Genomic DNA, 72,089 nt, shown 5'->3' on the forward strand with positions numbered 1-72,089 from the left:
CCGATATACGTCGTCTTCATCTACAGGGGGGGAGGATGGAAGAGCCAGGAGCAGGAACTGAGCTCCCGCCCCCTCTCTGCCTCTCTGCACTATTTGCAATGGGGAGAGGTGGGGCGGGGCTAATTCGCGGAACTTAGCCCCACCCCTGTCACGCCTCCTTTCATTGCAAATAGTGCAGAGGGGCAGAGAGGGGGCGGGAGCTCAGTTCCTGCTCCTGGCTCTTCCCCCCCCCCCCCCCCCTGCAGATGAAGACGACGTATATCGGCTCGGCGTGAAAACCCAGCCGATATACGTTCGTGGGATTGCAGCCTAAAAACCAGAATCATACGACCAATCAGCATTCAATCCCTTGCCGGCTGATCACCGTTCCTTTTTATATTGCTCAGTGATCAAGTGAACATTCATTATGGATCGGACTGTGTAAAACCCCCTTAAGTCACAGCAGGAAACATGAGCAGCAGTAAAAGGCCTCAGGCACCGCTCATCTCTAGTGGAGGTCAAGTAGAGGATTTATTTTTCTTTATACAAGCATGGCCAGTCTTGTAATTTGTAAAATGAGCCAAGGATGGTGAACTATAAAAATATTTATCTTTCGCAATGGACATCTGTGCATAATTTACATAATCATGCATGGAAACTTAGCATTCCACTTGTCAATTGTAAACCAAGGAACATCACTACATTGGAAATTGCATTGTATGGCCCCACATAACTGTCACCACGTGGCCGGGTCAAGTTTGGGACGCAACCAAGAACCCAGCCATGATGTAGGTCAGGGCCGCTTATTAATTAATTACATGTTTACTGGTTGCAAGTTGTTAATGGCCAAACGGTTTGCTTAAGGCCCAATGTCCACGGGCAGATTTTATTTATTGAATTCGTGCGCGTCATCCGCAGCTCTAGCCACCCATAGAGAAGTATTGAGCATCCGCACTTCATTTAAGTCCTGCGGATTTGATTTTACATGGTTTGCAGCATGCTCCATTTTACCGCGGATCTGGCACCACTCATCTCTGTGGGAGCTTAGGATATGCCGTGCATCCGCAATACATTTAAATGCATTTGCTGATCCGCTGCGGATTTGGAGGTTAGAAGTAATTAGGGAGATGGTGAAAAGTCTGGGAGGTGGGGTTGTGGAATTTTTCCGCGCGGATGAGTCGCAAGGAAGAAAAAAAAATCAATTTTAAGATGACCCTTAGTGTATCCGCTGCAGAAAGCCACATGAATTATCCGCGTGTGCCATGGACATGAGGCCTAAGCAGTGTGGCCATTAACAATGCTGCTTCCTTCTAAAACTGGCTCCACAGCTACCCATAGGCTGTGTCTGGTATTACTGTCTAGTGTCAAAGAGAATAGGATTGAGCTGCAATACCACGCAGAACATGTGGACAGGTGTGCCGTTTCTGGAGGAAAGCAGCCATGTTTTTCTGAATCTGGACTAATCCATTAGATGTAGTTTATAATAGATTAAGGCATTAGGATGTCTATGTTTAATAATGGCTACTCAGTATAGCCTCATTGTTTTAATAGAATGAAGCTACAGCTGGAATGTGCCCTTTCGGTGTGGGTACAGATGAGGACAGGTGGAGCAGGCTATGACTATAGTACATTGGACCCACATAGGCCTATAGTGCAGGGATGCTTGTTTGATACTAATGGGTTGTATACTGCTGTTCTCGGAAGAAATAGCTGCCACATACTTTGTTTTTATATTGGCATGTGATGCTACATGAGCTATAAGTAATACAATATGGAATAGTGGCTTGCAGAGAATGGAGCTGTATGCATTGTGTTCTCTGCACAGTATTGTGACATTGTCCATTTGTGAGATACTATCAAACATGCCCTCTGTTTGAGGACATAACCCGCCAACGTGTGGTTTATTAGCATTTATATAGCCGGATCCTATAAATAACTTTCCAAGTCCATGCCTGCTGTTTACCGGAATACGTACCACATTTAATTCCCCCCTTCCTCAAATTCCTGCTGCTTTGTTCCAGGAATAATAAATATTTAACTAGTCTCTTTCTCCTGATTATATGTTGGGGAAACGGTAGTGGCATTTTTTGGTATTGTAATATTTCTTGCTGTCCAGTGCTGGTAAGATATTACTGTTCGTTAGCTGGGGCAGATGCTGGAGCTGTGAAGAAAAAAAAACAGCAATTCTATATGGCAGGCAGTGTGGAAATGTAAATGATTTGAATATCAATTTGAAATTTTCATTGGCATATATTTCACCCCTTTAGGCCTCATGTCCACGGGGAAAATCAGGCCCGCTACGGATTCTTCATGGAGAATCCGCAGCGGGTCCCTCCTGCCCCACGGACATGAGGGCTAAAATTAGAATAAACTCACCTGCTGCGGGCCGTGCATGTCTTCCCTTCTTCGCGGCCGGATCTTCTTTCTTCGGCCCGGCGGATGTGCTTGGCACGCCGGCTACGTGCCGCGCGCATGCGCCAGGCACATCCGCCGGGCCAAAGCAAGAAGATCCGGCCGGTAAGAAGGGAAGACATGCACGGCCCGCAGCAGGTGAGTATATTCTGATTTTAGGTCTCCCGCGGATCCGGACAGCTCTCATAGGCTTCAATAGAAGCCTGCGGGAGGCCTGCACCTAGGAGCATGGTCCGGATTTTTTCCCGCACGCGGATCTGCGTCTGCAGGGAAAAAATGGCATACGCAGGTATTTACCTACGGGTGTCTAATGCATCCCTATGGGGCGCGGATCCGCGTGCAGGAAAAACGCTGCGGATTTTAAATTAGAATTTGCAAGTGGACATGAGGCCTTAAAGAATAATGACATTTATTACTTTCCATAAGCCAATATTACAAGCAAAGATAAGCTTTGGAATAATACCATATTACAGAAAAATGCCCCTTTCTCTACTTATCAACGACTTTTCTGCCTCTTTGCATTTGTTCATTCTGAATTTACTAATAAAATCCATGTGCAGAAGTTATACACAGAGATGCATGCTGCCCATAGACGTCTATGGAGAGAGAAGGAAAGAGCCACTGCAGACAGACGGGCAGAAACACAGCTGTAACTTCTAGCAATTGTTTTATCTGACCTCACTGCTGTACTCCCTGACCTCACTGCTGTACTCAGAATATTAGAAATCTCTGTAATTAAAAAAAAACAAACTTTTTACATACAAGACCCTTTGGTCTGACACTTGAAATTTAGCTCTGCAGGCCTCCCATTTCTCTTTAATTATCTCTGAGATTTTTCCATACCTTGATTGGTAAATTCAGTTAATTGGACATAATTTTAAAAAGATGCAACCCTCCCTTTATAAGGTCTCACAGCTCACAGTGCATATCAGAGCCAAAACCAAGCCATGAGGAGGAAAGAGCTGCCTGTAGAGACAGCATTGTGTGGAGCAACAGATCTGGAGAAGGTTACAAAAACATTCTGCTACACTGAAAGTTTCCAACATAGCGGCCTTCATAATTCTTAAATTGAAGCAGTTTATTATCGCCCATTTTTTGAGCGATAATCGTTGTGTGTAAATGTGTGCCCATCGTGCACTTTTTGTCCATCGCTGAGTTCAGCTCTGCTTAAAATCCATTGGAACTAATAAGAGGGGCTGCCCACTGAGTTCTCTGCGGGCAGTACTGATAACATTCTTTCAGCTGCTGTTCCACTGAAGAACAATAGTGATGTATTTAGAGAACAGACCACTCGCTGTTCTCTAAATACATGCAAATTAAGCTAGTTAGCTACTCATGGGCTGATTAGCCCATGAGTAGCTAATGCAAAATTATTGCTCAAAACTGTCAGTTTCTGACAAATTTTGAGCGATCATCTCTGTGTGTAAATGGACGTTTTAGTGTCCCCTGTGCTAAAAAAAAAGGAGCTGTAACTTACCTGTTTCCTGCCACCACGATTCATCACTGCAGCCCCGCTGTGGTCCCGACCCTTGTGACAGATGTAGTCACCAGAGGTCAGGTGACCGCTGCAGTGAATCAGAATCTCCAGTGTCATATTTCCAAACTCCTGGCATCATGGCACTCAGGATGTGAACGCTGATACCAGGAGAAAGAGCAGTGACGCTACACCCTCTATTTGGCTGCGGGTGGCACTTGACTTCTGCTGACCTCATTGTGAACAAACACTGGGACCACAGTGGAGCTTTAGCGCTGGATAGTGGGGGCAGGGAACAGGTAAGTCCTCTTTTTATTTTAGCACAGGGGGGCACTAAGGGTGGCATATTGTCTCGGAACCATACAACCCCCTTTTAAGTAGACTACCTTTAAGCTGTAATCTGTTAATGCTGTTTATTCTACAAGCAGTATCTACATTTGAAGGTAACGCCTACCCACAAGAGCTTACTATATAGAGCGGTAACCAGGATAATCAATCGCATTATTAAATACATACCCCAGGGAAGTACTTTCTGTGAAGTCTGGTCTGTTTTCTGCTTATCCTCTCTGGATCTTTTGCAGCCCCAGCCTCCTTTCGAATGCTGTCAAAGTAGGGGTGTTCTAGAAGCTGCAGACACGTGAGCCTCTCCAAGGGGTCCATGTGCAGGCAGCCCTGTGTGTTCAGATGTAGGTGAAGAAGCTGTGCTGCTGCATCGCCGTGAATCGAAATTGATTACAGTAACAATCATCCTATAAAAGTACTGATATCTGTACCATAGTAACCAAGATGGAGCAATAAACCTTTCCATTATATTTCTTGTGTTTAGAATCCAGTCTGGGTTTGGGCTTTAAAATACAGATGCAAAATACTGACCAAATCTGCATGTGTAAATAAGGGCTAGGGAGTATACAGAGTTGTTTATGACTGACTGAGAAAATCTAATGTACATCACTAGAGAATTAATTGGGGAAAATCAATAACTAGCAAAAGAATCTGCATATATAGTGGCCATGTTGCAATATCTCACCAGCTTATCAGTTGAACTATTAATTTACATATTATGTACAGGACAAGTCATGATCCCTTCTTATAAAATAGTGCGTAGCCCTTATGCAGTACATCACATATCAAAGAAACACGGAGGGTAATACTTCTATTTGGACAGTGGATGGATCCATGGAAATAATTCATTTTCACTCTTGTCACCAAGTATATAACTAGATTGGCTGCTTTACTGAATGGATACATCATCCTTTATTCCACTAATGTACCATCCACAGATTGTATAAGTCACATTTACAAGAGTTTAGATGTTTTACCTTCATGAGTCCTAAAGCATGAGATGAGATATTTGGAAATCTCTGTTCCAGGGGCTCCTGCAAAAAAAATGAGGTATTCTTAAGTCTGGAGCATCACCTTCTATAAAGGAAGATGACATAGGGTCCTACTAATGGTGTACAATTTACTATTTGCTGAAAGTTTGGTCTTCTAACAACCTGAAGACTCACTAGAAAGTTATAAGGAATCTTGAAAATTATAAGGAAATAGAAAATGCAAGAATCTTAGACTGTGATGTTTAAAGTGGTTTCTGCCATTAATCTTTCACTGCCCTGGACCACCAGAGATCCTAACATTAATCCCTTAACTGCCCTAGTTCACTGGAATTATTGACAATAATCCCTTTGCTGCACCAGACCACCAGGAATATTTTTAGTTAAATGCTCTTTATTAAAGTTTTAAATTTTTTAACAATTTAAGCAACTCTGTTCTGTCCCCCACTCCAGCCCCATAACCTACCCCTCTCTCATGACATCCCACCACAATGTATATGATATAACGTTTGCTAGTAAATTCAGAAATTATGTAGTCCCCATTCTCACAACTGTCCTCGATGATCCATTAGATTTCTTGAAAGTGGGTACGTTGTGACCACCAGGAATTTTAGTGTTGACCTTCTCTACTGCCCTATAGAAGCACAAACACGCTAACTGCCACAAACCACCAGAGATGCTGGCATCAATCCTATTACTGCCCTAGAACACTAGAGGTGCTGATACTTCCCCTCACTGCCGCAGACCACAAGGGATGCAGAGAAAAACCTTCACTGCTGTTTAAAGCTATTTGCCTGAATGCCATGTGGCCCGGTACTATATATCTGGCTGCTTTATAGCTAATTATTAGAGCACTGTATGTTATAGGGGTATTCTCATCTCAGACACCTACCTTAGCACAGTGAGCTATGCAGTTTCCATAAGATGTGGAAACAGCGTCGCTCGTTGTTCTATGCTGTTTACATAACTTCCATTCAGTTCTATGGGAGTTATGGAAACAGCATAGCACCAGGTGCTTAGCGGTTTCTACAAGCTGGGCCCCATTCGCAGGCTGCATGCAGCAGCCGGCGGGACAGAATAAGGCAGGACAGGGTCATGGGACTCTTATTCCGGAGATAGATTTTAGTTTCTACCTCTAGGATCCACATCTGTAAGACATAGCCTTTTTTGGCCTCTCCACAGGATATGTCAAATATGTCTGACATGAGAATACTCCTTTAACCCCCTTAAGGACACAGACCCTGTTTTTCCCTTCATTTGAGGGCTCCCACACACTTGCGTTTTTTTAACGCTACATTTTTTTTAACACAATTGTCAATGGGACTTTCTAATGTTAAAAACTAGGGATGAGCAAGTATACTCGCTAAGGCACTACTCGCTCGAGTAATGTGCCTTAGCCGAGTATCTCCCTGCTCGTCCCTAAAGATTCAGGGGCCGGCGCGGGGCGGGGAGCTGCGGTGGAGAGTGGGCGGGAGAGAGGGAGAGAGAGATCTCCCCTCCGTTCCTCCCTGCCCCTTCCCCCGCAGCTCCCCGCCCCGCGCCGGCCCCCGAATCTTTAGGGACGAGCAGGGAGATACTCGGCTAAGCCACATTACTCAGGCGAGTAGTGCCTTAGCGAGTATACTCGGTCATCCCTATTAAAAAACATCGCAGGTTTCTGCTTTGCGATTTTTGTGTGATGCGTTTTTAACATTCAAAAGTCCCACTGACATTTGCGTTAAAAAAAAACCGCAACCTTAACGCAGCATTTAACAAGGAAACACAAGTGTGTGGGAGCCCTATGGTTCCTCCTCCCCACTTTCCAGAAAATCATAACTTTTTATCCATTAGCGTAACGGTCTGAGGGTTTATTTTTTTTGCGGGATCAGTTGTATTTTTCAATGGTACTATTTTTATGAAACATAATCTACTGAAAAAAAAACAAACTTTATTCTGTGGGTCAGTAAGATTATGGCGATACAAAATTTATATAGTTTTTTTTTTTTGCTGTACTACTTAAAAGAAAAACTATCTTTCGAAACAATATCATTTATTTTCTGCCACCATCTTCTGGCAGCCGTAATGTTTTTTTTATTTTTCCGTCGACATGGTTGTTTTTTTTTTAATTCATGGCTTTTTTTTTCTTTAAATAAACAACTTTTTTTAGTCCCTGTAGGGCACTAAAACCTACAATCGTTTGATTGCCCCTGTAGTATACTGTAATACCATAGTATTACATTGTACTGTTATCTGACAGGCAGTCTATGAAGCCATACTACAGGCATGGCTTTGTAGGCAATCTGCAATGGCAGTCCTGGGAGCCTTCAGAAGGCCCCCCGGCTGCTATGTCAACCGAATGGCGATCTCACCATGGGTAGGCCATCTGTTACCATTGAACTCCTATCAGGGCATTTAAATGCCGCTATCAGAATTGATAGCGGCATTTAAAGGGTTATTAGCCACACGAGTGCTGACTGAGGCCTTAGTCACACGGGCGGTTTTTGCCGCGATTTGCGGATCGCATGACGGATGCGCAACCGCAAATCGCGTGACCGGGGCTGAAAAATCGCCCGAAAAAACTGCTCCTAGCCGTGTTTCAATAGAAACGGGCCGGAGCTGTCAAGCGCATTGAATTTAATGGTGCCGGCAATACAGCTGGCTCCATTGAAAGCAATGCGCTGCGGGCGATCTCACGATGAATTGTCGGTAAGGGCTTAAATATATAAGCCCTTCCCTGCAATTCATCCAGAAATGTGTAAAAATAAAAAAAATATATATACTCACCTTGTCCCGGCAGACGGAGTTCAGCGCGGCCGGCCTGCAGTGGGTGTGAGTGAGAGCTGCCCCTGATTGGCTCAGCGCTGAACTCCGTCTGCCGGGACAAGGTGAGTATATTTTTTTTTTTTTACACATTTCTGGATGAATTGCAGGAAAGGGCTTATATATTTAAGACCTTCCTGACAATTCACCCCGCGATCGCCGGCAGCCCATTGCTTTCAATGGAGCCGGCTGTATTGCCGGCTCCATTGAATTAAATGGGCAAACATCGTTCTGTAACAGCTGTGGCAGAGAAGAATGATTTGTCTAGTATATGCTCTCAATGGGGTCGGCGCTGCTGCCGCCGGCCCCATTGAGCGCATATAGAGAAGAGAACAGGAATCGCAGATCGCAGATAGGTGTGATCTGCGATTTCTGTTCTATAATTTATCGGACGAGCGCATAAAAAGCGCTCATGTGTCCGATACCATTGCAAAGCAATGGTTTTATAAAATCGCCGGACGCATGCGCATGCGCAAATCGTGCGAAAAAACGCCCGTCTGACTAAGGCCTGAAGCTGACATCCAGATTGTTTGGATCCGGATCGACCCCTGATCTCACTCCATACAAACCACGAACCTGTATGTCATGGAGGGTTAAGGGGTCAATATATATTTGATGTGGTTTTGTATTGTCTGGAATAGTGCTCAGGTCCCCAAGCGCTCCGCCCACCTGCTATAAAAGCTTAGATAGAGCTGTGCTTACCATCAGGCTTTCCCAGGAACAGATATAATCAAAATCACTGAGTGGGTTTTTATAGTGTTTACATGTAGTGGTGCAATTTTTGCCCTAAGTGGAAATAATCTTTTAATCTCAATATTTTTCTTATGAGCGGCACATCACAGATTGTTCCTGTTTTAGCGATTAAAATCCCAATATTATTTCATTCGTGTTTGTTTTTGTGGCCTCATCTGGCTTTTCTTTTAGATTTTCTTACCGTATTTTCCGGATCTGGTATGCTGACCCCGCTGAAGAACTGGTTTGTGCTGAAAACCTGTTGATGCCGAGGAATGAGATCACCTAAATGGATAAGAAAGTCAATGATATGCGTTATCAAAATGTAAAACTGTAGCTGGTAGATGCGTTACCCTGAAATGATTCACGTTGCTTACCTAAGCTTTTCCTAATCAGGTATAGCTGATCCACGTCAGACTTGCCAGGCCAAAGTGGCACTCCTGATAGAAGCTCCGCAAAGACGCATCCAATGGCCCAGACATCCACTGGGGGCCCATACTGTGTGTCTCCTACCAGAAGTTCGGGGGCACGGTACCACCTTGTAGCCACATAGTCTGTATAGTAGTCAGATGGCCCAGCTGTTCATGCAAAGACAAGCTTTTATAGAGGGCATCTAATAGGTGCATATATTCACATTCTGAGGTTTTAAATGCAAAAACTATTTTTTTCTAAGATTAAAGAAATAAAGTTTATGCACTCACTTAATATTCTGGCAAATCCAAAATCACAGAGCTTGATGACAGAGTGCTTGGTAATGAGGATATTTTCCGGCTTGACATCACGGTGAATACACTGGTAACATACAAAGTTAATCCCTTTAGTGCCAATCTCATAATTTAGCTTTAATAGGAATGTATCACCTATAGTTTTGCTAATTAAAACACAAAAAGTGAAACATTTTCCATTTTTCTAATCTATTTTTATTTTCTGATTGTAGATTGTATTCAATTGCCTGCACATGCTTATTGCTCTTTTTACATGAGCAGATGACATCACCGCTAACTCGTTTGCAATAGTTTGTCCTTGTTTCGTCAGGCAGATCATCGCTGAGAATCGCTCACCTCTCGTTCAGTGCTTCACATTCCAAAGCGAAACACTCAGCAGGGAGTATTTAAACGTAACGAGAAGTGAGCGAGCCGTCGAGGATTTTTATACTGGCTGAAACTGAACGATGCATGAAAAGTGAATGAAAAGTGCATAATGGCTTACATTTAGACGTAACGTTTATCATTAACGCTTTTTTTAACGACAATCGGTACATCTAAAATGGGCCTTATGAGGGGCTGCCATCTTGCCTCAACTGCAGCTAACAACATTTAAAGATTTACTGTACATGGGCCATTCACACAATGAACAGGAACTGACTCATTGACTTCTACAGATGTGATCTGTGCCAGTGTCCTTGTACAGGAAGGGGAGGAAGCGACCATCACCTATTGTAAATGGTGGATTCAGTGTTATCTACATGTAGGTGTTACCTATCATCGTAATCCTGCCTGTGATGATAATGAAATGACAACTAAAGGCCCATTTAGACACTAAGATGATTGCTCAAACGATGGCTTTTGAGCGATCATTGTGCATAAACTACTAATTGGTACTAATGCCTATTAGTACCAATTAGTAGTGTGTGAGCCACCAGGAGCTGAATTCAGGGAACAGCCCACCCACTGTTCACTGAATACATTTCCTTTGTTCTGCTATGGGGCTGACAGCTGAGACAATGTAATGTGCTCCCTGGGCAGAGTACAAAAAGATCAGACAAGCTTGTTAAAGCTTTTCCCCCTGAAAATAGACATGACAAGCTTCTGTCAATCTTTCCAACACATTTATGAATCGTTACTACAAAAAAGTGACAGTAAACAGTGGCGCTAATAAAACATAATGAAAGTTGGTGTACCTCCAACTACATGTATTTTTTACTTGATTTTGCCCCTATTTTTTGTTTCATTATCTTTATTTTTTCGTTGACTAATTTTATATTAGTAGATAATGAAAAATTAATATCTTGGAACTAAAAATATTTTAAAATGCAAACTGGTGCAATTTAATAATAATAATCTTTATTTGTATAGTGCCAACATATTCAGCAGCACAAACATGGCAAACATAGAAGTGCTATGCGGAAATTGGCCCATTTTGTGGCGCAAAATAAACTACATGCGTAGGATAGGTTTTTCAGGTTTTTGCCCCCATTGTATGTATTAAAATCAGTCATTAGACTGCTGACTAGCTTTTTTATATTCATACATAAAGCAGAATTTAATTTAATAATCTTTATTTATATAGCACCAGCACATTCTGCAGCGCCTAAACATCTTTCAGAATACAAATTGGCATATTTTTGACACATGCAGCACTGTTATACATAGACTGGCACATTTTTCGTGCAATGTAAATTGGGCCAAATTTACACAATTTAAAGGGGTTGTCTCGCGGCAGCAAGTGGGGTTATACACTTCTGTATGGCCATATTAATGCACTTTGTAATATACATCGTGCATTAAATATGAGCCATACAGAAGTTATTCACTTACCTGCTCCGTTGCTAGCGTCCCCGTCGCCATGGATCCGTCTAATTCTGATGTCTTCTGGCGTTTTTAAACGCGCTTGCGCAGTCCGTGCTTCTGGCTGATGAATGGGGCCGCTCGTGCTGGAGAGCTGGTCACCGCGTCGTCATCGTAGCTCCGCCCCGTCACGTGTGCCGATTCCAGCCAATCAGGAGGCTGGAATCGGCAATGGAACGCACAGAGCCCATGGTGCACCATGGGAGAAGACCCGCGGTGCACCATGGGAGAAAACCGCAGTGTATCCCTGGGAAAGGACCGGCGGCCATCTTAGGGAGAAGATTTTTATAACTCCATATTTCGTCGGATCAGCGAGTAGCAAGCGGTTTAAAAACCGCTTTAAATTGCTATTTTTAATGCCAGGGGGGTGACAGGGGGAATGGGCTAATGTAAAATTTTGATGTTTGCCGCGAGACAACCCCTTTAAGACTGTCGAGTTCTAAAAAAAATTTGGGCAATATACGCCAATATTCATAAATAAGGGCCCAAGTGTGAGTGTCTGCAGTACACGGCATATTTTTGACCTAAAGAGGGGGAGATAGCCCAGACCAGTGCAGGAGGTGCATTGGATGGTTTACCACCAATTTGCATCACACGTGGCACACATGGCATGCAGGATATTTCTGCTTTGGAACATTTAATGAACAAAGGAAAGATAGAGTTAACTTCATCCACCTGTCATACGGTACATCTTATAATACAATTCGGTTCTACTCCTAATATCAGGTGACAGATTTCGTTTAACGACATGTAAATGGCAAGCATTTTTTATTTTTTATCAATTATAAGATGAATAAAGCACTTCATTTTGGGACATCCCTTTTACAGGACACATAGATTAAAAATTCTAATTACTGGCAGTACCTGGATGGGAAGCCATCACATGTATGACATCCACAAACCTGCTAGGGTTCTCAGTCACAATTCCGTCTCTGGTCCGTTTTTGGCGCAGAAAAAAATGAAATGTTTACAGTCTTTTTCCCTGTTGATTTCAATTAAAGAATATTGTCACTTTGCTTCCATTCCGTTATGTTTGTGTTTTTTAAACAGAACAAGTAGCGCCGTCTGCAGCGTTATTTATTTTGGTTAAAAAAAATGACAGAAACCTAACGTAAAGCAAGTAAACTGACAGCATTCCGTTTTTGGAAATCCATTGAAACCAATAGGGGGGAAAAACAAAACATTTAATTCAGTTTCTGTGCTCCAAAAACGGAACTGAGAGACGGAATTGTGACTGAAAGTCCTAACGCTGGTGTAAAAGCAGCCTAACCAAGTGACCAAAAAGCGACAAGAATAGTTAGCTAAAACATGAAGCTGGCAATTTGAATGATCAAAGAGAAAGACAGGAGAGATTAATGCAAGAGGAGACACAAAAGTGCAGTGTAATCTACCTAAAATGCTAATTGGTTCTATATTTGGCCATGTAATGGCTTAGGGACAGAGATGGTGCGGAGATCGCAGGGCGCCAAACAACAGGGCCTGTGGGTGTGTAAAGTGCAGGACAACCATGATATTATATCTGCCCTGAAGGGGCTGTGAAAGCTTGGCTGCAGAACAGGATTTGGAAGGAAGATAACCGCGGCTAATTACTTAAACACGTGAACAATGTGAAGCTGCCAATATAAGGATTCTGAGTGACGACACTCACATTGTTTACTATAGTGATACAATACTTAGACATTGTGTTCCTAAAGTACCATAGAATCTTTATGGGTAGAACAATAACTGTATGCACTTAAAGGGAATCCGTCACGTCCCCACAGCACCGCAAACTAAGTATGGGAGAGGTAAGAAAAAATAGAGCTCACTCTCTATAGCGGGGACCCTACAGCCAGGCGATGATAATAGATGGAGCCCAGACCAGAAGAAAACCATCAGCTTCAGCGGAATAGCAATATATAAATGTAGAAAAAAAGGTCGGCTTTAACGTATAAAATCTTCTTTATTTCAAGGAAGAGCCATCATATAAAGAGACATCAAGGAGCTGGACACGTTTTGGCTAGTCCTTCAGATGTTGTAAAAGGATGCAGGACTAGCCGAAATGAGTCCAAGTCCTGGATGTCTCTTTATATGATGTCTCTTCCCTGAAATAAACAAGATTTTAGACGTTGAAGCCGATCATTTTTCTACATTTATATATAAGTATGGGAGACCGCGCACGACACTCTTGAAAGTCAGTTCGTCATGCCACGTACCAATTTCAGAGGGGGACACTGCTAGATTGGGCAAGTATGAAAAATACATCATCCAACTCCCTGTCATGTCCTCTAACAACATTATAACTTAGTTCACAATGCTGTGGGGACGTGACAGGTTGCTTTTAAAGAGGAACTTCAGTACAACTCTGTTTCCTATTACAGTTATTCACCAGAGAATCATCTTTGGCATCTTTATCAACCAACAGTATGCAGAAGAGCAAGGAGCCATATTTTTTGACACACACAATGTACTTCCTGAATGAGAATCCATTTGTCCCATCCATACAAGGGGTTATCCCATGAATCATTTTCATACCAAAAGGTCCTAAAATGCTGTTAACAGCCGTTAAACACTGAAAAATACTTTACAACAAACAAAATACCTTTTCATCAGTATTTGCTTCCTGGGGCTACATAAAATCAGTTTCCTTCCCTGTCTGGCAGCCGACAATAGAGACCCATCTTGTAGCGGCTTTACACAGGTCGATAGTCGCCCGAGTAATAACCCAAAAGAGCGATTATGGGAAACTGTCATCTCAGTACACGAGTAATAATGCCCCCTTTTCTCCCTCCACAAGTGATAATGCCCCCTTTTCTGCCTCCACAAGTGATAATGCCCCCTTTTCTGCCTCCACAAGTGATAATGCCCCCTTTTCTGCCTCCACAAGTGATAATGCCCCCTTTTCTGCCTCCACAAGTGATAATGCCCCCTTTTCTGCCTCCACAAGTGATAATGCCCCCTTTTCTGCCTCCACAAGTAATAATGCCCCCTTTTCTGCCTCCACAAGTAATAATGCCCCCTTTTCTGCCTCCACAAGTAATAATACCCCATTTTCTGCCTCCACAAGTAATAATGCCCCTTTTTCTGCCTCCACAAGTAATAATGCCCCTTTTTCTGCCTCCACAAGTAATAATGCCCCCTTTTTCTGCCTCCACAAGTAATAATGCCCCCTTTTTCTGCTTCCACAAGTAATAATGCCCCCTTTTTCTGCCTCCACAAGTAATAATGCCCCCTTTTCTGCCTCCACAAGTAATAATGCCCCCTTTTCTAACTCCACAAGTAATAATGTCCACTTTTACTGCTTTCATAAAAACAACAACGCCTCTATGCTCTTTCCAAAATTAATTCTACCACATTTTCTGCCCTCATAAAAAAAAAAAACAATTCTCCTTTACTGACCCCATCACAATAATACTGCCCCATTTTTTTTCCGGTTAAAAAAAAAATCCACTTAACTTGGGCACAGTGTCCACGCAGCTCTAGATTGTACCTGCTGGATATGTGACTTGCACTGGGCAATCTCTAAAGCCAAAAATTGGTCAGTGCCTGTCACATGTATCAGCACGTATTCAGAAAGATGAAGATACAGCCCTGAGTGGCCTGGGGTGGTTCTAGACCCCAGAAACAACCCCAATGCTCGCTAAACACCCCAGAATACCCGCATGCTAACTACACACCTCTGAATCACCTATACCTTGTGACCCTAAAACTGCTACCTGCATTACACCGCCACACTGTGCACCCCTCATTATACACACATATTGTTCATTTTTAATGATCTATATACAATGAATGAGATGTAAGATGACACGACTATACATATTGCAAATACAGGCAGAAATTGGTAAACTCACATTGTGCCTGTGGCAGAAACTGACAGCTTGTAATGTCTGCCAGGTGATGCTTTTGACAAGATGTTCAGGAACCCTGCAAAAAAAAACAAAAAAAAAACATAATACACAAGTAAGGGGAAAAGTGCTGGCTGCACTGTATAATCTAGACTTGGTCTATGCAAAAGTAAGAAAATCTATGACCTTCTTTCACACGGACTTTGGATAGAACAAATCTGTGTTGTAGGTCTGCATGATGTCACTTTGAGCAGCTTTGTAGACTATTTAGTATATCATTCATCTTGACTGGCCACAATTGTCACATTTGGTGTACATTCCCATATTAAGAATTCAGCATGACAACCAAAAAAAATATAAAAACACTATAAAATGGTAAATTGGACCCAGACAGCAATAGCCGTTACTGTTAAGACTGTATTAACCCATTTCTGACCTTAAACCACTTGATGAATTGCGCTGCCACAGAAACGGACAAAAGCATGCACTGAAATGAATTCCTTTCCCATCATAAAACCGGGAATCTACACACAGGATGCGTTGTAAAGTAGTTGTTAATTCAAGCCGGACTTATAAAGGCTCGCTGGGCACACTGGGCTCCTTTCACAACTACCGTTACCAAAGACCCCCTACTATGAAAGTGACGTCCGCATCCTGGGTGATAAGACTGCTATTTAACAAAAAAAGAAAAAAACATAAAATGTAAAGCTGTGTTTGTTTATAGAGTTCCTGAATGCAGACAGGAGCCTTTTTTACCTAAATGGTGTCCAGAAAATGCTATTTACATACTTTAACCAAAAAGTACCACAGTCTTATAAACTTTAATGGGACCAGAAGCTTTGTAAATACGTAGTTCGGCCGGAGAAAATAACAGGGATTTCCAGGCTGCAGCTTCAGACCGCAGGGGGGTTTTCACCGGACACTACACTGCCCTTGGGAGGCAATCCAGGTAGGTGTTGGGGAACTCCGACTCTCCTATACTCTGGCTGAGACATTTGCTCTCTGCATAGATGTTCCCCAGAACTAGGGATTGATGCATCACAAGGCCACATAATTTTCTGCTCAAGTGAACTTTAAATGCGAATTAGCTAAAAACGTTTGAAAATATTCTTACAGTGCTTGTGGGCAAAGGCCGCCATAGGCAGTTCTCAGAGGATGACAGATGCAGAGAATATCCATGACTTCTCCTTGCAACTCCCGTTTCCCCTTGGGGAAATCCGGGGACCGGAGAGAGGCAGAACAACTTTATTTCTCCCGGTAAGTAAAACAATCTGTCCAGCACTGAAGGCCAGTAATACCATAAGTTTACTCTTTAACTTTGGACTGCACCACCATTACTTATGGTGCTCTCAACAACTTCTGCTTCCTTTGAGAATGCCTACTGTAACCTTAAGGCCATATACACGCCTACATGTATTTTATTTGATACATTATATATATTTTATGTTATGTATCAAACTTAGAAGTTAACAATAAAAACAATGAAGAAGTACAAAAAGGAAAGAGGAGAGAGACGTACCCCCTCTAAACATACACAGTTGTATATTAGGGACCTTCACACACAGACGTTTCCTGATATAGAACGGGTTATCCTCTGTTTCCTAGTACGACTATCAGCAGAATAAATCCCATATATCATCTGAATAAGGCTGGCAATGTTGGCAGGCGTGCTGGATTAATATACAGTATAAGGAGGAGGACAAGTATTGCAATTGTTTAATATGACCCAAGCAGAACAAGGAGGGTTCTGAAGAATACTCCCTACCTTATACAAACGTTGTTTGTCTTGGCGACGGTTTCCTCATATATTAGATTAGTGCAGCTTGCTTAGCAAAGTAACAAGCACTTAACCTGCACTTAGGTGTATGGTGTCTACTTACTACAAAAGGGTTTTCTGGCTCTCCTTTCTATAAGCAGTCTGCGAGTCTTACATGTGACCAAGTCAGATAATCTTATAAGAATAGCATCAGATGACCTTAAACCAGTACTTGCAATATGCAGAGCATTACTTGCGGTGAAACATGTAATTAACTTATTGGGAGTCAGCATCTACATTATATCTATGTGGATGGAAATAAGGACAAGAGCGCCAAATGGACCTCACAAAACCACTGATTTGCCAATTAAGGGTCCTTTGACATGTGGGGTGCTTAAGCACTAGTCATTCTGGCAATAATTGCTCAGTGACTGGAGGCAGAGCGGGCCAAAGATCTCTTCCTGATGCCTGCCTCCATTTACAGTAAACAGGCAGTCGTTCATATGACTACCTGTTTACATATGCTGATCGTTGTTTCATTTTCATGTCCGCATTTATTGAATGATGAGGGAACGCAGTATCGTTCGTCATACAGTCGCTGGTAGCATCTACACTGAATGATTATCCTTCAGATTTCCATGATCCAGCGAGGATCTGAACAATAATCATCCGGTGTAAAAGGGTCCTCCTGACTTCAGAGGGCACACCGTATCTGATGTCACAAACTTTCTTGCACATTCAAAGCAGATCTCCCGATTTTTTTTTTAATAACTGGTGGTTTGGTTGCTTGTATTTTATACTCCTTCTGTCTTTACTGTAATGAAAATCAGCTCTCTATGCTGTGCTTGCATTAGGCCTCCTGCACACGGGCAGATATTTGCTGCAAAATCCACGGTTGGCGTCCACACTGCGAATCTGAAGCTTATACTGACCATTACTTCCTATGCAGATCCACTGCTTCCTACATGCGAGTGGAAATCAATTACGATTTCAGCTAGCGAAGGGGGGGGGGGGGGGGAATCGCAGCATGCTCCATTTTCATGCAGGCTCCGCACGGACGGCTTCTATTGAAGTCAATGGAGACCGGTTGGCCCATTCCACAATGAACACTGCGGACAGGTCGCAGATTCCATATCATCGCCTAGTGATGGCGTGGGGAAAAAAAAATTAAAAATAAAAATCTGCATTGCGCACGTGTCCGTGCCGCCGGGTCCATCCACAGTGCAGAAAAGATGGCGACAGAGCAGGTAAGTGCGGATACCGCTGCTGCCAGATTCAAATTCCGCTCTGCCGTGTGAGAGGACCGTAGTGCAGAGCTTCAATATAAAGCATGGAGAGGGACAGGGGAGGAGTCTGAACCTTTAAAGATATATATTATTGAAACCATACAAGGCCTTAGGTTCAATCAAGTAGGAATTGGTAGTGGCTTATGTTTATACACAACAGCTAATCAGAACAAATAAAGGTACAGTGTAAAGCATGAGAAGGAGAACAGAAGTCTGAGTATTTAAGGTCCATTTACATGGGACGAATGTCGCGCAAACGATGCCCGACACTCGTCCCTGTGTGTCCGAGCTCCCATGCTCCTGCACGGGAGCTAGCAGAGCAGGCTGGGTCACGGAGCGGCCAGCAGGGGGGCGGGGAAGTGCAGGAGATTTCTCTTCTCTCATTCCTCCTCCATTGAGATAACACAGTGGTGGTTCACTACTGAACAGCTGCTGTTTAAAGGAGATGTCCCGCGCCGAAACGGGTTTTTTTTTTTTTTAAACCCCCCCCCCGTTCGGCGCGAGACAACCCCGATGCAGGGGTTAAAAAAACCACCCGCACAGCGCTTACCTGAATCCCGGCGCTCCGGTGACTTCTCTACTCACCGCTGAAGATGGCCTCTTCCTCCGTGGACCGCAGCTCTTCTGTGCGGTCCACTGCCGATTCCAGCCTCCTGATTGGCTGGAATCGGCACGTGACGGGGCGGAGCTACACGGAGCTACACGGAGCCCCATAGAGAACAGCAGAAGACCCGGACTGCGCAAGCGCGGCTAATTTGGCCATCGGAGGCCAAAAATTAGTCGGCACCATGGAGACCAGGACGCTAGCAACGGAGCAGGTAAGTAAAAAACTTTTTATAACTTCTGTATGGCTCATAATTAATGCACAATGTATATTACAAAGTGCATTATTATGGCCATACAGAAGTGTATAACCCCACTTGCTGCCTCGGGACATCTCCTTTAAACTGAATGATAAGCGATGAGCTCATCAGTCACTCATCCTTTATACAGCATAACAGAGAAGCAGAAACACAAGCCTCAAGAATGACATGTAAATCATTAAAACAGGAAACCAAACAAGATTTTAGGTTTGTACTTTAATCCCCGTATAAGCAGCAAGTGGACAAGGTAGATTAAGTGTCACTCCCCAACTGCTTATCATACCCATCAGTTCCCTGATACTGTATGTCAACATACGGACAAGCTCCTGTTTACATGAGGGCTCAATTAATCAGGCGAATGTGAGCCCTTCATCCAATACACGACCTGCTCGGGAGATTTATCAAATATTGCCATAGCACCAAGTCACTGTGCCGGGCTCTGGCCAATAAATTAAAATGAAGTATCGTTTGCACAATGCTATAAGCAAACAGAACATTGCACAGTGACAGCTAGGACTACTAATGCCCTTTTACGTAACCAGGGGAGTGCTACAAAGTGTCAGGGGTATGGATCCAATAACTGTAACACAACAGTATGACACTGGGATCGGACATTCTTAATATTAACCATTAAAGGGGATGTCTCGAAGTGCACTTCTGGCAATCTCCTAAATCAGTCAGGAAAGTCACTGCTACGGAGTGCAGTCCATATGATGCAAAGATGGCTCAGGTTGGCTAGATCGACTGCTGGCTCTTATAGGAGTCTCCTGACTGGGGGAATCCTCTACCCAATGATGCGCATACGCCACTCTATTCATTTAATTTTTTCCATTTCTGGGAAAGCTGAGTGACAACTCTTAAGGCTGCCATTATTTGTATATGTTTCTACAGTACTGTACAAATGTTGTAGGGCTCCTGTCCACGGACGATGATGCGCTGGCGATAAATCGCCAACGAATCACGCTGTCTGAAGCTTTACATACCATTGCTATAAAAAGCGCAGGGCCGGCTCACCTTGGCTCACCTTGGAGACCTGACAGCTCTCCCCCCTCATCCCCCGCGGCGGAATATCACTAGCGATATTCCGCCTCGGCTGTGGACAGGGGGCCTTAGGCAGGTGTAGAAAATATACCGCAAAGTATGAATGCTTTGAAAAATAGAAATGTTAATAGTTAATTTTTGTCAATTAATGAAATGCAACGTGAATGAAAAAAAGAGAAATCTAAATCAAGTCAATATTTAATGTGACCAATGCTTGCTTTCAGAACGGCACCAATTCTTCTAGGTACATCTGCACACATTTTTTGAAGGAACTCGGCAGGAAGGTTGTCCCAAACATATTGGAGAACTAAACACAGCTCTTCTGTGGATGTAGGTTTGTTCAGATGCTTCTGTCTCCATGTAATTCGAGATAAAAGTTGAGATCAGGACTCTGTGGAGCCAGATCATCACTTCCGGGACTCCTTGTTCTTCATTGGCTGTATGTTTGAGGTTGTCGTCCTGCTGCAGAGTACATTTGGAGCCAATCAGCCTCCCAGATAGTATTGCATGATGGATAGGTATCTGCCTGCATTTCTGAGTATTGAGGACACCATTAATCCTGACCAAATCCCCAACTTCATTTGCTGCAATACTTTACTTCTGCCTGCAGACACTTATTATTATCTTGCTGTCCAGCCCTTCAGTGATCAAACTGCCTTCTGTTACAACCACATATATCACATTGTCCAGAGCACCTGCTGCCATGTTTCTTCACCCAGTTCCTGTGTTTTCGTGTATAGTTACATCTCTTAGCCTTGTTTTTACATGGAAGATATGGCTTTTTGGCCGTAATTGTCCCATGAAGACCACTTTAGGCTAGACTTCTTTGAACAGTAAATGGGCGAACCCGAGTCTCACTGGTTTCTGCCTGTTCTTCTGAGCTGATGGCACTGCTGGAGATCTCCCACTTTTGAAGGGAAATAAGCATGATATGTCTCATCTGCTGCACTAACTTTCCTTGGCCAAACACTGTGTCTAATTTCCTCAATGTTGTCAGTTTCTGTGTGCTTCTTTAAAAGAGCTTGAACAGCACATCTTGAAACTTCAGTCTGCTTTGAAATCTTTGCCTGGGAGAGACCTTACTGATGCAGTATAACTACCTTGTGTCTTGTTTCTGTGCTCAGTCTTGCCATGCCATGTTGTATGGCCTGTAACATGAAACTGTCTTCCACAACCTCATCTTTGTAGCAGGTTTAGCTGTCAACACCCAGTTTTAAGCCTCCTACACAGTCGTTTCTGTTTCAGTTAAAGGGGTTTTGTCATTAGAACAAAAAAATTCAATTACCTATTTCTCCTCAGGCAGTCTAACTGCATCTTCTCCTCCCTGATCTTCTCCTGGTTCCTCCAGTCCCCCGGGTCACCTCACCTCCAGACGGCCAGATCCTCTTCTTCCTGCTTTGAAGCGTCCATTAGCTGCAGTTCACTTCCTGCAGGGCAGTGAACACTATGAGTGACGTAGCGTTCACAGCCTAGCAGGGAATGCTAAAACTTAGGCAGCCTGCTTTAGCAGGCATGCGCGATATGTTGCTTCTAGGGTTTCATATAGTATATGGAACACTAGCGGAAAGACAGCGCAGTTACACTAAAGCAGGCTGCCAAGGATTCGGCATTTCCTGCTAGGCAGTGAACGCTATGTCACTAGTGGCTGGGTACACTGACCTGCAGGAAGCAGAATGCCGGCAATGTACGCTTCGTCACAAGAAGAAGAGGATCCGGCTGGCTGCAGGTGAGGTGACTCAGGGGACTACTGGAGGAGCCAGGAGAAGATTGGTGAGGAGAAGATCTGGTAAGAAGGCTGCCTGGGGAGGAATAGGTAAGTCTAGCATTTTTTTTTCTTTTTTAATGACAGAACCCCTTTAATGACTGTTTCAACCTACATAAGAAAATGATCATTATCACACTGTTTGGTATAATTGGTTAATAACACACCTGAGTATAATCCTACAAAATTCATGAGTTTGTGCAAGTGTATGTATAAGAGTTAATGCTGTTTTGAAGACAAAAGTTTTTCACACCAAATATTAATTTGATTTAGATTTTTTTTGTTCATTCACTTTGCATTTTGTTAATTGACAAAAATAAACTAATCATAACATTTCTATTTTTGAAAGCATTTTTACTTTGCAAACATTTTAGGTAGGTGTGGGGAAAAATTCTGCACAGTATTGTACACTACTGCATGCATTGGAAGGTTACATGTCTACAACTCCAGTAAAGCTGGGTGAGAGCTCCTGCAAAAGTCATAATGGCTCTGACATGGGTTGTATATATAAAATCAGCATTCATGCAGGACTTGGTGCTCAAAATACTGTATATTCTTACAATGAAAATCAAGCACCGTAGAGGTCTTAAATAGAGATGAGCGAACGTGTTCGGCTCCGCCCCTTTTCGCCCGGACACCGAACTTCGCGAGGAATTCCGTGTTCGGGCGAAAAAAGTTCGGGGGTCGCCGTGGCAGCGCGGGGGGTTGCGGCGGGGAGTGGGGGGGAGAGGGAGAGAGAGAGGGCTCCCCCCTGTTCCCCGCTGCTGCCGCCCGCGCCGCCGCGCCTCTCCCCGCCCCCCGGCGCCCCCCGAATACTTACGCGCGAACACGGAAGTCCTCGGAAAAGCCGGTGTTCGGGTGCGTAAGTGTTCGTTAAGAACACGTTCGCTCATCTCTAGTCTTAAACCATCAAATAACATCCTCAAGTGAACATAGACTGATATGCACTAGCCCATACAGAAGGGAACCCAGCCAAGATTTCTTGTTCTCCTTTCTAGAAAATCCCAAATGGCTTGCCCTTTCTGCAGTGCTGCAACATGAGAGAAAGGAATTGGATTGAGGTTCCTGGTGTCCTTCTCTCTTGCTATAGAAACAGGAGACATGCTGTTCAGTCTTCCTCTCTTCTATATTTGCCCCTCTTGTAGCTCACAGACCATATTATCATATAATACATGCCAGATTTTTCTTGTGCATGTCCCTCTAGGTACAATTCATGCTATACCCAGCCATTTAATGATCCTTTGTATGTGCTGGTCATCTCTAATCTCATTCTGAATTTACCCTCGTGGATGCCGGTCCAGTTCATGGAGGACGGTGTGGTCACAATATTCAAAGACTAAATGTATTTTCCTCTTCCGTCTAAAAACCTCCAGAAGGTTCACAAGATTGGGGTGTTTCAATTGCTGTAAAAAAAATAAAAGGAAGTAAAAATTAATATATATTATATACATTTTCATTGGATCCACAACAAAAAATGGAAGAATAGATCAGAGAAACAAATTACAATTATGGCAAGCAAAAAGACCTTCATAGACATGAACTGAAAGCAATGCAAAAGTGTTAGGCGTTAGGTAACGGCCACACAATTACTTGATTAAAGAGGGACAGAAGCAATCTACTTACTACACTTATTACAATGTCATATGAAACATTTGCAGAACAAGCATGATGTCAATAATCGGCCTATTAAAAGATAATCTAATCCAGTTAATATGTAGTGGCCCAGAGTCAGTGGGGGCCCCTTCATAATGTTATATGTCGGTCTCATGCTATTTGTCTTGTCAGTGTCTTAATTGTAGTGTGCATTTAGTATGTGTATTGCACCTCTGCAGCACTGATCGGGTTATGTTTGGGAAATGTATCATGTTGTGTGTCACGCAACCTTGTGATATATATGTTTGCAAGGATGCTATGATGGGGTAGTCTGTGAAAGTCACTCTGCAGGAGAGGAGAGTAACAGTCTTACAGACAGAGGGAGAAGTTGAGTTACTTAGTGAGTGACAGAGACTGCAGAAATCGGTCTGTGTGGGGAGAATGCAGGAAGCAGAGTGATGGTCTGATGCTCATCCTGGGCCCAGCCTGCCCAGGAGACCTCAATGCTGTTGAGTGCTGAAAGTGAGACAAGTGGCTACACAGCGAGAAGAGAACAACAAGAGTGATTGTTTACTGGTAGAGAGTAAGAGAGAGAGTCGCTGAAGGCGGGATCACACAGATAACTTGGACTGTGGAATCCCGAGAATCCTCCCTGTTGCACCACTCTAATTTGTTGTATCTGTGTCAAGTCTGTGGATTGGAGTCTAGTAAGTTGCAGTAAACGGACATTACCGACCGCTCACGGTTTTGTTCAGAAAGTTTCCTCTGTGTGTGGACTATTTACTACAGCGTCAAGATTCACCGCAGAGGACGCAATGGTGGCATCACGAGTGACAAGAAGATTACAGGTAATTTTCGGTTACATTTTCCCTGTGACATTCCCCAGCAGTAACTTGGACGGGTCCTGAGCTACCCCCAGGAGAGGAGATGGTTGCGCCACCGTGACAAGGCCCTTTTCTACCCCGCCATCTCCTCAGCTGTGGGCCAACTCCTTGGACGCTGCAAATATATAGCATCATTTTTTTTTTATAGTGACTGCACCAGCACAGAACTGTATAAACAATTGTTTACCTGTCACACTGCTCTCACCATGATTGTTCCCAGCAAGAGAAACCACATAATCTTGTAGATTTGATACATTTTAATGGCTAACAAAAATACATGATGGTATAGCAAGCTTCCGAACCAATGCAGGGTTCTTCTTCAGGCTTAAATGAAATAGATCCGAAGAGGCATGCATATATATACATACTTATGACAAGGCACAGACATGGTAGTGATTGGTTTGCTCTTCAAGGAATACAGCAATAAAAAATAAACATTTTTAACTAGACACTGATAAGAGAATGAAAGTTTATGGTCCCTGAATTATAAATGTATCATACCTCCCATTCACACAAATCCTCATGAATAATTTAGCACTCTATTGAACATGTCAAAAGTTGTTATAAATTTATATTCCCAAATTCTTCTATGGCTTTGTGACTTGAAACCACCCTTCAATATCATAACTCTCATATCTCCTATGTCATGTCCATGACTTGAAAGTTGCTTGGCCACAGATAATTCTGTCTTTCTCTGTTTAATTGTATGGTGATGAGATCTCATCCTAGCTTTCAGTTTTTGTCCTGTTTCTCCAACATTAGGGCCGCCAACAGGACATTTACTGCACATGATCAGGTACACAACATCAGACGTGGAACATGTGAATGTCCCCGGGATCTTATAGTCCTGCTGTGTGTTGGGGATTTGTATCCTGACCATTGTCAGTACATGTGAGCAGGTCTTACAGCTCTAGTTCCTTTTGTGTGTCAGAGGGCAATACACTCCTTATTATAAGGTTCTTCAAATTTGGAGGTTGCCTGTAACACAGAAGCGGAGAATCCGGGAATATGGTTTTCAGACGGTCATCCTTGTGTATGGTATGGTCATGTTTCTTTGCGGTTTTCCTTAATATCTCTAGCTGCAGATTGTAGGTCACTACTAGAGGTACACGATTGTTCCTTTCCTTCTCTGTGTATTGGAGTAGTTGATTCCTGGGTATACTGGTGGCTCTGGTGATTTGGTCATCAATTGAGGTAGCCCAGGGTTACTATCTCACCTCAATTGTTGACCAAATATCAAGAGCCACTTTTGACACGTTCAATAGAGGGCTAAATTATTCATGAGAATTTATGCTTGAATGGGAGGTATGAGAATTGTATAGCACAGATAACACTTCTGGCCTGGTAACCCCCCAAACAGTAATTCAGGGACCATAAAACTCTCACTCCCTTATCAGTGTCTAGTTAAAAATGTTTTTGTATGTGTTGCTGTATTCCTTGAAGTGAAAATCAATCACATCCATGTCTGTGCCTTGTCATAAGTATGTGTGTCATAAGTGTGTATAAATATGCATGCCTCTTCGGATCTATTTCATTTAAGCCTGAAGAAGAACTCTGCGTTGGTTCGGAAGCTCGCTATAACATCATGTATTTTTGTTAGCCATTAAAAAGTATCATATCTACAAGATTATGTGGTTTCTCTTGCTGGGAACAATCACATTTTGCTCTACTAGCTAACACAGTACCAAACCTTTGTTTTCATTATACTGCATCTGTCACAGTAACGGGGGTTACGGGTCCAAGAGTCACCAACCTGTGACGTACGGCACCCAGGGGCAGACCGCAGGGTTGACTTCTTTACAGCTCCCCGGATCCTGCACTCATACAAGATGGAGCCCAAATCACAACCTGCATGGCCTAGCACACTCCAACCCACTTCGCTGCCACACCGCTGATCATTTCTAACAGGTAGGTCAGCCACCTCAGTTTCCAGCAGTGGACACACATTTACACACTTCAGGGATATTGATTGCGCAAAGTGTCAAGGAAACTAGCTAAACAAAAGTTCAAAGATTTACTCTAAAAAGGGTTTGAAGTGCTTAAAGGAGATGTCCCGCGCCGAAACGGGTTTTTTTTTTTTTTAAACCCCCCCCCCGTTCGGCGCGAGACAACCCCGATGCAGGGGTTAAAAAAACCACCCGCACAGCGCTTACCTGAATCCCGGCGGTCCGGTGACTTCAATACTTACCGCTGAAGATGGCCGCCGGGATCTTCTACCTTCGTGGACCGCAGCTCTTCTGTGCGGTCCACTGCCGATTCCAGCCTCCTGATTGGCTGGAATCGGCACGTGACGGGGCGGAGCTACACGGAGCCGCTCTCTGGCACGAGCGGCTCCATAGAAGAAAGCAGAAGACCCGGACTGCGCAAGCGCGGCTAATTTGGCCATCGGAGGGCGAAAATTAGTCGGCTCCATGGGAACGAGGACGCCAGCAACGGAGCAGGTAAGTATAAAACTTTTTATAACTTCTGTATGGCTCATAATTAATGCACAATGTACATTACAAAGTGCATTATTATGGCCATACAGAAGTGTATAGACCCACTTGCTGCCTCGGGACATCTCCTTTAAGTAAAAACACACAAAAGGGTAGGGAGCATACCAATACACACAAAACAAGACGGTGGACAGTCTGCATTTAGATGCAACTCCTAGGTCTGACAATAGAGGGCAGGCTGGGGATTCACCTTAAAAGTCCCTATGGGTCCCACCTTCGCTATCCTACTTATGACATCACCAAAGGCTGGCTAAGTAGATGCACATACCTTCCAGATGGAAACCCAATTTAATATTTCAGACATATTTCCCTATGAGGCACTCCAATAGGAAAGCTATAGCTGCAATGTTTCTTATCATGAATTTACCTACAATTGGATACCAAACATGATAAGTGACAGATGATTTTCTTTGCAAGTATGCGATTCTGTGAGTTCCAGGGATCGCACAGTGATGGGAGTGAATGCACTGCATCCGTGATACACTCATGGTTTCAAAAATATAACTGCTGTTGAGCTGGTACCTTCGAATACCCCATAATCCCTGTTAATTTTTTGTTTGTCCAATCTCAGTGGTGGGAAATCACAGTCAGCATGTCTGGAGAATGCGTATTGGAAGGGAGACAATGGGATCTCCTGCAAATGGCCAATTTCATTGTCACTGCAACAAAGGGCTTCCTTGCTAGTCCAAAAAGGAGCAAATGGGATTAAAGACCCCTCTGGAACAGGTGCTTGGCAGGAAATACACTAAAACATTTGCCTTAATCCACTCAACTTTACCCAAACCAGAAAGGCACATTGTCAACCATCTTTGCATGTCAATCCACTAGTATCATTTCATCAAAGCATCTCTCTCATATCTTTCTCTTGATAAATACTTGTTTCTGAATGAACAGGGATACAAAGCGTTTCGTAGAAAAGCTCTATGAGACAAATGTTGGCAGCCTCCATGTTTACTTTTCTTCTTTTAAAACCATCCCATGTTAAATGTCATAGGACATTATCACGGAGAGGTTTACATGTTCCATGTCGCTGAGACAATGTCAAAGCATTAGTTAATACCGCTAAGATCAAAACACAAACATGGCAATTGAAACCCAGGCTTTCCTGGTTTCATACAGGGCACACACAAATAGGATGCCTATCCATCTCTCGCGCACAGCGCCGCGGCAGGTATTGTTGGTTACAATTCAGCGTTCACTAAATATTTGCTTTTTAGCAGGCTTGTATAGGGAGGATCAGGGTAGCTTAACTACACAAACAAGTTGCCGGATAGTGCCTGGCATTCCAATGATCAATAAACAGAGGTTGTTACTATTGACTGAGTGTAGAAAAACCACTCCTCAAGCAGGTCTCCACAAGTTGTACTGATAAGACGGCACCAGGCATTCCAAGCTGACACTTTCTGAAGTGGGATGAAGAAAGAAAACTTGTGAAAATTTTACTAGTGGATGCCAATAGATTCCAAATGATGGCAGCTTTCATTGTCTAAACTATTTTGTTTTTTACCTACTCCCCTTCTCAAAAGAGAAAGGTTTATTTAACCCCTTAAGGACACAGACCCCCCCCCCCCCCCGCCTTTCTTTTTAATTTTAGTTTTTTCCTCCTAGTTTTCAAAGAATCATAACTTTTACTTGTATTTGTACTTGTATGTAGGGCAATGGTATTTTAAATGTACCATATAATGTACTGAGAAACATTTAAAAATTTCTAGGTGGAGTGAAATGGGAAAAAAGCAATTTTGCCATCTTTGGGGGATATTGGTTTTACAGCATACAAACTGTTGTAAAAATGACATCTTTATTCTGTGGATCAGTACAATCACAGCAATACTAAATTTACTTTGTGGTTTTTTTTGCTTAACTACTTAAAAAAATATATATATATTAAAACAAATGCTGATCACAGCTGCTGTGGGTGGGTGTTTCGGCTGTAAAAGACAACCGGCACACACTGTGTACGGAGCAGGATCGGATTCTGATTGCACTCCATACAAATTCTCCACATCAGACATTTATGTTATATCCTGGGTCAAGAGGGGTGTCGTCTCTGTTAAGGAGAACACCCAAAAAGTGTGTGGAAACACCTAGGCGGTGAGTGGGTCAGGGGGAAGTGGGGAGTATCATCTCCCCCCAAGGAGAGCACCCAGAAGGGGTATGAGAAGACACCTGAAAAAGTGGTATATCCTGTTGATATGCCATAAATGTTCAAGGTCGGATTATCTCTTTGGAAAAGCAAAAGCCTCCACATCCAACAATCTAAAAAAGGAAATCTACAGTAATTTTTATTCTTATCTTTGCCATGGTAGGTGAGGGTAAGAGCTGGAAAAAGTAGTAATGCAATAGCTTATGTAGTAATGAGAGGAGTAATAAAACTGAAAAAGCGCCTAACTCTACACTTTCTGGCACTCAAACAGGTGAAGCTTAAAGAGCAAGTAACATCTGAAAAGACCTCGGACATGCCAGAGTGAAGTTCTGATAGGTGAGGGTCCAGGGCCTGATAGCCCCATGGTTCATGATCTACTGCGTCATTTGTAAGATAACCTTTATTATCATTTCTATATGTAAGATGGAAAATACACTGACTACAATCAGCTATCCTAAAGCCTGGTTTAGACATGACAAATATCGCTCAAAAGATGTCTTTCGAGCGATAATCGTGTGCATTTACAGGGCAAGGTGATTGCTCAAACGGGGCCGCTTGTCTTCTACATCCAGCTGTTCATGGAGCGCTCAGCTGGTATACAGCTGTGCGCTCCGTGCGGGGTATGCAGAACACAGCTGGACCACTGTATTCTTCATACCTCGGCTGTGTTCACAGAGACACCTAAGTGCTTGATTAACCTAACAACTACTGCTTGCAACACCATGAAGTTCAGAGCATATAAAACACAGAAACCAATAAAATTCAGCGCTCCAAGTGTTTAAAATATGATGTTAAAAGCCCAAATGGCAAATATCAAAGTACTTACTCGGTTGAAGGGGGGGGCAGAATCCAGAGATCCCCCCTTGGTATCCAGGAATGCCAAAAATAAAAGTGTGTTCTCTTTCAACATGAGGCTGAATCCAATGTAGTGTAGAGCATTAGAGCATTTATTACCACCGAGTACCTTGATATTTGCCATGTAGGTTTTTAACATTAGATTTTAAACACTTTGCGCGCAGGATTTTATTGCTTTTTGGACCAAGTCTTGGATTCCTTCCTCACGCTCTCCTATTGGGATGTCCTGGTGAAAAAGTGTTTTTATCTACACGCCTACACTGACCACAGGTGGTGGGTCCGTCTGCACCAGGCGAGTCCATTTCTTTCATGTTGTTCTAATTTTAATTTCCCTGAGAGCCGTCTTACTTTCAAGCCCTATCACAGAGGGGACTTAGAATAAAAGAATACATTTTATTAGGGATTATATTAAAATAGGACACACTAGGGCACAACAAATGACATAAATACACACAAGATGTTAAAAGAATGGTGTAACAGATTTAGGGACACGCATTACAGAATTTCAGGAGATAGGTGTCAGCTGGTCGCTAAAGTGGGTCTAGTACGAAATATTTAGATCATTCCAAAGACTCAAAAGCGATTAGCGTGGTCACTTGACAATATGACCCTTAGATTGAATCCACTTAAAGTCTTTCCCCAAACCATAGGGGAAGGTATTGGATAAATAAGTAATGAGTTGTTGTGGATCAATATAAGAGGAGTTCTATCTCCGGCCGCAGATTAATCTCTGATTCGTTGGTGGTGTTCCCAAATCTGGACACCATCAGAGAAACTAATTTGTACGGCTAATTGCTGGTTCTAAACTGATGATAGGGTTTTGTTATAAGGGTCGATACATTAAACTCCAATCAACAGAGTTGTTGAGATCTAGCCGTATTGTTTGTGCTAGAACCCAATTCTTCAAGCCTCTAGGAACTAGTATGAGAGACTTGAAGTATTAGACTCCAGTTTTTTTGGACTATCTTTGTTGAGATCCAATAACTCCAATTTTTCACTCAACGAGTTTCACCACTGTATTGCGTGGATCATCAGGAGCATTACGGAGCTTAGGTATCGCTTATGAGTATGCATCAATGAACTTCATCATATGGGGATGATGATTGTTTCAATGTCTGAATAGATAGAATACCAGACAAATGAGTGTCCTGACGAACAGGGACAACTGCACATCCAAGGATGATTAGAGATAAACACAAGATGAAGAGCTGCCTGTTGTTCACGCAGATCATACTATTAAATTCACAATAGCTGAAGAACTAATTTCTTTCAGTTCTCAGGTCTAAGGTCATTTAACCCGTGCACAGTCTCTCTCCGATGGTAAATCGCGGGAAGACCTAGTTTGTTGCTGGGCTGATGCAATAGTTAGATTTCTTAGCCCTGAGCTTATAGCAAAAGGGACCCAAAATCTGGGTGCCCCTTGGTCTTAATCCTGCTTGACTCCTGTTAAATTTGCAAGAGACTTGCATCAAGTTAGCCTAATTGCAGTCTATTTGCTGCAATTGACCGTTAGCCTTGCTGGCGTTTAAATGCTTCGCCAGGGCTCATTCCAGAATAGTGCAATATAATAGAACTATATCCAATTGGATTGGGATATAGTTGGAGATAATGCTCCAAAGTAGTACTTGTCTGTTCTAAAGAGAGCTATTTTGTCTGCAGCTTCATCTCTATAGTACACCCAAAGGTTCCCCCTAGATCAATATATGATAGCAGCAAAAAGTAAGTAGATAGAAAATAAAAAAGATGGTATCCGTAGCCCAGATGGTAGGCTAGGGAATCCCGCTCTGCCAGCAGCGGCGTCCGCGCGTAACTGGTCTGTCACCAGGTAATCTGTACCGTAGATGGACCCGGTGGCTCGCCGTCGCACATGAGTAGTACAGTTTGTTTTTTTTCAAATTTTCTTTCCCATGCCGTCAGTAGGCGATGACGCGGAATCCGTCGCGCGAAAATCGCAAGTTTGTGCTTTATGATAAAAAGGAGGTTCTATAGGGAAACATGCATAAAGATAGGGCAATTTTTTTTTTCATGCAACATCGCATACTTAGAAACATCACAAATGTTAAGGAACCCATTGAAATCATTGGTTTCATAATTCTGCATATTAACTCACTCTCGCATAGCTCCCTGGTTTCTATTGCTGATTTGTTGTTCTATTGACTTTATGTAACTTTTCAATCTACTGGACTCTGAATGTAGCCACATCTTCCACACTATGATTGTATATTGTCTTCACATACCAGTCCAGGCGAATGTTGAAGGGGGTGCAGCATTGTTATGTGTTGCAGGAGACTTGAGGCCCTTTTACACAGAACGATTACAATTCAAAAAATTGTTTAAAGAAGTGAAAGTGAATGATAATTGTTCAGTGTAAACGCAACCAACAATCAAAAGACGACCAATCACTTTTCATTCGTCATTCCTTTTATGTTAGCATAAAAATCATTGGCGGCTCGTTCACTAATCGCTTGGTTTAAATAATGTTAGTTTGAATGTGAACAACTGGTCAATTTCTTCCTTGAACGAGCCAACGATGTATTTGCCTGTATGAACAGGCTGCCTCCGTGAGCTCCGACATCATTCACTCGTTCAAACGAGAAATCGGCTCATCTAAATGGACCCTTACTTAATGAATAGCCTAAGCAGACTGGCCTTGTGTACTGCTGCATGCCGACACATCCTCATTCACTATCTTGGTCCGTAATGCGCCAAGATAGAGCATGTCACAGTTTTTTAACTGCCCGCGCGTTCTGTGCGCTGTGTGTGAGGAACCATTACCGGTAATGTGAGGTTAGTTAACGCGTACCAGGCGCGCATAACCCGCACGTGACTCTATTTGGAAGTTGACATTTGGTTCCTGATAAACTATGCGAGTAGGGAAACGCGTTAAACCGTAAAATGAATTATTGAATCGTGAAAAGAATCAGTAAACTGAATCATCAAATGAACCATCAAATGAATCATGTTCCTCTATTGGACCATGAAATGAATTATCACACCAAACCATTATCTGAATCATGTGTCTGAACTGGTCAATTGATCACAGATTGGATCATCGAATAAACTATCAACTAGGTCTATGGAGTTCTTGAACTTGATAATTAGTAATTATAGTGGAGTTTGGACATATGGGAGTTTTCTTATCATTGTACAAGGGGCTCGTGTTAGGAGTGCCTCATACTCCTTTAGTGATAGAAGTTCTATAGTCCCTTGAACTAGGGTTTATCCAGTTCGATGAATTTAGAAACCTGTAATTATCCTGAGATCTGATTGAGGGACAAATATACCTTCTTGGACTTGTCTGTCCCTGACAAATTAGGCCTATTGCCTGTTGGCTGTTCTGGAATCCACTGTTTGTCACTAGGTACAGAGCTTCTGTAGTATCAAGAACACAGGGAAGTTTCCTTAGCAATGGGGGGAGGAGCTATTTCCAAAGGGCGTTACTGTGAATTCAGAGGCTGCAAGCTGACAGATCTGCAGACATTGTGATAGTGATCTCCACAAGCACTGTATCTTTTGGGAGTGTGTATGTCCATAAACATTATATTGGGTTTACCCACTATTTGGCCACAATGCATGAATCGTCCTGGAAGTGCAGAGGGGTGGGAATTCAGATATCGCCTACCTGCTGATTGGGCCACAGACTATGCAATGCAGCATGGGAAGTCATGGCAAGGAAATATAGAACAGTGAAATACTGGCAGAATGCCTCTGCATGAAGGTGGACTGCAAACAGTAGTGAGATATGCTGCCATACATAGTCAAAAATTGCTGCCATACAAAGCGATAGACTGGTTCACACAGCCGTAAAGTGCTGCGTTATAAATGCAGGGTTTTACCACACACTTGTGTAAGCCTTGCCTAAGGGCTTTTACCCACTAGCGTTTTTTTAACGCTGCGATATCGCTACGTTTTTTTTATTACAAATATCAATGGGACTTTCTAATGTTAAGATCGCATCGCACAAAAAAAAAAAAAAAAAATTTGCAGGAGCGAAAACTTGCGATTTTTGTGCGATGCGATTTTAATATTAGAAAGTCCCATTGACATTCTCAGTAAAAAAAACGCTGCGAAATCGCAGCATTAAAAAAAAGTTAGTGGGTAAAAGCTATGAGGGTGAACACCTACTTGCATTTTTTTTAAATGCTGCGATATTTTTTTTAACACGATTGTCAATGGGACTTTTGTAACGTTAAAAACGCATCGTTCAAAAATTGCAAAGGATAAACTTGCAATGCGTTTTTAACATTAGAAAGTCTCATTGACAATAGAGCGATATCGCAGCGCTAAAAAAACGCAAGTGGGTGTTCACCCTAAGGCCTCATGTCCACGGGGAAAATCAGATCCGCTGCAGATTCTCCATGGAGAATCTGCAGCGGGTCCCTCCTGCCCCGCGGACATGAGTGCCGAAAATAGCAATTTAAAAGAATTTACCTATCCGGCGCGGGCGACGAAGCTCTGCTCTTCCTCACGGCCGGATCTTCATTTTCGGCCGGCGGATGAATTCCTGACGCCGGCGGCACGTCGCCGGCACGTCGTCGACGTGCCGCGCGCATGCGCCGGGCACATCCGCCGAGCCGAAGCAAGGGAGATGCGGCCGTGAGGAAGAGAAGAGCTTCGCGGTCCGCTGCGGGTGAGTAAATGCTTTAAATTCCTATTTTAGGTCTCCCGCGGATCCGGACGGCTTCCATAGGCTTCAATAGAAGCCCGCGGGAGCCGTCCCCGCGGGAGACCCGCATGAAAATGGAGCATGGTCCAGATTTTTTCATGCTCCATTTTTTTTAAAATCACTTTTATTGACGATCCGCGGGTATTTATGTACCCGCGGGTGGTCAATGCATCCCTATGGGGTGCGGATCCGCATGCAGGAAATCCGCTGCGGATCCTAAATCCTATTTTCCCCGTGGACATGAGCCCTAAGAGAGACATAGAGGAAATAATATAAAGGCAGACTAGATGAACCATGTGGTCTTTTTCTGACATCTATTTTTTATGTTTCCATGACAAAAGTAGCGTACACCGCAAATTTTAAACATGGCCGTGAAAAAATGCACATGTGAATATCCCTATACATTTTCAATAGCTCCATATTAGGTCAGGCTAACATGAACGGATTTGTATTGCGGATTCCACAAGCGGATGATCCGTGGTAAAACGTGCACATCGAAAGGCATACTTTTTTGATTTTTCATTCACACCAGCTGATATGAATTGTATGTTCCGCAAGTGAAAGAAAAATCGCAGCATGCTCTATTTTGCCTCGGAACCCACGCGGATGGCCTCCTTTGATGTCAATGGAGGCCGTCCAACAAACAACTCATATGCAATTAATATTCCCGTGTCATGCTAAGCAATGGCGCAATAAATATAAATGAACAGAAAATTAAAAAAAATAATGAAACAACTGTACTGGGCATTACCGGTTTTGAACCTCCTCCGTTATCTGCAATACAGTTTAGGGAGGTACACAAGGTCACCGGCCGGGCTCACAGCTGGAATCCGACCCATTCGTGTGAGTTCAGCCTTACAGTCTGCAAAATATGAATTAAGGCCTCATGTCCACGAGCGGATTTTTGCTGCGGAACCGGAGTGAGCGTTTCACTCCGGATTCCACAGCAATAACCCTCCATAGCATGCTATGAAAAAATGATTTTTATGTCCACAAGTGGAAACCATTTGCTCCATTTTACTGCAGTTCCCGCATGGATGGCTTCCATTGAAGTCAATAAAAGCTATCTGATCCGCGGCTGGGCTGTGAATTCCACAGGAAAGCAGGAGATCTTAAAAAAAATTAAAAAATGCACTGCGCATGTGCGCCGGATGGCACTGCTGCACACATCCACAGTACAGAAAAAAAAAGACCCAAACAGGTACGCAGGGTCCTTGGAATGCGGGATCCAACCCACCCGTGGACATGAGGTCTAAATACACTTGTCTAAAAACAGCCATATACATTTTCTCTCTGTTCCCCTCCTGGTTTTGGCTTAGAAATGTGAAAGGTCCTATAGTCTAGAATTGACAGATCTGTACCTAGAGCTACAATTGAGCGATCAGCTGTTATCAGAGAAGCAGGCTGTTATCAGGCCGGCTGCACTGATTAGATTCTCTGTGCCTGTGCCCTGCTGCGAATTCACAGCAGGCACGGGCTGTAAGCGCAGAGAATACTACAGCTGTTTGCTTATGCAAATCAGTTGTAGTGTTTTGCGAGAGATAGTAGCGGTGTCCCACTGTACCTGTATATTTTTATAGTAGCTAATTAGCTACTTTAAAGTATGCAAAGATGATCGCTCAAAACTGTCACTCAAACTGTCGTTTAAACGACTTTTGAGTGATCATCTGTCAGTGTAAATGGGGTATAAGACACTACATACTCCTCTAATTGGCCAGCGCTGCCCAATCAAAGTAGCGTTTAGTGTTTTACACTACCAATGCACAGTGAACATCAGGTAGTCAACGAATCTACCAAATGCCACAACAAAACGTAATACACATCTATACATGCATTTATTTATGTAGAGACGAAAAAAAAGGCAATCGATGTCTATGGGAGAAAAACACCAGATACTGGCTGAAAAAAGACCACACATAGACCATGCTGCATTTGGAAAAAGAAAAGCCTAAAAAAAATAAGCCAAGTGAAGAAAAACACAAATGACATATATGACAATATAGCCTCACAGGATACAATATAGAAGAGAGGTAAATCCTACCCTAGCATTACCTGTTGGCTATCTGGCCCTGAGGTGTTCATACAAAGTAACTGCCCTGACAAGGACGACCCCACCTGAGATTTAGCCCTAAAATGAATGCCCTTGCAGACCCTAACAAAGTGATAACAATAATGTGCCAGTAAACATCAAATATAGGGTATAAAAAAAAAATAAAATAAGAAAACGGACACCGGAATACCAAATATTGCATATAGCAGCGCTATGATGATATGGATTTTGTAATTTTTAACCACTTAAGGACATGTCCTATTTTGGCCATGATAATGCAAAGATTTGGGGGGGATTTTCATCTCAAAAGCCATAACTTTTTTATTTTTTGGTGTAGTGAACTATAGTTTTTATTGGTACCATTTTTGGGTGCATATAATGTTTTGTAAAACTTTTATAATTTCCTTTTGAGAGCAGGGAGACAAAACACATCACTTTTTTTACAGTGTTCAACATACAGCATCACTGACAATACATTTTTTCTGCAGGTCGGTATGATTCCGTCAATACCAAAAATATAATATTTTTTTAGGTGTCTTTACTTTTGCACCATAAAACTCCTTTTTTAAAGAAAAACAAAAGATAATTATTTTTACATTGCTGCATTCAAAGTCCCATAAACCTTTTTATTTTTACATGGACGGGGCTCTGTGAGCACTTGTTTTTTGCGTGACAAGCTGTAGTTTTTATTTATACCATTTTGGGGAACATACAGCTTTTCTGATCACTTTTATTGCATTTTTTTGTGAGGTAAAACTCACAAAATAAGAATTTCGCCTCCATTTTTTTCTACAGTTTTTGCTGTGCATGATAAATAGTGTGTTCAATTTGTAGAACAGGACATTATGGACAGGATGATACCAAATATGTGGGGTTTTTCTTAAACTTGTATTTTTTTTATACAAATAGGGGAAAATGAGCAAAAAAGGTTTTTTTCTAGTTGTTTTAAAAAAATGTTTTTCTTTTTCACACAATTTTTTAAAACACTCTTAATGCCCCTAAAGGAGACCTGAACCATAGCAGCTGTGATTGCTGTGATAAAGCATTGCAGGACTTATGTACTGCAATGCCTCAGGCTGCCTGTCCACGGGTGATTGCTCATTGCGTTACCCGCGGCGACAATCCGGCCGCGGGTAATGCAGTGAACGCTTTCCATAGCATTGCTATGAAAATCGCAGCTGCTGCATCCACAAGCGGAGAATCATAGTGATTCTTTGCTCGCGGGATCTAAATCGCGGCATGCCGCGATTCTCCGAGGTGATCCCATCTGTCAGATAGGCTCACGGCAGAGAACTGACAGCGCCCCCCCTCCTACCCCGTGGCGGAATATCGCTGGCGATATTCCACAACGGCCATGGACTGGGGGCCTTACTGCTTGTAATAGCGATCATAGGCAATAGCAAGCCGGGATGCCAGTATCTGGTGTCCTGCTGCCATGGCAATCCATCGGCCCTACAGAATTACATCATGGGGGTCCGATGATGTCACAGAGGGAGCACGCTCCCTCTGTGAACCCTTTACAAACCCTTTACATGCTGTGATCTACATAGATTGAGGCATGAAGGGGGTTAACAGCAGGGGTCGCTGTCCTTATGTACCCTTGCTGTTGCAGCAGGGGGTTGGTTATCGGTAACCACTGGCTCCTGCTGCGGCATGGCACAGCCTCATCTTCTGATCCCGCGCCACCCATAGGGTGCAAGTTTACGTCCTGTTGCGTTAAGTCCCCGACAGCCAGGATGTAAACACGCCCTGTGGCGTTAAAGGGTTAATACATATTTACTAAATGTTTGTACAGTTAAAACTGCTCTACCTTACCAACTGCTTATGTAAGTAATGGTTACGGTGGAACGCAACATTGTGACTATATTTGCTCTATTTTTGTTTATTTAACAGTGTGTAATGTATTTAATATTCCCTCTTTTGACTGGGCTTGTTTCAGGTTTTTTGGGGGGATCTGCAAAATGGACAGCACATAGAAACAAAAACAAAACGGACACATGGACTGAATAAGGAGCAAATATGGAGGCCACAGATATGAAAATTGAGCGTATTTTGCAGACATATTGCGTTTTTGGGGGAGGGGTTGTATTTTTTATTTTATTTTTTTAAACACACTTAGTCCTAGGCCTGGGCTCACAAAGCCATAAGTATAAAACGCTGCAGGGGTCATGCGGTGTTTTTACAGCTCTGGAGCCAGCGGTGACCCGGCGGAACGACGACGAAACCACATACTATTTTACTGCGATTGTTGCAGCTTTGCAATGCAGTTATTGGCCACATAGTGTTTACAGGTGAATATACTATTAGACTTTGTTCACATTGGTACATTTGTCCTTTTTTGCGACTCTCTAGTTTAGCTGAATGGGGCTTGTAGAAACATCCCAATTCATTTGTATGGAATATATATTTTAGTTGCGGAAACAATCTTTCCCATCATGGAGAATTATGAACCTCCCATAAGTGTCTGATTTTCAAAACAGGAAAGGCTATTTCCTAAAGGGGTTTTCCAGGTTTAAAGATTAACTAAAAATGATTAAAAAACATTAAAGTGCCATGTCTGTAGGGGTGCGGGGTGCTGCTGTTTGTAACTTTGCCTGCAGTAGCGTACAGGCTCCATAGAAAGTCTTCGGAGCCCATACACCACTCGCCGATGACAAGACGAATTGGCACAGTAGTCAAGAGGCGCACTTATGCCTCTTCACTTTAGTGATTGGTAGGGGTTGCAGCACCTGGACCTCCACCGATCAAAACATCTGACATGTCACCATGGTCTGGGTCTCCTCCCATGATGTCTGAAGTCTCCAGCTCGGAGCTGGAGTTGCCATGTGTACCACAGAAAGCGCATGCACATGATGTCACTGAAGTGTCTTATAAGTATACAATAATGTGAGGGTATTGACACTACTGACAGTTACCTTAAGCATCCGGATCTCCCGTAAGGCGATTTTCTTAATCACTGGATCATCTTCTGACTCCAAGAACTTCTTTATTGCAACAATTTGCCCTGTGTCTCTATTCCTGCATTTGAAGACAACCCCATAGGAACCTTCTCCTATTTTACCGATCTTCTCATATTTCTCCATGAGTCTGGACCAGCTGGACCCTGAAATAGAATTCTGTGAGGCTCAGTCGGGGGCATAAGAGACAAGTCTATAAAGGCAGGAAGCTCTTCACAAGTTGCTGCGTCTTCCCTCCAGCGGCACCTGGAGACAGAACAAAGGATTCAGTTTGAGCATAATTTATTGTGAACAGCAAATGTGCTAATAGATGGAGCATAATAAACAGGATAATTTATATCATTGGCACTCCGTTCACCCCGAGCCACTGTTGAACAGAACAGTCAAAGAAGTGGAGAAAATTACCAGAAAAGTGCAAAAATATAAGGAGTAAAGCTTTCTTCCAAGTGTTTTTACACTGGTTTCACACAATCTTTTCTGCAAACATAGGCATTATCCAAAAACAGCTTGCAATTTTTGTGCTTTTTTTTTTCAACAAAAAGCTACCATAAAAAAATAATAAGGACTATGTGGGTACACCTAGGCCACCACCTCACATGGCAGAAGCGCTGCGGGCATTCAACGGAATATCCGCAGCAATTTCGCAAGAATTATGCGGTGGCCAAATCTACACATAAATGGTGCAGATTTTGCCATGTTTTCACTTATGGAATTAGCTGCAGAATTCAACCTTTGGAAATCCACAGTGCACATTTGCAGCATAAATAGATATGTTGCGGCATCAGAATCCGCAGCATTTCTAAAAACACTGAAATTCGTAGTGAAAATTCCCAGGACCATGTGAAGGGGATTTTTTAACCCTCCCCAAAAATTGCTTGTTTTGTAAGCGCTATAGGAAATTCCGCAGTAGATGCCGTCTGAGTGAAGGTGGCCGTATGCAGTTTTTTTTTCTATCTTGTAGAGTGCTTATTTTTAAAATTTTGGTAGTTTTTTTCCCCCATTTTTTCGACAAGTGTTTTTCACATTGCTGATGTCCACGGTTCTAACAGAATTGGTTGTTAGGTCACAGAGGTTACTGCCAAACATTACTTTAAAGTCTATAGCAAATGGCTGAGAATTCCACATACATTGTGTTCACGCTTTTGACTTTTTTTCCATTAAGCAGCATGCTCATTTCACAAGTGGGGTTTTACATCAGACAGTGCAATCCACAAGTTATCCATCTTCAACACATCTGTATTACATCAGGACATATCCCAGACATAACCTGTAATAACATAGCACTATGTATGCAACTTCTGACATAATCCGCAATGCCAGAATGTAAACTAAACACTGACTTCCAGAACACAAAAACATCTAAATAACGTATTTGCAGCTTATGTTAAGACGCTCTCTTGCGTAGAGTCCTTGCAGTGGCTGGCTCAGGATGGCTACTTGTCATGGCTACTTTCCCTGGGGCAGACCTCGGCATATAAAGTCGTATCTCTTTTCCCCGAGTTATTGGCTCATTGTCAAAGTGTGAAGTTGAGGTGTAATTTAATGCTTCAGAACAAACAGAGGCCTTGAGGCTCATGCAAACTGCAGACCATCAGGCTCCAGCAGTGACATTAGATGCTCTATGTCTGGTGAACCGATACGCCCCGACTTTGTACACTGCGCTTCTAATTTCCTCTCTTGCTTTCTTTTCTTTTACTTTTATAATCTGTGTTTGAAACACAACGTAACCATTAGTCACAGTATATGTGAACTAAGCTCTCACACACGCGCTGTACTTGGATTCCCCGAAGTAAAAGAGAAGTTTCAGGCATATTACTAGACGAGGATTTTGCACCTTCCAACGGCAGCCTGTTGCCACACGATGGCGGTTGTAGTTTTGCATCAGCCAGAGAGCAAATTGGCTAAAAAATATTCTACCTGGAGGTTGTGCTTCCCGCCTGCCCTAAGCTTATTCTTCTGTCAGCGGAATCAATAGGATAAATAATTTATTAGAGGTGTTTTCCAAGATGAACAATGAGGGCTAAAAATGCAGAGAGGAGACCATAACATAAAATAAAAAATGTAATACTTAAGATTCTTTACTCTCGATCCTTGTTTCAAGATTAAATGTAACGATGCAACACCAGTGTCCCATCAAGGGATTGTGGCTGCCAATAGGGGCCATTGCAGAGACCCAAATTTGGTTTGGAAGAACCACAGGAGCTTGAGGTATTGCAGCCGTAAAGCGAAAATACACAGCAACAGCAGTCTGTTAATGGACTAGCCTACCAAAAATTACAAAAGGCCCATTTAGACGGGACGACTATCGGGCAAACGATGCCCAACAGTCGTCCCTGCACATACTCGTTCTCGTCCTGCTGCATGGGAGCTAGTATCGCTGGCTCACAGCGGGGCGGAAGGAGGAGATTTCTCTCCTCATGCTCCTCCGCCCCTCTCCATTGCCTTAACATAGTGGCTGTTAAGTACTGAACGGCTGCTATTTACACTGAACGATCAGCTCGTCATCCATTGTTTATGCTGCATAAATGATGGATGATGAGTTGATCGCTGGTCGCTCAGTGTGAATAGTAGCCGTTCAATACTGAACAGCCGCTATGTTAAGGCAATGGAGAGGGGTGGGGGAGTGTGAGGAGAGAAATTTCCTGCAGCTACCCCGCTGTCAGCCAGCGATACTAGCTCCTGTACAGCAGCATGAGAGCGAGTATGTGTGGGGATGAGTGTCAGGCATCATTTGCCCAACACATGTCCCATCTAAATAGGGCTTAACTCTTCTTGGAATTGAATATGCGCATTTGTTTATTGGGGGGGAAACTATTTACAAAAAGTATATAAAAAATAATAGTACTGCATTTTCTAAGAGAAAATCCTAAAAATGAATATATAATGTTATCAGCTAGTGTAATCTAAGCAGCATTAAAGAAGAGTTAAGTTTCAGTATAAAGCTACTGCAGCGCACCACGCTCTGCTAAGCGTATGGGTGATTAAATGTGCAGCTTACATCCCCTAAACTCCGGAGGCAATGGATTTGGCTATTAAGCCAGGACACTTGTCAAACATTAGATGCATAGTGCCTGCACCTGCCAAGCAACCAGATCTCAGTCAGCTACTCTGACTCTCACCGGCTCCTGTCAACACAACCATATTATATCGCCTCTGCAGGAGCTCAGAAAGGGACTGGAATCAACACAGAGAACTGGAGACTTCCTTAGCTGAAGATTAGGCTTGATTCGTTCTCTGCTTTTGCCATAGAAGCCTCTGACTATGCCACTGGCCGTTAAAGGGAAACTGTCAGCACTAGAGATGAGCGAACCTACTCGGCCACGCCCCTTTTTCACCCGAGCGCCGCGATTTTCAAGTACTTCCATACTCGGGCAAAAAGATTGAGGGGGCGCCGTGGGTGAGTGGCGGGGTTGCAGCGGGAGTGGGGGGGGGAGAGGGAGAGAGAGAGGGCTCCCCCCTGTTCCCCGCTGCTACCTCCTGCTCCGCCACGCCTCCCCCCGCCCCCCGAATCTTTTCACCCGAGTACGGAAGTACTCGAAAATCGCGGTGCTCGATCGAGTAATTACTCGAAACGAGTATATTCGCTCATCTCTAGTCAGCACTATTTCACGTCCCAAACCAAAACCATGTTGTGTTTTTGTGATATGTAGTGGTAGCTCCTGCTTCTGAGGTCACACTGGCAAACTTTTATTACTAAAAAACATCAAATGTGGATTTTCAAGCACATTTAAAGCGTTTCCGCAGTGAAAAAACTGCAAAAACCGCATTATTTACAATTTACGGATTATGGCGTGGTTTTTATGCTACCTATTGATCTTTATGTCAGAAATCCGCTGCAGATACATAGTTTCCACAACATAAATAGACATACTGATTTGTAAATTGCAGCGTTTTTCAAATGTCATGCTTTTCTGCAGCAATATAGTAACATAGTATGTTAGGCTGAAGGATGACAAGGTCCATCCAGTTCAGCCTGTTTCCACCCCGCCTTGTTGATCCAGAGGAAGGCAAAAAAAAAGCCCGAATGAGGCAGAAGCTAATTCAGCCCATATGGGGGGAAAAATTTCCTTCCTGACTCCATAATGGCCATCAGAATAATCCCTGGATCGTTTGAAAGTTTCTATCTGACTCCAAAACCTGGATCAACAACCCCGCTGGTTATTTAATGTCTATATCCTGTAATATCATAGCGCTCTAAAAAGGCATCTAGTCCCCTCTTAAACTCCTCTTCCAATCTGCCATCAGCACGTCCTCAGGCAGAGAGTTCCTTATTATGTATATATATAGGAATATATTTCGCTAGTGAAAATTCTACAATATTTACTGCCTGTGTGAATGCAGTCCAAAGGGATGTTCAGCCAGCGGAATTCATTGTGGATTTTTCTTAGTGAATTCCACCTCTAAAAACCGCGTCCATGTTTCACTGATGTGTTTTAGCATGAATCCTCTCATAGATTTAGCCCTGTCAATGTGAAAAATTGCCCATTTACAGGGCTAAACAAGCGTGTGGATCAGTGCCAAAAATCGCAAGACGTGTATTTTAAGAGGCGGAATTCACGTGGAGAATTCTGCCATCTGAAGAAACCCTGAGGGTGCGTTCACATGTAGTAGATTTGGTGCGGACTTTCCACACCAAATTTCTAGTCAAAATCGGCACCATTAGTGCAGATTTTGATGCAGATTCGTAACATATTTCACCCCTTCAACTGAAAAGGATGGAATCTGCAGCAGATCTGCATCGAAATCTGTACGAAATAGTGACGATTTTAACAAGGATTTTGGTGCAGATTTGCATTAAAACGCATGGTGCAAAATATGCTGCAGATTTTGGTATGTATCCACCAAAATCTGTCATATGTCAACAGACTGTGCACATGTGCAGTGCACAGATAACACTGATCCCGGTGTACCTCCTTTCACCGCAAAGAATTTTTTTTCAGTACAATTTCCTGGCAAAACAGGTGAATGTCTTTCAACCAATTAAATAAATTGAATTCTGTTGTGGGAACAAACCCCAGTCCATTATTGATGATATCGAACTCAACTTTAGGGTACATGCACATGGGCGATTACAAAATTGCGCCCAAGATTCTTGGGCGCGGGTCGGATTGGGCAGCACATGAACAACCCGTCATGTGCTGTCCAAGGTGCTGAACATTGACACGTGCTATTCTCATCCAAAAATCGGACCAGAATGGGGCGTGCTACTATTTTTTTACTCGACTATTAGTCTGGGTAAAAAAAAGCCTATGTATATACATCCATTCAAATGAATGGGTGATATTTCCATCCGATTCTCAGACCAATTTTTTGGTCCAAATATTGGATGGAAAAAATGTCCATGTACCCTTAGACAGAAAAATTCAGAACTTGGGGATCCTCTATCCCAGATTTCATGCCTATGTCTGTGATTTCTTTATGCCCAAAGCTACTCGGTCCCTTAGAAGATAAATGGGGATTGAGAGCTGACCAAAAAAAAAAGGATTATTTAGAAGAGGAGGATGCAGATGGTAGAGAAAATGATGGAAGCAAGGACAACCCAGGAGTATTGGTTATCATAGATGGAGCCACATGAGATGGTCCAAGGACCTCGTCTCTACCAGGTTAACAGAACCTGCTTAATTTCAGAGCCTGAAACCTCAGCCTCAGAGGAGGAGACCTCTCTATCTGAGATAGCGGACAAATCAAGATAATTATACAAAAGTTTGATCTTTCAGAAATTGTTTGTCCTTCCGATCTTTAATAATTGCTTTAAGTCTCTCAATATTTGTCTAGAGATCAAGCTCTTTTTTTGTTAAAGTCAGGATGTTCTTTAAATGATAAGGGTACAGAGAAACAGTCCTCTAAACATTTGTTAGTCTCCTCAAGAATACGCAATTCCTTTTCAATCAAAATTTGCATGAACAGTAAATATAAAATGTAAATATACGGGCTTTAGGAATGATATTTAGTTGCTAGCTCTAATAACATCACCTTTAGTGTAGGTCAAGTTCTAATATTGGTTATTTATAGACACATACATACATTGAGGTCTCTCCTGGCTACAGTATTAGAGCTTGTTCTGGTCTCAAGAGGCAATCATTCTTTTTGGTAACACTCTGTCTGAGACACTTGACCAATATAGGATGCCACTCATTCCTTGGATAGATATCTGTCCCCCCTAGGGACTAATATAGTTCAGCAGGTGTTTAGGGGATTTAATATATAGTGTGATGCTCTCTCCTCAAACATCTGACAGGCATATACACAATTGTGGATTTTTTTTGTTCAGGACTTGATAGTAGGGTACAACCGGAGGTTCCTGTTGGGATCGCCCTCATCAGAGAGGCTATCCCGTTTTTTTTTGTAGGAAGGGATCGATTATAGGGTGGGATAGGGATAGTCTGACCCCTCTTTCATTTTATGTATAATAAAGATAGTGGAGGTTCTGGGAGCAAAATTCTGCTTAGAAATTACCTTTAACACCCATTAAAAAAAAAACAAAACATAAACCATGGGGTTTACTTTTTTACTGTGTGGCTCTGTATAGGGATCATACTAGACTATGCATTCCTTTTCAGTAAAAATAAGGTATGTCGACACACACTGGGCCGACATATGCCAAAAGGACTCTCTTCTGGCATACACTGGGTACACAGGTGCTTATGAATACATTTGGCATGACCGCTAGGTGTTGTCCTTGCATATATACCAAAAGTGAAGTATAATGATCTGTGAAGATACTTTCACATGGGCTGGAATTAGCTCGCAGGACGCACCCAAATCTGCAGCTGCAGAAATTCTACACCCAAATCTGCAGGTAGCTTACGGATTTTAGTGTGGAATGTACTGTGGCACAGAGTCTCACTGCTTTGCAATATCCAGTACTCCACAGGTATATTCATCTTCATATGGCGGAATTCGCTGTGGAATTTTCCACAGTGAATTCCACATTAAGAACCATCCAACAAGCTAGAAATCACCAATGACACTTATCAGCGCCTCAGGCAGCGCTGATAGCATTCTTTTAGCTGGTATCCCGCTGGCAGTTCTCAGCGGGACACCAGCTGAAAGCTCAGAGAACAATGCAGCTGTTTGCATATACAAAACAGCTGCTTTGTACTCGGAGCTATCGCGGCGGTATCCCACTGTACCTGCATAACTCTTAAGTAGCTAATTAGCTCCTTAGAGTTATGCAAAGATGATCGCTCAAAACTGTCACACAAAGTGTCGTTTGAGCTAATTCTGAGTGATCGTTGTTTCGTGTAAATGGGCCTTTAGACATTTAGATCGCAAAGCTCTGTTATTGGCTAGACTGCTGTGATGCCCCATAAACTGGGCGAAACAGCAGCTGTAAACCCAGACCAGAGTAGGGAACAGAGGACCGATGTAGTAGTAGGGCACAGTAAGACAATATATCACGATTTATGTTAGCACATGGGGAAGGGGTTGTCCTGAGATGTTATAATTCAGAAAACCCCTTTAACATCACCCACTGCTGCAACCCATAAAATTCAGTTCAGCCAGTCCAAACGAGTGATTGACTATCCAATTGAGCTCATAGATATGAGAGACTGTCGCCAGATGCTACCAGACAGGCCCTGTTAATTTCTATGGGATTAAACTGATTTCAAAGTGTATATGTTTAATCACTGAGATGGGTGGGAAATGTGTTGGACAAATGGATTCATATTGATAGAAATGTCTTTTTGATAGATTGCTTAACATAAATTAACAGAAATTTCTAACAATGGAAAATTCAAACAAACACAAATACACCAAATAAGGAGGTCCAAAGGAACTCAGTTGTCAAACACTGGGAACAACTTTACATATAATCAGAAAGTTGCATAAAGCATATCGAAAGTCCTGTAATCATAGGTTACGGTATACCATATCAGGTTATAACTGGACACCACCTTGGACCAAAACATATGTAGCTGGGGAAGCTCTAAAGGAATACCAATAATCCCAAATTCGGTGAAGGTATCATAAGCACCCTTATCAATCTCTGTCAGTTCCTCCGTACACATGATGCGAAGGCAGCCTGCAAATTCTAACTTGAAGGGGACAGAGCGAGGATAGAGCTTATCTTCCAATATTTGGGGATCAGAACTCTGGCAGCACCCTTAAAGTGTCATAGCAATCTTTTTTTCATTTTAGATAGGACTTGAGAACAAGGAAAGTAAGACCACATCAAGTGCAGGCGTGATAGAGCTACTGCATACCGTATTGTATAACGCAAAACTAGCCAACCAAAAAGGCTATACGGCCAGATAATCTCATCATATGTGTTTATGGACTCCCGTATCAAAGAGGCAACGCCAAGAAGAATCAGGAGTAATATCTTATGAAGGGCAGCCGGGTATCTGTACCAGCAGAACAGGATTTTATAATTCTTCTCATAACGTCTTCCAGATATGGTAGATTTGTGGGTCAAGAAGTAGATTTTAAAATTTTCTTCCGAAAAAAGTCCTATTGAAGTTCTGACTTCCATTTACAGACAAAGGGATGATCTGCTAAAGAGGCAGAAACATCCCCCGTTTCCCTCAGTAGTGCATAGACCCAGGAAACCATGTGCAATGGAGGCAAACATTGAAGGCGGGCATGTTCAAACTGGGTGAGGGGACGCATAACGGCAGTGACAGGGGTGAACATGGATAGAATGGGCAGAAGTTGGGTATATACAAAACAATCTGTGCTTAATAGAGAGAGAGGAACAATAGCGGATGCATACTGAGGGGCCCAGGATGTTTTCTAATCTGTAAGAAGGGAATCAAGGACGATCCAAGAAAAAGGAGTGTCACAAACCCGGTCTGAATAGCGGGTTACCCATTAGTGGATTATGGGGGCCAGGTTTAGAGGAGAGTGGTCAATGACAAAACATAGAATTGCAGAAAGAAGCTCCTAAGGAAGATGTATAGTATGGAGCAAAAAGCAGAACAAGAAGGTAGGAGGAATAACAGACATGGTGTATTCCAAAGTCACCCGTCACTTGTATTTGATATTATGAAAAAGATCTTAAATACAGGAAGCAATAACCATTTTATGACATATGCTAGTGACTAAGGATTTGAGCTTTAGAAAGAACGGCCTAGGAATTGCAATTGGGAGAGTTTGGGAAAGATATAAGACCTGAGGAAGAATGTCCACTTTGATGAGAGCTGCTATCAGACAAAACCAAGACACAAATAGCATATTCCAGGTAGAAAGATCCTGTTTTATAAAACACAATAAAAGTGGGAAGTTTTCATCAAACAGATCAATCGGATCAGGTATTAAGTTGATGTGCAGATATTCAAGACAAATGGACTGACATTTAAAAGGTAGGTGTACCCAAATCACCTACTTAGTGTTATGGGAGAATGTGACATATAGGGATCTATCGTATGGGACAGAATATTACGCAACACCGTTGCAGAATATGCCGTCCCTTAATTCTGTACCAAAATCTGCACTACTAACTGTAGATTTTGATGATGAATTGCTAGCAAGATTCTGCTAATTTTAATTCTGCATGTTAGCAGTGCAGAGTTTGGTGCTGAATACAGCGCAGGAGCCAAAGGCCTCCTTCCCACGAGCGTGACGGGGTCCGCCGCGTAATATTACGCAGTGAAGCCCGTCACGGCGCCCCCCAGAGCCCCTATACTTACCTGCGGGAGATAGCGTGAAATCGCTTCCCCGCCCACCACCGCCGCGTCACCGCCCGTCACCGCCCACCACCGCCGCGTCACCGAGCGTGTCACGTGACGCGGCCGGCCGTGTCACGTGACGCGGCCGGCCGCGTCATTTGGCGTCAGATGACGCGCGGCGGTGGGCGGGAAAGCGTTTTTTCACGCTATCTCCCGCTGGTTACAGCGGGAGATAGCGTGAACGGACGGCTTCCATTGACTGCAATGGAAGCCGTCAGTGCGTACAGCCCGTCCTCACCCGCAGAAAATAGAGCATGCTGCGGGTGAGGACGGGAGAAATCGCGGTGCGTAATTCCGCGCTGGAATTACACATCGTGAGCATTGTGCTATTAGGTTCAATAGAACCTAATAGCTGCGGGCAACGCAGCGGATTTTCGCCGCGAATTACGCGGCGGAAATCCGTTCGTGGGAAGGAGGCCATAATCTGTAACACTGTTGCAGAATATTCCTTCTCGTGTGAAAGGTCCCTCAAGGGTTCCAACTTGTGAGTATTGATCTTAAAAGTGCTCATAGATCAAAACCCTTCAAATTCGACCGAACTGTCTGGAATCAAAATAATTGGAGAGGTAATATATTGGAGCAAACTGTTTGTATATAGGGAAAGTTTACCTCTATGCTTGCCCACCACTATACCTGGAATAGATGTTTTTTTTTCCAAATGGTAACCGCCAAATGCTTTATCGTCAGATCATACAACAGTGGAGACAGTGGACATTCCTGTATAGTGTCATTAATGATAAGAAAGGGGTCTGTCAGAGTTCCATTAATAAGAACCTGGACTGTGGGAGCCATCTTCAGGCCCAATGATCCAACGTTGCAGCCCTGCAGTTGTCCCAGTCTCTGTTGACAGCAGTATTCAGGTGACCGCTGCCTGTCAATCAGAAGCCATAGCATCATTACCCATTTTCCAGGCAGCAGCGCTCATATATTGGGCGCAATGGTGCTAGGAGTTTTGAGTAGTGTTGCTGCGGCTTCTGATTGGAAAGCAGCGGTCACTTGACTTCCGCTGTCAACAGAGAACAGTGGGGCTGTGGTGCTCGATCGCCTTGGTTGAGGATGGGTAAGTACTGCTGCATTTGATATTTTCTTACAGCAACAAATGTAATTAAGTTTTCAAAAAGGAACTGGACAACGCCTTTAAGTATTCTGCCTTTTTCAGTCAGTTTAGATCAGCTGCAGAACAAAACAACAGTCCTAAAACATGAACCCACCATAAATGAAGGAGATATAGGGGCTACATAGCAAAATTCGGAATGGAGCCTCACTCCCATACAACAGCATGGTGTTAAGGACATCAAAGTTTATGATTTTTGTATGTCCACTTCTTTCCTTGGTTTTCAGTTTTCCATTACCGCATTTCACTCTCCCCTTCCTTCCTTCACAGTGATCACATTGTCTGTAAATCCCCATTTACACGCAAAGATAATCGCTCAAAATTTGTTCAAAAGATAGGGAGATTGACAGTTTGAGCGATCATTTTGCATAAGCTGCTAATGGGCACTAATGCCTATTGGTAGCTTATTAGCTTCATTTGCATGTAAACGAGGCTCCCTTTGCTGTATGCACATAACAGCAAATGGTCTGTTTTTTGCATACAGCCCCGTGGGACTGCTGCTGACTACAATGTTATCAGCGCTCCTGTGGAGAATCACAGTGTGTAGTCCCTGCTATCAGCTGCCCAGCTGAATGATAGGGTGTAAACTCAACATTAAATCATTTGGCCGAAAAGCAAACAATGGTAGCATTTACACGCAACGATTATCGTTCAAAAGACATTGTTTGAGCAAATTTTGAGCGATAATCATCCCGTGTAAACGTGGCTTAAGTGGAGGTGAATATCATTACTGATAGTCCTCATAGTAGTTGCTACCATGGTAGTTATGGCCATGACGTCATGTATGTCAGAAGTCACCTGGAAGCCCAGATCTTCAGTCAAGGATGATATCTGCATTATCGGGACGAGTGTATTCCCAAATAATGTTCTCCTCTCTGAACATCTTATTGGACTAGTGACCTTTTGGCTGACACCCACAGCAAGGTATCGCATTATGTTGTCCACTGTAAAGATCTTTTTGCATTCTTCATGTACATATATACTCCCCGGAAATTGGCACTTTATCATTTCAACAAAGAGTCATTCATCACTGTCTGCCGAGCCCAAAAACAGGCGACCGGCATGAATGCAGAACTGTACGCAATCCAAACCGGCCTTTAAGAAGGATTACTGTATCCTTTATACTAGTGGTCTCCAAGCTGTGATTGTTCAGCTGCTGGAAAACTACAACCCCAGAATGTCCTGACAGCCACAGTCTGCTGTGACATGCTGGGAGTTGTAGTTTCCGAACAGCTTGGAGACCATTGTTCTATGCCCTAAAACAGAACAAATAATATAATCTAAAAAAGGTATTTGTATACCTTCAATACAGCAATGATAAAAGTATGAGAATACCCAAAAGTGATAGTAACCCAGTGACATAATCCCATTATAAAGACTACTAAACTTTCACCATCTAATCTTGTTACACAAACAAATATCTGCAGCGAGTACATGAAATGGTTCACTAACCGCAAAATACAAGGTGCGCCCTTCATTATGTAGGATCACAGTGCCAGGGCAATGTCAATTTTTAACAGATTTCTATTTATTTCCAATTGCATAAGTGGAAGTAAGCATCATCAGATCACTGTTTTGTCCGTGGTTTTGCCTCCGTAAGGGCTTTTACCCACTAGCGTTTTTTTTACGTTGCGATATCGCAGCGTAAGGAGACCCAGGATGCACCCTTGTTTTACGGGTGCAAAAACGCAGACAAAATTTGACGATGTATCGCCAACCATAAAGCATGATCACAAATCACAGAGTAAATCTGCACCAAAATTTGTGTGCGGATTTTCACCATGAAATTCACTTACTACATTGCAATGAATGAATTTATGAGGGGAAAATCTGCAGCATTCCAAACAAATAGAGCGTTCCATCTATCTGAAAAATCGTGGAATGCTGGTTTTTCACTGCTGATTCTTTTGGCTGTAAGTGAATGGGGTTTGTTAACCCCCCGCTCACTTACATTATACTATACACTGCTGCGGATTGCTGCGGTGTGTGATCTCACCCTTACAACAAACAACCCGGCCAAGAACCATTCATCACCATTAGGAACCATGTAAAAGGCAAAACTGCGTGAACAGAAAATCGCAGCGTTGTTCAGATGATTTTTAAGCGTCAAAATAATCTTGCATCGCATTGCTGCCACCCGTGATTTTCTCGCGCGAAAGTCAATAGGAGTTTCTAATGTTAAAAACGCATTGCACAAAAATCTCAAGTTTGTGCGTTGCAATGCGATAAAAAGGTGCTCAATAGGGAATTATGGGCTAGGAAAAAAATGCAAAACGTAGGAAGATAGGACACGCCGCAATTTTTTTACGCCACATCACACGGGTAAAAACATTGCAAAAGGGAATGCAACCATTGAAAATCATTGGTTTCATAGTTCTGCATTTTCTCTTGCATTGTGCGATTTTTTTGCCAGTGTAAAAGCAGCCTTAGTGTTTTTTTGCGCAATTTTCGCCTGCTGCATTAGTCAGTAAAAAAGCACATTATGAAACCAATGATTTTCAATGGTTTTGGCTACCTGTCCACGCACATTGCGGTATCTTGTGGCGGAACTCGTCGCCTAGGAGCAGGACCCGACACACGGATCTCCGCTGTCAGCCTATCTGACAGGCGGACTGCGGAAAATCGCGGCAATTCGCAGCATGCTGCGAATTGCCGGCCACAAGCAGAGGATTGCAATGATTCTCCGCTCGTGGACAGGGGTGCGACGCTTTCCATAGCAACGCTATGGAAAGCGTGAATTGCATTCCCTGCGGCTGGATTATTGACGCGGGGAATGCAATTCAAAAACGCCTGTGGACAGGCACCCTTCCTTCCCATCAGCGATGTTTTCACTGATGCGATGTTGATAGGATAAAAAATCGTGGCATGTTCTATCTTTTTGCAATGTGCGATTTTTTAAATCCCCCACGTATCTCTATTGAGCCTGTGTTTTATCGCATTGCAACGCAACAAATGTGGTACAATGCAATTTTAACATTAGAAAGTCCATTAACTTTTGAGATAAAAAACGCACGATTTTATCGCAGGTGGCGGCGATGCGGGATTATTCTTTTAAAAAAAAGCATCTCTGACGCTCAGAAATCACAGTAAATAAAGATGTGATTTTGTCTTCTTTTTCTCGCTGCAAAATCGCCAGCGCCCGTGTGAAATTAGCCTGAGGGTGCCTTTCCACTAGCATTTTTTTTTTAACGCTGCGATATCGCTGCGTTTTTTTCACGCGATTGTCAATGGGACTTTTTAATGTTAAAAATTGCAAGTTTGTGCTTTGCAATTTTTGTGCGATGCGTTTTTAACATTCGAAAGTCCCATTGACAATCGCGGGGATTTCGGTTTTCTGCTCCATTTGGGGAGCAGGAAAGGGGAATCCCCGCGCCGAACAGCTCTGTCTTATGACTGAACCGAACCGTGCCGGCCGGACGCCATTGACTATAATGCGGTCTGTTGGCACTCTGCTCAGCTGGCCGGCTTTTAACTGGGTGAAGAAGTCCTGCATGTAGCGCTTTTGTCTTCTGGTATTTTGTGCGGGATCTATGATGGAACGCAGATGTGAAAGCACCATGACACACATCCGTATTGCAGCCGTGTACAGGAGGGGTGCTGTGAACTGATATGGATGAAGAAATGTAGCAAACTATACATGTAACAACAATGTCATTCTAGACATCAAAATAATAGACAAATTTACTAATAGTGTAGAATGCAGTGTGTGCACTAAATACATATTACCTTGTACACCAGCTATAATATATATGTGTGTGTATATATATATATATATATATATATATACACACATATATATCTATATATATATATACACACACCACTCCAAGAGCCTAGATGTTGTACATCAAACTGGCTCCTAGATAGATTATATATATTATATAGTCATATTATGACATGGGTGAAGCATTGCTGTAATAAATGAATATTAACTATTATTATGATTGGATGACAGTGCCCATAGAGGAGTCTGCACTACAGGAATAATGCACGGTTACACGGCCGGTATAAGCACCACCATGCACTAATTACATTGTGCATTACACAGTTGGAAGGAACTTTCTCAACATGCAGTAAATAAGCCCCAGCTGCGGCTGCTGTTGTTGCTCTCCGACCCGTATAGTGGCAGCCGGCGGGGTACTACAAGGACAGACACTTACCTGCACACAGGACAGCCAACGTGCACGACTCCAGCTTCAGAGATCTTTCTACTGAACTGACCGCCTGACAGCAGCAGTGCTCTGCAGGGCCGTCTCCATAGTAACATGCAAATAAGGGAGATGGAATAATACCTCCACAGTGACACCTACTGGAAGACAGCATTCCTTCAAGTCAGTATTAATCTCTTAATACAAGCCTTGTAACAATGACTGGGATTGAAAGCAAAGCCAGAAACCATAGACAGACAGCTGTTTCCAATAGGTGGACTGTGGAGGTATTATTCCATCTCACTTATTTGCATATTACCCAGAGGAGCATGAATGGCCTTTTAAGTCTCCTCACTCACCTTCTAGGTGCTCTCCCTAAGGAGAAAATATAGCATTTTTGATCCATAGTAACATAAGCACCGCCTTCTGCCGATGCAGCCAATTGGTGCTCGCTGTCTGTCTGTCTCCCGCCACAGTGTTCGGCGGGTTGTTGATGAGAGTCCGGCACTGCGGGGTGTTCTATCTGAAGGAGGTGATGCAAAATACCACCATTAACAAATAAACCTGTAAAAAATAATAAAGCTAAAGGAAACTACCTCAGAAATGATCGTTCGCTCTGCGGCTCCATTGTTGTTACGTTGATTAATGGAATGAACGATGGTGTAGTCTTCAAAAAGCCAAGAACCAAATATCTGATCAGCAATCCATCATATGTGCACGACTCAAGTCTGAGAGACGGGACATCATAAAGTCACATTGACAGAAATGTCATTAACAAGGGCTTAAAAAAACCAGAACTGTGTGGGAGCGCTGAGGGCGACTTACCACGGGCGTATGCACAAAATTGCACACATTAGGGCAATGTATTTGCAAGCATTTTTGCACATATTACTGTATTTTTTGTGCTGGCTGGGCCATTTTACTGGGGCGCGGGACACAGATACTCGTTAAATGGCAATTGAGCCTAATTATTTCCCAATGTGTTCTTTTTTCTCGAGAAATTGCACAACGTATGGCACGGGTATAGACTTTTATGGGGACAGTGTTGCGCAAATGCACACTAAAATAAAGCATGCTGCGTTTTGTTGTCATGTGCGTAAAAACAAAAGTGAGAATAAACCCATTGAAATTAATAGGTTTTATTCTCTGCATATTACATGCGCAATTGCGTCCGTGGAAAGCCATACTAGGGGTTTTTTGTCGTGTCGCAGTTTTTGCTGCAATTTTTTCAATATTGAGGAAAGTGTACTTCATGTGACCACAACATTTGAAGAAAATCAAGGTGCATTGACACGGGCGAGAAAAACACGTGGGTTTTGTGCAATTGCGAGATGCACATACGCGCCTGTTGTTGTAACCCATTATTTACAATGGATATATTTACTTGGGCGATTTTCTCTCACAGCAGTACTGCGAGATAGAAAAATCGCAGCATGTCCTTTTTTTTGGGTGATATCCCCCATTATTTTTTATGGGAGCAAAAAAAAAAGGCATTGCAATCGCATGCATATGTGTTTTTAATGCAAGTGTGATATGAGTATTGTATTAGATTATACTGCAAATCGCAAGTTCAAGTCTCCAGTGGGGACTAAACAAGAATGTAAAGATAAGCTTAAAAAAGTTCTACTAATACAAGGTATTAAACCAGTGGTGGCGAACCTGTGGCACGCAGAGCCCTCTCTGCTGGCATGCGTGCCGTTAGTTACTTACCATGTTAGTGAATACCGGCAGGGGTCGTGGCTCCCATGCCGGTATTCACTCAGCAGCGCTACTAGCGGTACTGACCCCGGCACACACTGTGACTTCAGTGTGCTGCCAGCATCCTCCTGCCCTGATGTCTCCTCTTAGGTTCCGCGAGAGCAGAGGAGGAGGCGTCTGGCAACACACACTGACATCACAGTGTGCACCTGGGGCAGCGCCGAGCAGAGGAGCAGCGGCGCTTCAATGAGGAAGAGGGGGTAAGTATGTGAGTCTCAGGAGGAAGCTAGTACCACTGGGGCTGCTGTGGGGTGTCACTATTACTGCTGTGGCTGCTGTGGGATGTCACTATTACTACTGGGGTCACTGTGGGATGTCACTATTACACCTGTGGCTGCTGTAGGATGTCACTATTACTACTGGGGCCACTGTGGGATGTCACTATTACCACTGGGGCTGCTGTGGGATGTCACTATTACTGCTGGGGCCACTGTGGGATGTCACTATTACCACTGGGGCTGCTGTGGGATGTCACTATTACCAATGGGGCTGCTGTGGGATGTCACCATTTCTACTGGGGCCACTGTGAAATGTTACTATTACTACAGGGGCCGCTGTGGGATGTCCCTATTTCTGATGGGGCCACTGTGGGATGTTATTATTACTACTGGGGGCCACTGTGGGATGTCACTATTACTACTGGGGCTACTGTGGAATGTCACTATTACTGCTAGGGCTACTGTGGGATGTGACTATTACTACTGGGGCCACTGTGGGATGTGACTATTACTACTGGGGCCACTGTGAGATGTCACTGATACTACTGGGGCCGCTGTGGGATGTTACTGTTACCGCTGGGGCTGCCGTGGGGTCACTATTACTGCTGGGGTACGTTTATACATGGCGGAAATTACCGTGGCAAATTCTTTAGCATTTTTGCATCCAAAAAGCAGTCAAAATCTGTACGCTGTCTATTTTAAAGCGGCCCTGTCCTTTGTATAACGACGGAGGTAAAAACCATACGTCATGATAAGCCCCGCCCCTTTTAAAATTATCTCCACTTAGAAATTTTTTAACGTTTTTCAGTACGCTATATGGTACAATATAGTACCATTGAAGAATACAACTTGTGAAGCGCTGCGGAATAAGTTGGCGCTATACAAATAAAGATTATTATATATTATTACTTGTCCCACAAGTAACTGGCCCTCAGACATCTACATCGTAGGATAAATAAAAGTGTTAGGATTTTTTTGAAAGTGGGGAGGGAAAACTGAGAAAAAGAGCCAAGGGGTTAAAGTACCTTTACACAAGGAGATTAGTGCTCCAATGATCTCTAGAAACAGCAAATTTGGGCGATAGTCTCCCCGTGTACAAGTGGCCGCTGACAGGGAACTAAGTAACAAATCGCTCTCTTGTCAGGAGTCACTTGGTTCTTAGTAGAACTAAAAACCAAGCGCTTATCTCTGTAGAGCAGTAGTATGCCGGTGGACATAAGCCCTTGTGGCCCTTTTACACGGGACGACAGTCGGGTAAACAACTACGAGTGCTGACGTCACCGCTAAGGTCATTACTGCTCATGCAGAGCGTTTACACAGACAGACTTCACCGCTGGACCGCGGGCTTCTCGCTCAATGCCTCACCTTCTATGTAAAGTTCTAAGCAGGGAGCGTTTACACAGAACGACAAACCCCCAATCCAGCCCTATTTTTTATGCTGACTGAAAGTTAGTAATAAAAACCTGTGAACAGTCAGCAATTTTTGTACATTTACACTGCATGACTATTGCTCAAATTCGTTCATTTGAACGCATTTTGAGCATTAATCGTTCCATGTAAATCCCCCATTAGTCACCATAAAGCCTCAATTTTAAAAAGAAAAGCTGTAGTAATTAGTATTTTGCTCTCAGTTATATGCTTTGATACATTTTATTCATACAAGTTGGTTTTATATCCTCTTCTCACAGCAAATAATCTGAAGTCTTTGAGAATTTAGATCCTATGAAGTCTTGCTACTGAGTCCATATTTCAAAAGTGCTATATGAACTGAGTAGAGCCAAGTTTTCCCATTTACGGAGGAATTTAAGTTAATTTGGTGAAATGGAGCTGTTACTTATTAAAAAAAAACACAACAACAAACTTCTTACTAAATGATTAACGGATAACTCCCTGACCTGCATACAAATCGTATGCTAATGCATTTAAGGTTTGATCAGCATTAGAAAAACATGACTTCCCTTTCTATTTTTGCTAGAAACTGCAACATCCTGCCCACAAGTTGTCTGCGGTATTAAAGTTTAAGGTCCCTTTAAATGAGACGACTGTCGGGCACGTTAGCACCCGTCCCAGTTATGGTCATTATGTGTATGGAGGCAAAGTGGGCTGGGGATCATTGCAGCCCCCCTGCCTCCATTTATAGTAGCTGGGAGTTGCTCAAACATTGAACGGCTCCTGTTTACATGGCCCGACAGCTCATCTAAAAACCAAACGACTCAGACAAATGAGTGATTTGTCGCTAAGTGCCCTGACGATGGCTTGTACACAGGATGACCATCATCCGAATTCTCAGTTATCAGTGATCATATGGGTGATAATCACCCTGTTTAAAGGTACTTTTATTAGGCCCAGTGTCGATGGCACGCACGGATTCTGAGTGCAGAATCCCGCACAGGATCTGTGCTTGCCTGCGGCCATTGGACATTTTCCCACCTCTCCAGGGTCTTCTCTGTCGCGGCTGGATCTTCTTTCTTCTGCATGGCGGATGTGTCTGGGCTCACCAGCCAACGTGCGTGGCGCATGCGCAGTGCTTTTTTTGTTTTTCAATTCTTCTGCTTTCCCGCGGGATCTGTGCAGTGTCAGCTATGGATGTGCCGTGAAACGGACAGCTTTCATTGACTTCAATGGAAGCTGTCCTCGCGGGATCCGCAGGAAAATGGAGCATGTTGCAACTTTTTGGGGGGGACCGGATGGTCCGCAAATTAAATCTGCATGCTTTAAATGCATTTGCGGGTGCCCATGAATCCCTATGGGTGCCCTGATTTGCAGATTCCGCAAATAAAGTCCGCCAGTGGACATTGGGCCTTAGCCCCATGGACCAACAGTCTTCTTTCAACTTTATCTATGTAACTATGTAGAGCTATAAGCATCAAAGAGAAAATAGTCTAGCGTCACAGCAGAGTCACAACAAAATCTTGACTGTTATTAGAAATGAATACAAATTTTGAGTACAAGAAACACCAAGCCAAGTGGCTTACGCATTTCAGTAGTCATCTTTTCCATAGCCTGTGAACATGGGGTTGGTGGCCCTTAGGCTTTACTCACATGAGCGTTTTATTGTGGGAATTTTGGCTGGCCGAAAATTGCGACCATCTGATGCATTGGATTCCAATGCATTTGTTCAGATGTGTGATTTTCCGGTGCGTAGATATCGGTCGGCCGAAAAAGATAGTGCACACGATGCGCATTACAGCCGGCTGCTTTTACGCTGACCGGAAAAGGTAGGTCTGGTCCTATCTTTTGTACGAATATGCTCGCCGGTCCCATAGACTCCTATGGAAGCCTATGAGAGTTGCCGGAAAAGGGAGGTGGGAGGGAGTTTAGCAGCAGCTCCCCCTCTCCACCCCTTGATGGCTGCCAGAGGGGGCGGGACAGGGTGGGAGATTAGCACACTAGCTCTGCTAAGCTCCCGCCCCGTCCTGCCCCCTCCCCTTGCAGGCAGTTTAACACACTATCTCAGGCCCCTTCCCTTTGCCGTCAACGGGCAGAGAGGTATACTCACCACAGTCTGCCCATCTGAATGGGCGATAAAACTGCGATTTGTAGCAGTGACGCAGTCGTATAAAAATCGCAGCGCCAATGTGAAAGAGCCCTTATACTGACAGTTTATATTCATTCCCAATAAAAGAAAAGACACGACCCCTTGGGTTGTCTGTGTGTAGGTGGAGAGTAAATCCCTGGAGGCAGCGATCTGACCTGTGTTATTGTATGTACAGCTATAGACATAAGATACCTGAGCGTTTTCATATTATCTGCTAACAAAAATTGTACTGCAATTTCCTTAGGCTTTCATATTTAATTGAGCCTCTTAATTGCAAGCTGATTATGCTTTTTATTTTATTTTTCTCTCCTCCATAAACCGGTAATTGCTTAGAAAATTGGTCATTAATTAGAGCACAGCCACCTCTGCTAGTTCACTGATTGCCATGAGGAAATTATTCCAATTAGCAATACAATTTTGTCTCCCAGAGCTTTACTAATAAGAATACATATCCCAGAAGTCGTGTTTTATACGTTCAGGGAGCGATTAATGAGGTTTGTAAGGAACTTGTCCCTATGGTGACTGCAAAGCATCCAAACAGCAATGAAATTATGCCATTATCTGCCATATTCAAAGTACAGATGCTCACGTAGCACCTTACATTACATATATATTTATTTGGAAACTAAACACTAGAACAATCTGAAACCAGTTGGCGGGAAGATCAGAAGCATAGTAACATAGTATGTTAGTCCGAAAGGAGATATTGACCATCTACTTCAGCCTGTTTCCACCACCTTCTTTGTTGATCCAGAGGAAGGCAAAAAACTAGTTAGAGAGAAGGCAATTTAGCCCATGTGGGGGAAAAGATTTCTTCCTAACTTCATAATGGCAGTCAGAATAATCACTGGATCAACGTTTTGAAAGTTGCTCCCCTGACTACAAGACCCGGATCAACAACCCCACTGGTTATTTATGTCTATCTTCTGTAATATCATAGTGCTCTAGAAAGGCATCTAGTCCCCTATTAAGCTCCTCTATCGATTTTGCAATCACCACTTCCTCAAGCAGAGAGTTTCACAGTCTCACTGCTCTTACAGTAAAGAACACTCGTCTGTGTTGGTGATGGAACCTTAGTTCCTCTAGACATAGAGGATGTCCTCTTGTTACCGTCGCAGTCCTGGGTATAAACAGATCATGGGAGAGATCCTTGTATTGTCCCCTAATGAGTACATACAGGGTCATTTGGTCGCCCCTTAACCGCCTTTTTTCCAGGGTAAATAATCCCAGTTTTGATAGCCTCTCTGAGTATTCCAGTCCTCTCATTCCGTTTATTAATTTAGTTGCCCTTCTTTTAACCCCCTCCAGCAATGTAACATCTTTCCTGAGCACCGGTGTCCAGAACTGCCTTATATAGTGGAAGAATAATGTTCTTGTCCCTCGCCCCTGTACCTCTTTTAATGCACCCCAAGACTTTATTTTCTTTTGCAGCAACTGACTGGCATTGGTTGCTACAGTTAAATCTACAGTCCACTAGTGCCCCCAGGTCTTTTTCCATATCCCTTTTCCCTAGCAGTACCCCATTTAGTGTATATTGGTGACATCCATTTCTCCTGCTCATGTGCATAATCTTACATTTATCAATATTGAACTTCATTTGCCATTTGCCTACCCAAGCCCCTAACTTATATAGGTCCATTTGCAGCCGCACATTGTCCTTGGTTGTATTAATTATCTTGTATAATTTCGTATCGTCTGCAAAAGGGACACAATCTGAAATCAGAAGTCGTGTTTTATACGTTCAAGGAGCTTCAGGGAAGCAACATCAGAAATTATTTTTACACTGAAAGAGTAGTAGATGCTTGGAACACACTTTCAGCAGACAAGGTTGGAAAATCAACAATAAATGAATTCAAGCTGCCTGGGATAAGCATAGGTCTATTCTAAGAGAGAAATAAAAAGGGAATAATAGAAGGGTAGACTAGGTGGGCCTTGTAGTCTATTTTGTACCATCAGTGTTTCATGTTTCTATTTTTTAGGCCGCCTGCAGACGAGCGGGTCGGATCCGGCAGCGAGAAATCTCGCCGCGCGATCCGACCCCAGAGCCTGCAGGGACGAGCGCGTACTCACCCGCGCCTGGCGGCCCCGGCTCTTTGATGTGCCGGCTGCCGCGCAGCCGGCGCATGCGCAGACCAGAGCCGGCGGCCAGGTGAGTGCGTGCCCCGCAGAAAATTAGAACATGCCGCGGTTTGTTTGCCGCGCGAGATTTCGCGCGGCCAAACCGCGGCCGTCTGCATAGGAGTGCGTATTGTAATGCACTCCTATGCAGACTTTCAGCGGCGGAAATCCCGCGGGAAATCCCGCGGCGGGATTTCCGCTCGTCTGCAGGCGGCCTTATTTAGATAGAAAATGTTCAAAAATAAGCTTAATATGGATTCATATTGTTGCAGTACGTTGCATTATATTTTTACCGAGAAGGTCTCTGCTCACAAAGGTTTGAAAAAAACAACTAATAACGCAGGACAAGTGCCGGACAGCCGTCCCAACGACTATCGCTTCTGTGCCTTCATACAGAAGGTAGTTCTTTAGTAAATAGAAGTGAAGCATGATGGAGATTGCCATTGGCCTCCATTCACAGGGAACAGGGAGTTGTTCAAAGATGAACACTAGAGATGAGTGAGCACCCAAATGCTCGGGTCCGCGTTATTCGAGTCGAGCCTTTCGGAAAATTCGAGAGCTCTACTCAAGTAATGAACCCCATTGACTACAATGGGAGACTCGAGCATTTTTGTATGTGGAACGCATGGTGCCGAGCTTTTTTTTTCTCTCTCTTTCTCTCGACCAAAAATGTTCGAATGGCGCACACTGCGTCACGGCAGGGAGGGGCCAAAAGCTGGGTCGGGGTCGAACGCGATTTGATGCTCGTTCGAGTAACGAGTACCATCGAGTACGCTAATACTCGAACGAGCATCAAGCTCGCCAGAGTATGTTCGCTTAACTCTATTCAAGACCTACTATCTTAATATTTACATGTAAGCTTGGTTTGATGCCCCCAAGGCAGCTGTGGGCCCCAACCAAGATTTACAATTGTTAAAAATTGCTTATAAATTATAAAAAAATTGATAAAGAGGTATTAGAGAAAGCAACAGGGAAATGTATAACTCACCTGTGGGATCTAAATTCAGAACAAGTGCCATTTGGGTTTTTGGATGAAACTTTGAAGGAAGAAGTTAGGAAAAAATGGCTTTGAAATTATCTTTTCGAGAGCAGGAGGTGGAAAGTTAATTATAAATGTAAGAGCACAATTCAGCCTTGAAGAAGCACATTCGCTGTTGATCAAGGAAATAGATTTTTTTTTATTTCTCCTCAAACATTTGATCTTTTTTTTTAAACGGTTCAAAATTGCAACTTCTTTCCTGGAAAGTGATCCGGGTGTTTGGTTTGAAAACCCTGATTACTTGAAAGGTATAATGCTTGAACAAAAATTAGAGGTTGTAAATGGCGCAGCAGAGAGGGGTGTCAAATTGATCCAAGATTTTAGTTCAAGTATTACCATGCTTTTAATTCCCAGTCATGGTTACAAGGCTTGTATAAAGACTCTGACTTTGGCTTGAAGGAATGCTGCCTTACAGTAGGTGGTACTGTGGAGGTATTATTCCATCTTCCATTTTTGCATATTACCCAGAGGAGCATGAATGGCCTTTTGAATCTCCTCACTGATTGTCTAGGTGCTCTCCCTAAGGAGAAAAGATAGCGTTTCTGACCCCCCCGGCCCAGGCCTCTCACTAGCAAAGCCAGACTCCTACTGTACACTGATGAAGGGCAAATACCCTGAAAGAGCTATCTCTATATGGAGTCTGGCTTTGCTTTTAATTCCCAGTCATTGTTACAAGGCTTGTGTAAAGACTCTGACTTTGGCTTGAAGGAATGCTGCCTTCTAATAGGTGGTACTGTGGAGGTATTATTCCATCTCCCTTATTTGCATGTTACCCAGAGGAGCATGAATGGCCTTTTGAATCTCCTCACTGATTGTCTAGGTGCTCTCCCTAAGGATTAAAGATTAGTGCAGTATAGGTAAAATGACCTTAAAATGCCCAGCGCTCCAGTGTATATGACATATATGAATGGTGGCAAACCTATGACACGTGTGCCAGAGGCGGCACACAGAGCCCACACTGCTGGCATGCGCCACCATCAGCCACTCACCACAATAATACCAGCTCCCCTGCTGGTATTCACCCAGCTGTGCTGCTAGCGGCGCTGTATCGGGCGCACACTGTGACATCAGTGTGAAGCCGGGATCCTCCTCCCCCTTCCACTGACATTTCCCAGGTTCCGCAAGAGCAGGGAAAGAGGCGTCCGGCAGCAGACACTGATATCACAGTGTGCACCTGCGATCAGCGCTGCTGGCGGCGTGCCGGGCAGAGGAGCAGCAGTGCTTCCATGAGGAGAAGGGGGTAAGTATATGGGTCTCAGGGGTGTACGGTCACCGCTGGGGCCACTGTGGGATGTCACTATTACTACAGGGGTCACTGTAGGATGTCACTATCACTACAAGGGGCCATTGTGAGATGTCACTATCACTACAAGGGGCCATTGTGAGATGTCACCATTACTACTGGGGGCCACTGTGGGATGTCACCATTACTACTGGGGGACACTGTGGGATGTCACCATTACTACTGGGGGCCGCTGTGGGATGTCACCATTACTACTGGGGGCCGCTGTGGGATGTCACCGTGGGATGTCATCATTACTACAAGGTGCCGCTGTGGGATGTCTCTATTACTACAGGGGGCCCCTGTGGGATGCCACTATTACTACATGGGGCTGCTGTCTGATGTCACCATTACTACAAGGTGCCGCTGTGGGATGTCTCTATTACTACAGGGGGCCGCTGTGGGATGTCACTATTACTACAGGGGGCCGCTGTGGGATGTCACTATTACTACTGGGGCTGCAGTCGGATGTTATGATTACTGCAGGGGCCACTGTGAGATGTCAATATTACTACTGGGGGCCGCTGTGGGATGTCACCATTACTACTAGGGGCCGCTACTGGGGGTCGCTGTGGGATGTCACCATTACTACAAGGAGCCGCTGTGGGATGTCTCTATTACTACAGGGGGCCGCTGTGGGATATCACTATTACTACAGGGGGCTGCTGCGGGTTGTCACTATTACTACTGGGGCCACTCTGTGGGATGTCACTATTAATGCTGGGGCCGCTCTGGGAGATGTCTTTTTTATGCTGGTGCTGCTCTGGGGGAAAGGGGTCACTATTACCACTGGGGCCGCCCTGTGGGGGGGGGGGGGGGCACTATTAGCTGGGCTGCTTTGGGGGATGCCACTACTACCACTGGAGCCGCTCTTGTAGGGAGGGTCACTATTACCGCTGAGGCCGCTCTGTGGGGGTGTCACTATTACTATTGGGGCCACTGTGGGATGTCACTATTACCGCTGGGGTCGCTCTGTGGGATGTCACTATTACCGTTAGGGCTGCTGTGAAGTGTCACTATTATTGCTGGGGGCGCTGTGGGGGCTCACCATCACTGCTGGGGGCGCTGTGGGGGCTCACCATCACTGCTGGGGCCTCTGTGGGGGCTCACCATCACTGCTGGGGCCTCTGTGGGGGCTCACCATCACTGCTGGGGCCTCTGTGGGGGCTCACCATCACTGCTGGGGCCTCTGTGGGGGCTCACCATCACTGCTGGGACCGCTGTGGGGGCTCACAATTATGCTGGGCTTGCTGTAGGGGCTCACTATTACTGCTGGAGTCGCTGTAGGTGCTCACTACTACTGCTGGGGTCACTGTAGGGGCTTTCTATTAGCGCTGGGGCCACTGTGGGGGCTCACTATTACCACTGGGGCAGCTCTGCGGGATGTCATTATTACTACTAGGGCTGCTCTGGGGGTCACTATTACAGCTGAGGCCACTCTGTGGGCTGTCACTATTACCGGTGGGGCAGCTGTGTGTGTGTGTGTGTGTGGGGGGGGGTCACTATTACTGCTGGAGTATGTTACACGTGATGGAAATGCTGCAGAATCTCCTCAGTGGAAATTTCCGTGACAAATTCTGCAGCAATTCCGCATCCAAAAGCAGTTAAAATCTGCACCCTGTGTATTTTAAAACAGCCCTGTCCCTTTTATAATGACGGAGGTAAAAATCATACGTCGTGATAAGCCCCGCACCCCGACGTGTTGGCACTTTGTGATAAATAAGTGGGTTTTGGGTTGTAGTGTGGGCACTTGGTCTGTAAAAGGTTCGCCATCATTGCCACATCTATATATATAAAGACGAAAGCCCTCACTAACTCACTCACTGATTGACTAACTGACTCGCCAAAAGTTCTCCAACTTCGTGATGTCGTAGAAACATTAATTTTGGCACAAGCATAGATTATCTCCAAAATAGGAAAAGTAATTGGGTCCCAACTCGATTATTCTATTCTAGCGCAAAAGAATTAGCGTCGAAATTTAACGTACATAATCTCAATCTCTCACTTCCCAATGTCATAGAAACTTAAAATATGGCACGGGCATTGAATATGTCATAAATAGGAAAAGTTAATAGGTCCCAACTCGATTATTTAATTCTATGCGCAAAAGAATTAGCGTCCAAATTTTATGTACGGAATCTAATTCTCTCACTTCCCGGTGTCATAGAAACTCGAAATTTGGCACAAGCATTGATTATGTCATAAATAGGAAAAGCTAATGCGTCCCAACTCGATTATTCAATTCTATGCGCAAAAGAATTAGCGTCCAAATTTTATGTGCGGAATGTATTTTTCTCACTTTCCGGTGTCATAGAAACGTGAAATTTGGCACGAGCATTGATTATGTCATAAATAGGAAAAGCTAAATGGGTCCCAACTCGATTGTTCAATTCTATGCGGAAAAGAATTAGCGTCCAAATTTTATGTGCGGAATGTATTTTTCTCACTTTCTGGTGTCATAGAAACGTAAAATTTGGCACGAGCATTAATTATGTCATAAATAGGAAAAGCTAATGGGTCTCACCTCGATTGTTCAATTCTAAGTGCAAAATAATTAGCGTCCACATTTTACGTACGAAATCTAATTCTCTCACTTCTTGGTGTCATAGAAACATGAAATTTGGAACGGGCATTGATTATGTCATAAATAGGAAAAGTTAATGGGTCTCACCTCGATTGTTCAATTCTAAGTGCAAAATAATTAGCGTCCACATTTTACGTACGAAATCTAATTCTCTCACTTCCTGATGTCATAGAAACTTGAAATTTGGCACGGGCATTGATTATGTCATAAATAGGAAAAGTGAATGGGTCCCAACTCGATTATTCAATTCTATGCACAAAAGAATTAGTGTCCAAATTTTACGTATGAAATCTAATTCTCTCACTTGCTGATGTCATTTTATATAAAGGAAACGTCGCATGGTAACCTCCCCGTAGTGTTTCCTGGGTAACACAGAGAACTATGCAAAATGGTGAACATATGTTTTTCCGGTATCTCTAAAGTAACCACGACTTCATAAGATTTTCCGTGTGAACACCAGATAAACACCAGTACCAAATTAACTCGGGCGAAGCCGGGTATATCAGCTAGTATTGATATAAAGTGAAGTAACTTACTTCACAGGGGTGCCTCTGATGAGTGCACCCCTTGTCCCAGACAGCAGTTAGTATCACGTTGAATGGATCCAGGAATTCCCACTCTCAATAGGGTTTCAACCTGCTTATTATATAAAATCCAATGCGAAGCGTTTCGGCTCAAAATACAGAGCCTTTCTCAAGCATGCAGAGTAACATGTACAAACCGAATATATAAGAGATAAATGAGTGACATGTAGTCACCTGTCTGGGGGTTACAGTGGGAAACGGCGTTGTCTGATGACGCGTCTCCTCTGTTACACGTCACCCGACCATGCGTGCTGCCTTTGTAATGCATTGTGCGTTCCATTGTAGCCGTGATGATGTGGGAGCGCTGGACGTCATTGTGAACCTCTGGGCATTGTCTGATGATGCCCTTTCTCTGTCACGCTTCACATGACCGCAAGTGTGTCCTATGGAATGCGACAAAATGTCACTTTTAATGACTACTGCAGTCTCAGAATTCTTCATCCCCCTGAATTAAATCCCTCATAATAGCACACATTTGCAAATCAAGTAATGCTCAAGTACATCTGGTGCAACTATTCAATGAGTTCATTAGTTGCATCAGGTATGCTTGAGATAAAATACGTCAAATTGGACTGGTTGTGACTTTTTGACTGTGACATTTGATTGAATGTTAGAAGTCAAAAGAGTGCTTCAAAAATTTAGAGATCATTGCCTTGCACAAACAAGCAGACAAATACAAAAAGTTAACTAAGGCATTGAATTTTCATAGAGATATAGTTGGAAGCACAGTTTGCCTGTTCAAATTTAAAGGAACACTGGCTACACTACCTGGATGTGGCAGAAAGAGGAAGCTATCACTAGCCACCACCAGATTCCTGAGGTGGTCAAAAACCCTTGAGTGACTGCAAAAAAAAAAACCCTGCAACAAGATTTGGTGGCTGGGGTTACTGTTTTCACAGTAAGGAGCATACTAAACGCAGACCTCTACTGACCCAAAAGCACAAGAGACGTCAATTTCAGTATGCTCAAAATCATATAAATAAGCCACAGGAGTTTTGGGATACTGTTCTGTGGATTGATGAAAGTAAATTGAAACTTCTTGGACCAATGGATCAGCCGTATGTCTGGAGAAGAAAGAATGAAGCATGCAGTTTATGCCCTGTGGGAACATATCCTAAAAATCAGACCATTGTGATGCTTGAAAGGTCGCTTGTGACTTTTTTCCCCCCACAAAGGAATAGTGAGGTAATCCTGAAATTTTAGCATGACTTGCTGAGATCACTGTGAGTGCATCAGTAAGGGCTCACTCACACGGACGTATATCACCTGCGTATTACGCGATGCTAAAAGCCCATTGATTTCTATTTTGCCACTCCTACTTGGATTTTTTCACATGCATATTATACGAGTAAAAAAAAAATCCAGTGTGCCCTATTTTGGTGTGTATTACGCACCAATTTAGGCTGGCTGGGGGGGGATAACATACACGGCTAATACATGTGTGCTTCGCATTTTATGTGTGTGAAAAATGCGTGCATAATCCATGAGATGCATATGTCCATGTGCGTGAGCCCTTAGGTCTCTATCACATGAGCGTCATTCTGACGCAGAGTAGGCTTGTCCAAAAAATCGGATCGAAAAGAACCAGTGGTTTCCTATGGGTTCTTTCAGGTGAACGATTTTTTGCTGCGCCCAAAAAAAATAGCACATTAAAGGATAAGAAATAGGCACGCTTTTTTGATGCTGAGATTTCTCTCTGTCAAAAGATAGAACAAGTCCTATCATTTGACGGCACCACGCCAGCCACTGCCATAGACTCCTATGGGAGCTCACTGGCAAAGGGAGAGGGAGCGGCATGCTCGTGAATACTACCCCGACATGCTTGTGGCTGCTATTTGTTCACATGATTTTACACCCTGGTAGCCATGATGTTTCAGCGTGGCTATCTCAGCGTTGAACTAACACTTGTTTAAAGAGTCCTTAACGTAGCTTTACAGAGGAGCTATTGTCATTCTGTGAATGGAGGAGAGCGAGCCGGAGAGCGTTCCAGTCACAGTAAACAGGCAGTCGTCCATAGCTGACTACCTGCTTACACGGCCCGACAGTCGCTGGGTTTTTATTTCTGCTGTGCCTCCCACAAGTGAGTGGTTTGTCACTCAGTGTCCTGTCGGTGTCGCGTGTACACGGGGCAATTATCGCTCAAAGTGGTCACAACCAGGGAATGGAGGGTTATATGTGGTCCAGGTGGCAGGGAATAGGGGTGCTTATGGTGACACTTCATGTGGCGGTGGTCTCGGGGGGGGGGGGGGGTAGTGTTGGTGGCTCATCACGTGGCAGTGGTCTCACCCCCACCCCCACCCCCACCCCCAAAACATGGATATAAAAAATCTGACAAAATTTTTACACAGGCATTTTTTGGGTGGTGATTATTTGTTTACTTATGTTTAGCAATTAGCATGCATTTTTCTGCCATTATTCATGGAGAAGTCTAAGCAAAAACATCTTTAAAAAAAAGCCATAAAAATAGACCCTGACCCAAAAAAATGCAAGTGAAAGATATGCTATTTGTATCATGTTAACTATTTTCCTGCTGACTTGCAGCTAAGCTCTCGAACTTCTGCTGTGGCTGTGACACCTGCGGTGGGGATGGACACCTAAACATACAAGATTACATGCAGTACATGGTACAAACCTCGTACCGCATTTACTGCTCCTCTGCTCTCATCCTCGGGGCCCGACACAGTCACTGTAGGGCCAGACGGACATCCATCCTGACCCCACACATCACACACACACAGTTCCGATACATCCATCTTGCTCCCCGCCCATCACACACACAGCTCCGCTACATGTATCCTGTCCCCCAGCCATCACACACACAGCTTCCCTACATGCATCCTGTCCCCCAGACATCACACACACAGTTCTGCTACATGGATCCTGTCCCCCAGACATCACACACAGCTCCGCTCCATCCCGACATCCTGACACCCAGACATCACACACACAGCTCCGCTCCATCCATCCTGACACCCAGACATCACACACACAGCTCTGCTTCATCCATCCATCCTGATCCCCACACATCACACACACAGCTCCACTCACTCACTCACTCACTCCATTCATCGTGACTCCCACAGCTCCATTCACACATGCACTCCATCCATCCACCCTGACCCCTACAGCTCCAAACAGGCATAGAACACAGAAGAGTCCTACATTTACTGATCTCCCCCGTGGTCATGTGATCCCTGATTCATCCCACACAGAGTATCACATGAGGTGGCATCACCACAGGTCCTGGAAGCTGCCAGCTCTGCAGGTGTCTGTCCCCTCACGTCAGGATTGCAGGGGGAGGGTTAACTGGCGCTTCAGGCTCTGTGAGGGGCTTCTGGCAGACTGGGCTGTACGGGGAAGCTCCTCTTCGGCAGTCAGTCACACAGGGCACTGGGCAGAGAGCAGACAGGGTGGCCGGCAGGCGCTGGTTCTCATGCATCCAATAGTAGCTCCTCACCCAACCCAAGGACCACAGCTGACTGGTTGAGCTGTCACCCCCTCACTGATAGCACCCGGGGCGTCCCGCACCGGCTGCACCCAGCTTGCTACGCCACTGATCCCCTCCTCTATGCAGAAGCTTATCGAGTTTTAATTTTGGATTCCAAGACCATAATTATAGTTCATACTTTGTTTCTATGCTCACCAGCACACTAAATTTGTTATACAGATGGAATTACCACCATCCTTGCAATTCCATTATCTGAATAAATGGATCTGCCCAGTTTGTCCTGGCAGAATTCACTCACTTAAGAGGTCAGTGCTATCTTGAATACTTGATCTGTTTAGAGGTCTCCCATCCTTTGTACTAAAGAGTATGCAGCAGGTGATTTTCCATTTCATTTGCTAATAGGAGACCCCAAATTAGGTAGAAAATAATGTACTATCACAAGAGAGTTGGTGGGCTTTTGGTTCCCAATCGTTGTAAATAGTTTTTGGCTGTTCAGTTGTCCCAAATCCCTCTTATGTCAGCTGGGAATGTAGCATTATGGGTGGAAATTAAATCTTTTCTTTTGACTCCTATTTTAATTCACTCTATACTTTGGAATAATAAGATTAAAAAAACTATAATGTTAAATCCCTCTCTCCACTTACCTATCACCTTTTTTTTTTTTTTTTAAACTGTGGAGGAAATGTAGATTTAAGTATTCCTTTAATGTTCACATATTCTCCATTATTTCTCCTCATCCCCAACACAGCAGTCCTTATAAGCATTGACCGTAACCATTTTGCCTACTGCAGACTTTGAAAATTGACTTTGCTTCATCATTTTATGTCCTTTCCTAAAATGCTAACGCTTTAGCAACTGGTTACTTTTGATATGCCAGCTCAGTATTGGCTTGAACTTACACACATTTTCAGCTTTATAAAAGGTCGGTAGTTGGGACCTCCACCTAGTTTTCTTCTACCACATTTGACAAGTCTGTATTTGGTCATCTTTCCATGCTGGGATTATATAGTTATATGCCTGCCAGAACCCCAGACTCTGGAGAGGCTTCCATTTATGCACAGGTTAGAATAGGAGATAACCATTACCCTCTTAGTACGTAGATGGCAACACTGTTG

The 72,089-nt window shown here is 43.5% G+C and overlaps 1 protein-coding gene across 1 annotated transcript; it reads right to left on the minus strand.

Annotated features, from left to right (window-relative positions):
- Positions 1-249: 249 nt before the first annotated feature.
- On the minus strand, positions 250-54,499 carry CDKL1 (cyclin dependent kinase like 1). Its single transcript, XM_066608069.1, has 10 exons — positions 54,418-54,499; positions 39,431-39,718; positions 23,111-23,232; positions 15,128-15,200; positions 9,429-9,519; positions 9,105-9,305; positions 8,930-9,012; positions 5,185-5,241; positions 4,382-4,537; positions 250-2,140 (listed from the first exon to the last, which is right to left on the minus strand). The coding sequence occupies exons 2-10, from the start codon at positions 39,596-39,598 to the stop codon at positions 2,036-2,038; spliced, it is 1,056 nt and encodes a 351-aa protein (XP_066464166.1). The 5' UTR covers positions 39,599-39,718; positions 54,418-54,499; the 3' UTR covers positions 250-2,035.
- Positions 54,500-72,089: the final 17,590 nt, after the last annotated feature.

The sequence above is a fragment of the Eleutherodactylus coqui genome, chromosome 6, assembly GCF_035609145.1.
Source record: "Eleutherodactylus coqui strain aEleCoq1 chromosome 6, aEleCoq1.hap1, whole genome shotgun sequence".
Taxonomy (NCBI): domain Eukaryota; kingdom Metazoa; phylum Chordata; class Amphibia; order Anura; family Eleutherodactylidae; genus Eleutherodactylus; species Eleutherodactylus coqui.

What these genes read in the sequence shown, in the direction of transcription:
- CDKL1 (XM_066608069.1), bottom strand. Translation starts at nt 39,598, where the DNA reads ATGGAGAAATATGAGAAGATCGGTAAAATAGGAGAAGGTTCCTATGGG. An exon ending in TGGATTTGCCAGAATATTAA is followed by an intron (nt 9,306 to 9,428) that starts GTGAGTGCATAA and finishes TTGCATGAACAG; the next exon opens with CTGGGCCATCTGACTACTAT. An exon ending in TACCAGATCCGGAAAATACG is followed by an intron (nt 5,242 to 8,929) that starts GTAAGAAAATCT and finishes TTTTTTTTGCAG; the next exon opens with GAGCCCCTGGAACAGAGATT.